The sequence below is a fragment of the Lagopus muta genome, chromosome 23 (genome assembly GCF_023343835.1).
Source record: "Lagopus muta isolate bLagMut1 chromosome 23, bLagMut1 primary, whole genome shotgun sequence".
Taxonomy (NCBI): domain Eukaryota; kingdom Metazoa; phylum Chordata; class Aves; order Galliformes; family Phasianidae; genus Lagopus; species Lagopus muta.
Genome location: NC_064455.1, coordinates 3,843,778 through 3,900,161, shown reverse-complemented (window position 1 = coordinate 3,900,161; position 56,384 = coordinate 3,843,778). Strand labels below are relative to the sequence as shown.

At 48.5% G+C, this 56,384-nt stretch overlaps 4 protein-coding genes across 7 annotated transcripts; 1 reads left to right on the top strand and 3 right to left on the bottom strand.

The window, feature by feature from the left end:
* The first annotated feature begins 11,580 nt into the window (after positions 1-11,580).
* On the top strand, positions 11,581-15,402 carry MANEAL (mannosidase endo-alpha like). The gene is made up of 4 exons (XM_048968894.1): positions 11,581-12,137; positions 12,417-12,526; positions 12,943-13,019; positions 13,456-15,402. Exons 1-4 carry the CDS (start codon positions 11,711-11,713, stop codon positions 14,090-14,092), a joined length of 1,251 nt encoding a protein of 416 aa, XP_048824851.1. The 5' UTR covers positions 11,581-11,710; the 3' UTR covers positions 14,093-15,402.
* Positions 15,403-15,521: 119 nt separating this feature from the next.
* Positions 15,522-18,025, bottom strand: YRDC (yrdC N6-threonylcarbamoyltransferase domain containing). 2 transcript variants are annotated; one of them, XM_048968915.1, is made up of 6 exons: positions 17,880-18,025; positions 17,517-17,712; positions 17,278-17,392; positions 16,909-17,028; positions 16,175-16,317; positions 15,522-15,858 (listed from the first exon to the last, which is right to left on the bottom strand). In XM_048968915.1, exons 1-6 carry the CDS (start codon positions 18,007-18,009, stop codon positions 15,795-15,797), a joined length of 768 nt encoding a protein of 255 aa, XP_048824872.1. In that variant the 5' UTR covers positions 18,010-18,025; the 3' UTR covers positions 15,522-15,794. The 2 variants fall into 2 exon arrangements, with proteins under 2 accessions (XP_048824872.1, XP_048824871.1); XM_048968914.1 differs by lacking the exon at positions 17,880-18,025 and having other exon boundaries at positions 17,517-17,851.
* A 307-nt stretch (positions 18,026-18,332) lies between these two features.
* Positions 18,333-37,085, bottom strand: MTF1 (metal regulatory transcription factor 1). Of its 2 annotated transcripts, none has more exons than XM_048968880.1 (11): positions 36,973-37,085; positions 36,139-36,600; positions 31,614-31,852; positions 31,190-31,321; positions 30,540-30,613; positions 29,392-29,525; positions 29,060-29,137; positions 27,160-27,262; positions 26,023-26,579; positions 25,581-25,647; positions 18,333-25,157 (listed from the first exon to the last, which is right to left on the bottom strand). In XM_048968880.1, exons 2-11 carry the CDS (start codon positions 36,547-36,549, stop codon positions 24,763-24,765), a joined length of 2,190 nt encoding a protein of 729 aa, XP_048824837.1. In that variant the 5' UTR covers positions 36,550-36,600; positions 36,973-37,085; the 3' UTR covers positions 18,333-24,762. The 2 variants fall into 2 exon arrangements, with proteins under 2 accessions (XP_048824837.1, XP_048824836.1); XM_048968879.1 differs by having other exon boundaries at positions 36,906-37,016.
* Positions 37,086-38,117: 1,032 nt separating this feature from the next.
* INPP5B (inositol polyphosphate-5-phosphatase B) lies at positions 38,118-56,141 on the bottom strand. Of its 2 annotated transcripts, XM_048968875.1 has the most exons (22): positions 53,348-56,141; positions 53,152-53,232; positions 52,939-53,036; positions 52,541-52,570; positions 51,847-51,957; positions 47,848-47,941; positions 46,524-46,694; positions 45,966-46,067; positions 45,463-45,577; positions 44,725-44,841; positions 43,742-43,929; positions 43,109-43,220; positions 42,841-42,950; positions 42,529-42,664; positions 41,878-41,988; positions 41,125-41,287; positions 40,734-40,969; positions 40,196-40,309; positions 39,729-39,813; positions 39,206-39,333; positions 38,866-38,977; positions 38,118-38,542 (listed from the first exon to the last, which is right to left on the bottom strand). In XM_048968875.1, exons 1-22 carry the CDS (start codon positions 53,401-53,403, stop codon positions 38,418-38,420), a joined length of 2,595 nt encoding a protein of 864 aa, XP_048824832.1. In that variant the 5' UTR covers positions 53,404-56,141; the 3' UTR covers positions 38,118-38,417. The 2 variants fall into 2 exon arrangements, with proteins under 2 accessions (XP_048824832.1, XP_048824833.1); XM_048968876.1 differs by lacking the exons at positions 51,847-51,957; positions 52,541-52,570; positions 52,939-53,036; positions 53,152-53,232; positions 53,348-56,141 and adding an exon at positions 51,147-51,249.
* Positions 56,142-56,384: the final 243 nt, after the last annotated feature.

The following is a 56,384-nucleotide window of genomic DNA, read 5'->3' as shown; positions in this document are numbered from 1 at the left end:
GCCTGTCCCTCCAAAGCAGCACAGGATACCTCTTGGAGCTCTGGGACCCCTGCAGGAAGGCTTGGCCTCACCACATGAGAGTGTGGAAATCGAGTCCGGGATGGCTGTCCATCCATCCATCCATCCATCCATCCATCCATCCATCCATCCATCCATCCATCCCTCTCCATAGAAAAACAGGAGGAGAACAGCCTTTGTACCATTACTACATGAACATTACCAATACAGGGCATCCCACATCCTGCATCTCTCATCCTGCATCCCATACCCCCCATCCCACATCCTGCACCCCACGTCCTGCTCCATCGCAGCACAGGAAGCACCATCCTTGCCCCAACGCTCGCCCGAGGACCACATTTCACATTTTGTTTTCTCTTACAGCTCTGTATTTCCAACCTTGAGGCTGTTAACTCTCAAATCCTGACCTTAAGACTCGCTAACGAAATTTCGCCTCGCTGTTACCGTAAGGGCTGCACAGTGCTGGGAATGATGCTCCATCAAGGCAAGCCGCAGCAGCAAGGGGCACTCAGGGCACCACTGCTGTGGTTTGCTTTGCCAGCACAGCCCAGCACCTGGCAGAACCTGAACCTGGGCGCATTGGGCCCCAAAACACAGCGAAAGGAAAAACAGAGCTGTGGTGACATAGGGATATGGGGATGCAGGGACATGGGGATGCAGTGTGAGCAGCTCACAGCCACGCAGGCTTCAGAGAGAAGTAATTAAATATTGACTGAGAACGTCCTAAGTGAGCCCCGGATGCACATTACGTCCTGCTTAACTCAATAATTACCGTATCTATTATCCCTTTCCGCTCTCTATCTTTATTAAGCTAAAAGGTCTGTAATTAGCTACTTGGTTTAAGTGTAAGATTTCAATTAATCCACATTATGAAATATAATTGCTCATTAGAGGTAATGTTGCACATTCTATCACGCCAGTATCTCTTTGTAGCTTTTTAACCAAAATACAATCGTTTATGTCACAGTGGGCGAGCAGCAGTTTCACTCATCAGGCAGAGGGATGCCAAACAGCCTCTCTGAAGCCAAAACAAAGCAAGAAATCAGCACACGGAGCCAGCCTTGCATCTGCCGACCCATCCCCAGCACCATCCACCCACCCCAAATCCTCCCTTGGCCAAGATCTGCAACACCACACGCACTCAGAGGCACCACCACAGCCCTGCAGAGTTGGGAGCTTCCCTGGTGATGCTGTTAGAAACGAGCAGGGCTGACAACGCCACGAAAAGACATGGGATGTTTTCAGAGCACAGCTCAGGAGCAGCACCGACTGCAGAGGTTCCACGTGGCAATCGAGGAGCACAAATAAAAAGGGAGCCGTGCTGTTGGCTGTGAGACCTGTTAGCACAGCCTTCAGCTGAGCTCATTCCTGAAGTTCTGTTCTCTTCCTGTGTTTGGAGGGATTCAGCCCATGGTGCAACAGTGACCATCGGGCATCCCGGGTTGGGAGGACCCCATAAGGATCTCACTGCAGGACCCCGTGCCATCATCCCACCACCTTGCCCAAACCAATTCAAGCTTTGATCCTATTCAATTTAGACATTAGAATAGCTTTCTTCTTGGTTTTTATATCATACTGGTGAAGGTGGGTACGTCCATGCAGCACAGCCAGCAAGCAGCTGTTGCTGCTTTGGGACGAGGCGCTGCATAGGACAGGACAATCTGTCTCACTGTACAAAGTCAATTCCTCAGCACTTACACAAATGTAAAATCACTACAACATTAGAAGAAGGAGGAAAAAAATAAAACAACAGCCACACTAGAGACTGAGAGAAATACCTTGTAAAGCACGCAATGAATTATTGAATTTACAGCGTTTGGTGCTGAATTAAAATGATAAACCGAAGTTTTTATCCGCCGAAAGCTGTTTCCATGGTGTCGAAGCAGCAGATGGCCCTTCCTGGAGATAAAGGATTTCAGAGCTTTGCCAGTGCTGAGAACTGGAGCTCTGACATACGTACTGGGAAACGGGAGAGGAGAGCACCTGATGGCACAGCCCCAGGGTGGGCAGAGGGCTGCACGCCCCATCCCTGCTCCTCAGGGCCCCTCCAGATATATTCAAGGGGGAATGGCCAACAGCTACAGCTGCCCCTTCACCCACACCAACCGCCTGCTCCAGCCCTGTGTTCCGAGTCATTAATTCCTAATAAGTAGAAAACTGCACGATGAGCTTTGGGTACGAATAGTTTACCGTATCAGAGACAATTCGCCATCCAAATTACCAGCTATAAATCAATTTTGCAATGTTGACATATCTTTAATAATGATAAATGGAGAATTTATGGGTGCCGCGAAAGTTCACGGCGAGATTTTGATTTATGAGAGAGCGGAGCTCAGGTGGATCCACCAACCCTTGGCCCAACACCTTGCCCCAATGTGGTCACCTCTGTGCCCTCACCTGCCCTATGGTGGCCATGAACCTCTGTCCCACTTTGCTGCTGTCCCTATGGCCTCATCCTGCAATAACACTGCATACAGCCAGGGTTGGAGCTCCTTTCTGAGCTGCAAAGCAAGCAAGACAAGCAAGCAGATACAGACGTGGGCACTGCACCCCTCTGCCTGCTGGCTCTGTTTGTCCCAGGACAGCACCCCTTCCCCCCCCCCCCCCAAGGGCTGCTGCTCTGCACTTGTGCCAGGAAAGCGGCTTTTCATTTGATTTCAATTTACTGGTGGAATTAAGCTGGTGTAAAACAGAGTGTGGAGGGAAAAAATTACCATGTCTGTTTAGAGAGCGTAAAATAAGCACTTGACTGTTTGACCACTCGGATGGCGGGGTCCAAGGTAATTCTCACCCAGCTCACGTCCTGCCACCTTTATTAAGCTGAAAATGATGCTTGTTAGGAACAAACAGTAAACAACAACTAGCTGCAGCGCTGTCCCTCCTTCAGGGCTGCCTTCCTCCCATCACATCAGCCATCCCAGCCACCCCAATCCCACCACCTCCCACCCCTAGGACTCCCCCATCCCCACCTGTGGCAGAGCCTGGGAGCCACGTCCCCCAGCCAGAGCCATGACATCTCCCCAGCCAGCCACAGAAACATTAATTGCTAAGCGAGTCATTAGTGCCTACAAAATGTGACCAATATAATCACCCCAAGGTGGTTTTTTTTCCCCTCTCTCTCTGTCCAGAGCTGTGGCACTGAATGGTCTTATAATGAGATGACAAAACTGACAGGCAGCTCTGGTGGAACAGCCCGTCCTCGCCTTTTGCAGAGACTCCCCAAGTGTTCTGCACCAATAATCACTAATCAAGTTATTCCTCGCAGTATTAAAAAGACGTTCAGCACAAACTGCTGTAACAGCAGGGCCTGGAGCTGGCAAGCAGCCACCGACCCACAGAACCCAGCAGCTCCGGGTTGGCTTCAGCCCGCTCCATCCTCTCCCTCACTGCACCAAAGAAACCCCGAGAGCAGCTCAGATTGGCTGTTCTTATCTCAGACCCAAAGCAGACTCCAGCACCCAGATGCTGGAGGTAATTTAAACGTCAGGTTGACCCTCGCTTGGGTAAATGGACCCCAAAGCCATCACCCACTGCTGCAGGGTCAGTGCTGCAGCAACACACAGGTGCTGCCCTTTCGCCGCAGCCTTCAGATGGTTTGGGTCGCTGCGATCTACAGCCACGTTAGCAAGCAAATTCCATCCCAGTTCCTCACTGCCGAACTTAGAGAGGCTGAAAGTCTTCTGACACACCCCAGTGCCTTAATCTCAATCCATCCTGCTCAGAGAACAAAAATCACGGGTTTGGTATGCAGAAAGGAAGCCCAGCAGTGATGGTTAACAACAGCTTTCAGACACAGTCCCACTGCCCCGGCTCTGCTCTCTCATGCCCTGGCTCAGCAGCACACGACGGTGTCGTCCATCCACGTTTTCTAAGACTACTTGGGGAAAAAAAAAACCAAATCTGTAATTTGCCATTATAACACAGACCTGGAGAACAGCTGAACAAACCGCTAATATCGAACAAACAAACAAACAGACGATGCAGCGCTCCAATCGAGCGTCGCCTCAGAGCTGATGGATGACCTGCAGCAGCACGGGAGAACTATTTGTGAGGGGCTATTGATTTCCAAAATCAAAATGTAAATGCGGCCTCAGCTCTGAAGTTTTTCTTTGAGAATCTCCTTTTTTTTCTCCCTGTGACTTTTTCTGGGGGGGAAGCACCACGACACAGCCAAGTCCATGCTATTCCCAATAGCACCGAGTGATGCAGTGGAATGCAGATGCCCACATCATAGAATCATAGAACGGCCTGGGTTGAAAAGGACCACAATGACCAACCAGTTTCAACGCCTTTCTATGTGCAGGGTCACCAACCCCCAGCCCAGGCTTCCCAAAGCCACATCCAGCCTGGCCTTGAATGCCTGCAGGGATGGGGCATCCACAACCTCCTTGGGCAACTTGTGCCAGTGCCTCACCACCCTCTGGGTGGAAAACTTCCTCCTAATATCCAACCTAAACCTCCCCTGTCTCAGTTTAAAACCATTCCCCCTTGTCTTATCACTATCCACCCTCACAAACAGCCATTACCCCTCCTGTTTATGCACTCCCTTCAAGTATTGGAAGGCCACAATGAGGTCTCCTCAAAGCCTTCTCTTCTCCAAGCTAAACAAGCTCAGTTCCCTCAACCTAACATCACCATGCTTGGGACAGACTCAGCGTGTTGCTGTGAAATAGAAGCCCACTGCATGCCACAAGCAGTGCTGTGTCATTAACAGAACATCTGGCACACAGCAAACAGCGGCTGCAGAGCTTCTGCCATCACTTCTCACTAACAGCACTCATCTCACTCCCATGAGCAGCGTGCAGCAGCAGCCCGAGCCGGATGGAAACCCCTCTCCTTCACAGTGCAGAAGAACCACAGTGAAATCCTGCCCAGCGCTGCAGCCCACAGCATTTCCCACATCAGCAGATGCTCCTGTTGCCCAGTCCCGGTGCATCCCTGCTCTGCTTCCAGCACTTGCCTCCATCCACAGCCTTTTATCATTATCTAACCCATGACAAACCTATTATCATGCTAAAGATTGGAATTGCTCTGATCCCAGGCAGATGCCCAGGATCCGTCCCTGAGACGCAGCAGCGCTTTGCACGAGGCAGTAATAAATTACTGAAGGTCACCTACGATTTATCACTGCTTTGGATTCCAGACAGTGACACCGGGAAGCAGCCTCATGGGTGCCAGAGCATCTGCTCAGCCTGAACCTCTAATAGCGATGCTTTTGCTTCCATTATTGGATTGGAAACATCCCCAACAGCACCGCATGCAGTTGAGCAGTTCCTTTACCCACAGAACCCTGCTTGCTGCTCCCTATACCTGCCCAGCACACACAGAGGTCACAATGGGACACAGCCATCCACGACGTCCCTTCTGGCCCTCCATCCCTTCCATCTCCTCAGGAGTTGCTGCACTCAATTCCCCACACTTTGGTACAAAGATCGGGTCCCTTCCAGAAAGCAATTTGTGTTTCCCAGAGCAGGCAGTCGTAACATTTCCCATTAAAATGTAAATGCGGCCAAGTTTTCTGGCATCTCTTTTCCTTCCTTAAGGTAAAAAAGAATATGAACTCCTATTATTTTTTCCATCAACGTTATCTTCCTGCTTTGTGCTAAGTAAAAAAGCTGCCCGATATACACCTTCTGCAAATTAAATTTGAATCGAGTCTGACAGCACAACAGGGATCCGGATTACAGAGCTGCGCCGGCCTAATTGGCATCATTTCGAGGAGGTTATTTGCAGAAGCACTGAGCAGAGATGCAGGAGCCACGGGCTCAGCACTGTGCTGGGCAATTGCCCTGGTTGAGCTGCTCAGGACCACGCAGGTGCCAGGGGTGAGCAGGAGGAGGGTTTGGGGCAGCTGAGTGCAACCTCTATGGATCACTCAGCGTTAAAGCAACCACCCTGCAGGCTTTAGATGAGCTTTGTTCATTAAGGTTAAGCATCTCCATGGCCTTGCTGCCTCTTCTCCCTTCTGGTACCTGGAGCAGGGAGCTGCTCTCTGCACCTCAGGGAACTTGTCAGGGTCTGAAGGGTGTTTAAAGAGTAGGACTGCAGAGCAAGGGAAAAAGGCACTGAGCATCACCTGCTGGTAGGAGCTATGCAGGAGGCACCGGGCCCTGTGGACACCTGCATTCAGCCCAGGGCTCAGCCTGGCACAGCTCAGCCATAGCATATCAGAGAGAGAGGCTGTGGAATTAATTAAGGGAGCACGGTGAATTAATTACCATCTCCAGCCGCATTTCTAGTGGGGATAATTTCAGGTGCAACCGTTTGAATGACATCTTTTCAAAGAAGAGCCTCCCATTCTCCTGCCTAATTTGAGGTTAACTAAATTTGCATCACAATGGGAGACAGCTCAGCCCCAGCAGAGATGCAGGCTGCTGCAGGTCCTTGGGCTTGGGGCTCTGAAGGCAGCAGGAGGTAGCAGTGCTCCCACAACCCCATGCCCAGGTGCTGCCTCACCCCCTGCATCCTCCCAGGCACCACCACCGTTTTCTTCTTACAGGTATACATTGAGCTCGAGCTGCACAGCTCCTCCTGCCCCAGACTTCTCCTCCTCCTCCTCGGGCTGGTGACAGTTTGCATCACTGTGTAACGAGGTAATCACACTTGACAGAGGTACAGCCAGCCCACTTCCCAGCACAGAGTCAGCAGAGAGCATCGTTATGCACCCAGGGGAGGGATGGCACGTGGATAAGAACTGATAACTGATTGCAAACACAGGGCTGAGCCCCTTCCCTGGAGCCCCCCCCCTTTTCTGGAGGCAGCAGGGGGGGAGTCAGGCACTGCCCTCAGCCCTCTGTGTCCACAGCAGCAAGGAGGGAATTAGCAGCATCAGCCAGCATTAATTATACAGAGAATCATTAGCTGGTGAAATTAAAAAAGAAAAAAAAAGAAGAGAAAAAGAAAAAAAAAAGAAAGAAAGAAAGAGAAAGGATCTAATTTAATCACAATATAATTAAATGAATAGTTAATTTAACAGTTCCACAGTGAAACCCCCCTGACCTCTGGAGCCATCCTGCCTGCAGGCACAGCTCTGCACGCAGCCCTGTCCTCATCCCCTGTGCTCTGAGAGTACCAGAGCACCTCACAGCATCTTACACTGAGGGGAACAAAAGCAGAACTGCAGCTCAGTATCCCTCCCTACGTGCAGAAATGGCCTAAATGGACAGGATTGACTATTGCAGCTGCAGCCACCAGTGACAAATCCTCATCCCCAGCTCCAAGCATCTGGCGAGGCGGGCCACGCTCCATCTGGAACCATTTCCCCACACATTGGGTTATCTCCTGTGTGAGGCATTATGAGAAAATAAATCAGAAGGAGATTAACATAAATATTGTTTGAAAGATTTAATCAGCTACAAATTGTAACGTTACATTTCTATCTTAATTAGCCCAAGCCTGGTTGTCTTTGCTCTGTATTGTGAAATGAGGGTGCTGAGAAGCAGCATTTCAGGGCTTGGTTGGTGGAGGAGGAGCAGAACTTCTCCATGGACAGTGCTGGCAGCTGTCTGGGACAGCAGGACCCAGTCAAGGCTGCTTCCTGCTGGAAGCCCAGTGCTGCTGAGCACTGGTGGCAATGACACCAGGCAATAAATTCAGGGCCTTCAGCAATTAATCCAAACTCGTCAGCAAACTGACACTGTGCCTTGGGAAGGCTGCTCCTCCTAGTGATCAGGATGTATGGAGCCTCAAAGCAATCTCAACAACCCACGAGCTGTGAGGAGGTGCACTGTGCCCTGCCAGGTTGATAACATAGGCACCATAGCAAACATTAAGTGCTAATTAGAAACTTATCAACAGCATTGTTATTCGTAAATGATTTCTCAACCAAATAAGCGACCTGGCCTGTGTGACAGCAGGTCCCTTTTGGGGCCCCATGACCACCAAAGACCCCTTGCAAGACCCCCCATCTATTAATGCAGCACAGCATGCTCTGTGGCTGCTCTGCCTTGAGTGTAATTGAGGCTTTGCAGAGCTGCAAAGTGAGGCCTTTCACCTCAGGACCCCCATGCTGCAGTGGTACCTCACACCCCCACTTCTGCCATCAGCAGGGCCAGAGCTCAGTACAGCTCCTGCGATCTCTGCTGGATAAGTCTGAAGTTGCTCTGCTAACGAGGTTCTGAAGATGCTTTTTTATTTGGAGGTCAAGTGCTCATTAGAATGCAAGCTGAGCACTTCCTGCTCCGAGTGCTCACACCAGTGTGATTTCAACAAGGGTTGCAAACACAAGAGTCACCCTGACTCCGCACAGCTCCCGTGAACAGGGAAATGTTTATAGTTCCACCTACAAGATCTAAATAAGCAGCTCCTCCAACTGCAGCAGCTGTGATCGGCGCGTCCTAACCGTGAGGAGTGCGTTTGCACAATGCATCTCATCACCTGCAGTGCTCTGATCACCACCATCCCACGTCCCCTCACCTCCCAGCACCACGGTTTGGCTGGAAGTCAGCCTGCCCAGCAGCAGCTCCCTGCTCACGGATGTACCAACACCACTAAATAAGCATCGAAACCAATGCCTTCATGCTGCCCAGGAGCAAAACAAGGGCTGCTCCCCGGAGCCTCAGCTCAGTGCAGAGCCATCCTGTGATGGGAATCCCCAAGTCTGGGGCTCAGTATGAAGGCAGCTCTGTCCTGTACTGTCCCAGCTGCATGCATGCTCTGTGCAGCACCCCCACCTCACACACAGCCCTGCAGAGGTGGCACCTCCCGTCCGTGGGCTCTGAGCTCTGCTACATCTCCTGCAATTACATCGCATCATCTGATTTCATGGGAAACCGCTGAGCCATTCCCAGCCAGCAGCAGCTCCTGCTCACATCCACCTCCCTCCATCCCCGCCCCAAATCTGCCTGGCTTCACTCCGTGCTGCTGACGGTGCCCAAATGCTGTCACAAGGGCCGGCTGCCTTAGCTGGTGCTGAGTACATCATCATGACAGCCACGATGGCCTGCGGACACCCAGAAGCCAGTAAATTGATAGTGCCTGCATCTCCTGCGAAGGAGAGGGGTCACCAACCATCCCACCCTCCTGACACACAGCTCATCCTCCTGCTGCCAGCAGCACAAATAAAGCTGTCACTTGCAGGGACGCCGAGCACCAGCAGCCTGGGATGAGCCACAAACAGACTGACATCAATATGTATCCCTTTGGCTCTCACAGGGGCCAGGAGAGAGGGACAAGGCTTTGGGCACCTCGGAGCAGACAGCAAAGCAAGGATTTCTCTAAAGTTTGCTCTGTCTCATGGCTTTTCCACAGCTCCTTAAGGACCTCCAGCTTTTTGGTCTTGAAGGAGCAAAGGCACCTGGCACCCAGCACACAGCCAACACACATCCTGCACCCAGGGGATGTGGCTCAGCTCTGTTGGTCCCCACAGCTCTGTTGGTCCATGCCAGCCCCAGTGCAGAGGTCAGAGCACAGCTGCACCCTGGTTATTGATGGCACAAGATCAGCTTGTGTGAGCAGGGAAATACATCACTGGAAAAATAGGAAACATTTGGAAAGTGGATGGCGGGTGTGAGAGTGATGAATGAGCGCTGGAGGAGGCTGGCAAGGATCAATGAATAGCTGAGGAGGTGAGGAATGAGACTGGGGGGGGGGGGGGGGGGCAAGCTCCCTATGCAAATACAGAGAGCAGCAGAATTAGTAGGGAAGAGGAGAGGGTCCTGAGCAAGCAGAGCAAAGGGAAGCAATCCCTCTCTCTTTTCTCTCTGCTGCAGGGATCTGATTTGGGAAGACAAGGCAGGGGAAAGGCTCAGAGGAGGGGACCCCTCACGCACACGCTCAGCAGATGGCAGCCCCTCACGTCCCTCTGCTCCCTGACTCCTCCAGCAGCAGCTCGGCAGACAGCAATTTCTCTGAAGCCATCGTTTTGGGGTCAGCTCTGTGAGTATTACAGTCCATTAGCAGCAACAGAGACAGCTGCTCGTGAGCAATGAAGATACATAACCACAGCATTCAGACACCGGGAAAAATCATCGCAGCGTGGGCTCAGCGTGCACCAAGCAGAGCTGCTGCCTCGTGCTCCACTCAGCGCCCACTGCTCAATGCTCTGAAGCACGGAGCACGCTGCTGGGCTGCTCCAGCACTCCCTCGGTGGCCGAGCACTATCTAGTGGTCAGACAGAGCTCCAGGGAGCAGAAGGCTGCAGGCGCGCTGCACAGATCCATCTGCAGATGGATGGCATCGGATGAAACCAGCAGGAGAGCTGGCCAGGACAAGTGTCATCACAGCACGGTAGTAACAGGTGCCCTGGTGAAATCATTTTGGGGAATTTGGGAACCAAAACCCACCGGGAGCACAGAGCTTCTGACTGTGCCATGCTAGAGCTGCACCACATGGGGAGTGGCGGTGGGAGCTGAGCACCCCGACTGGCACATCACACCTTCCTATCATTGCTTCCAAGTATTTGGTCTCTAGATGGTTCTGCCCCACCTGCAGATGCCATCACAAGCAGATGGCAGCACATGAGGGGCAAAGGGCAGACGGGGGCTCAGCGTGTGCCTGCAGAGCCCAGGCACCCATCAGCTGGCAAACAAGCACAGAGGATCAACCCCAAGCTGAACCAGGCCTCCCAAATCACAACACAAAGGGTCCTAGAGCGATCTGAGAACTAAATGGGGGAAAGCAGGCCAGGCTTTTATTCACCTTAGAGTCTCTAAGTCACTAAAGTACACTCAGCCCATGGCTTCCAATCTCTCCCTGCAACCAGGAGGTCCAGCAACTCCCTTAAGAAAACACAGCTGCATTTCTGCTCTGAGCCAAAGCAGAGGCCAGGGAGGTGGGAGCCAGGTGTGTGCCCTGCTGAGTGATGCTCAGCATCCTGCACACCAGCTCTGCAGTGAGTCCTCACCCCCACCTGACCCAGCCAAAACCCACATCCAGCTCTGAAAGACAAACTCCTTCTGCTCACCCGCAGAGCACAGCCCCACGCAGGGATGGATGGAGGTAGGAACTGCTGCCAGAAGCTTTCAGTGCCATGGGGCGGCACGAGCTTCAGCCGAGCGAAATAATGGAAGGCCCAACCCTGCTGGGGAGCCTCAGAAACCCATTTGTGGTTTACGGGCAATTTGTTCCCTCGACAGGTTTATCTCATTACTGGGTTTCCATTTAGCAGGAGTTTTATCGCCTGTAACGTTTGTGCATAACGGATTCACCCAATTAAAATGTTATTTCCTTTAGCAGCCCGGATAGTCACATCTCAGCGTTCGCTGGGGCTCGTTCACCTTTCCTTAAGTTTAATCCTTCACCAACCATTCGTTTCAAGTGTTTCACTTGGAGACTGATAGAAGCCGTTTCCTCCCGCAGTGCGCGACAGCTGCTTCCCCACCCGGGGCTGCGATCGGGGTGCTGCATCACCACCACTCCCAGCACCACGGCAGTTCCTGGGTCACCCACATCTCCGAACGGGGGATCCAGGAGCTCCCGGCTCCTCGCAGGGCAGCGCGGGGTCCCGACGGCACAGCGCTGCTGGGGGCGGCCGAACCGCGCCCGGGGTCGAGCGGGGCGGAGGCGCTGCAGTCCCGGCCGCCGCCAGCAGGGGGCAACAGAGAGCACGCAGCCACCGAACGGGGCCGGGAGCCGAGAATCAGAACGGCGCCCGGCCGGAGCGAGGCGTCCCCCGCCGTGCCGAGCATCCACCGCGGGGCCGGGCCCGAGCAACCTCCTCCGAGCCGGGGATCCGGTAGCGGGAGCTCAGGCGATGCGGAGACGGCGGCGGCGGGGTGGGCTGGCCCTGCTGCTGGCCGCTCTCTTCGTTTTCGGTACGGTGCTGGCGCTGCGCACGCTCCGCGCCGCCGATGCTCTCCCCGCCGGAGCGCCGGGGCTGGCAGAGCCGCCCGCTCCTCCCGGAGCCCGCGAGCCAGCAGCGGGGATCGGCCCGTCCTACGACCTGCACGCCTTCTATTACGCCTGGTACGGCAGCCCGCGCTTCGAGGGCCGCTACCTGCACTGGGATCACGCCCTGGTGCCGCATTGGGACCCCAAAGTGTCGGCCAGTTACCCCCGGGGCCGCCACCGCCCGCCCGATGACATCGGCTCCAGCTTCTACCCCGCGCTCGGCCCTTACAGCTCCCGGGACCCCGCCGTGGTGGACGAGCACATGGGTCAGCTCCGCGCTGCCGCCATCGGTAAGCACCGGGACGCACCGCAACCCGGATCCGTTCCCGCAGCGCCCCGGGATGCGGAGTTCGGCCCCCCCGGCTCAGCATCCCGTTCGGCCGCTGCCTTCTGCCACCCCATAGCCAACAACAGAGCAGCGCTTAGAGGCTCTTCCAACCAAACCTCGCACGGCACGGAGCGCCTCAAGCATTGCAGTGCCGTGAATCAGTGACCTCGCTGCCGTTGCACGGGAGGAGGCAAAGTTGAGAAACAAAACGTCTGAGCAATCCGTGATTGTGTTCCCACAGGAGTGCTGGTTCTGTCGTGGTACCCACCCGGCCTAGCAGATGACAACGGGGAACCATCAGACAGCCTCGTGCCATTCATACTGGATGCTGCACAACGGTATGCCATAAAGGTAACGCTTTTGTCTGCTGTCTGAGGCCACTGAACTCACTGTTCAGCTCCGACATGAAGCTGATGCTATGCCTGGGCAAAGGTCCCACTCCTCTGCTTCAGTTAGTAGTGAAGTAAATGGGCACTTCATGTAAGAGCTCTTATGTCATGGGAACAATTCAGCAGCTAAATACCAAGGGGTTGCTGGTTTTCTTTTTTCCCCTTAATAATTAGGATTCTCAGTTTACTTCCCACTCCGACATCTCTGAGCAGGCTGCCCACGTGTGTCACACAGGGGTCCCCCCCAGCCCATTCACCTGCAGGGCACAGAAGGTCCTTTGCAACAGCTCTGGGATGATCTGGGAGGTCAGGGGGAAAAGGGAGCGAATGGGACTGTGCTGAAAATAACCCCCCCTTCCACCACCTCCTCTTTTGAAGGTCGCCTTCCACATCCAGCCGTACAAAGGGCGCGATGACCACACAGTGCATGAGAATATCAAATACATCGTGGACAAGTAAGTCTCTCACGTAGGCAGAAATCCAGCTGTGGAGTGCTGCTTTAAGCAGAAACAGCGGGCTTTGAATTAAATGCATCAGAACAGCATCCAAAAAGCAGTGCACAGTGAGAACTGCCTACAGCTAGCCAACAAAGCAGTGCTGAGCAGCAGGAGCTGTAATCAAATCCCACTTCTTCCAGTATCTTGCCTCTAGAGCCCAAAGCTGCTTTCTGCTGTTCAGGTTTCTAAGCCTGTCACCTCCACTCTTTCCTTCAAAAGGGAAGCAAAGTAACAAACAGCACTGTTACAGAGCGCTCCCAGAAAGGAGAGAAAGGTTCTGAGCAAAGAGGCCCCCTTGGCAAACCAAGTCTCACATCACTCTTGCCTTTAACAGCAATACCTGCTGAGGGCTTATCACTCCAGCCTCTGAAAAAGCTTTCTGCTCTCTCTGTAGATACGGATCTCACGCTGCTTTTTATAAGTACAAGACCAGCACTGGCAGGAGCCTCCCGCTGTTTTATATCTACGATTCCTACTTGACACCAGCTGAATCCTGGGCCAACCTTCTCACACCATCAGGTTCCCATTCTCTCCGTAACACCGCCTACGACGCTGTGTTCATAGCTCTGCTGGTGGAGGAAGGGCACAAGAAGGATATCCTCTCTGCAGGATATGATGGCATGTACACGTACTTCGCCTCCAACGGTTTCTCTTTTGGCTCATCTCACCAGAACTGGAAAGCCATCAAAACTTTCTGCGACTCCAACAACCTGATGTTCATCCCCAGCGTTGGACCAGGCTACGTTGACACCAGCATTCGCCCCTGGAACAACCACAACACTCGGAACAGAGTCAATGGGAAGTACTATGAAACAGCACTGCAGGCTGCTCTCATGGTCAGGCCAGAGATCGTCTCCATCACGTCCTTCAACGAATGGCACGAAGGCACCCAGATTGAGAAAGCTGTTCCCAAGAAGACCCTGACACGTCTTTACCTGGACTACCTTCCTCATCAGCCCAACATGTACCTGGAGCTGACCCGCAGGTGGGCAGAACATTTCAGCAAGGAGAAAGAGCAGTGGTTGATGTGACTTCAGCATCTGCCTTCCTCAAAGCCATCCCACTGACAGAGCTGCAGCACAGACAGCTGCTTCAGAAAAAAAACCAAACCAACGAAACCAGCTGCAGAACCTTCAGCCCAGGCTGATCAGTGAGCCTGCAGCAGCCTGCAAGCACCCCAAGGACTGCAAGAGTCCCAGCTCTGAAGCCGCAGGAGGAAGAATGACAAGGAGCAGGAAATCTCTGAGCAGCAAAGTCTGACTTTGTGCACATGTAGCAGAGATGACCTTTTCAGAGCTCTTCTGCAATGCACGGGGGTGCTGGCTTCAGGGCCAAAGATCCATTTTTCCTTATGGTGTGTACGTTCTGTGATGTCTGACATAGTTAGCTGGGTTCCAGCATGCATTCTACCCTCTGTCTGCTGCCACCACAGATCCCTCTCTCCACTAGCAACTTCAAAAGCATTTCTTTACCAGCTGGCTGCAAAAAAAGAAATAAAAGTTCCTCTAAATTGTTTACTGTAGATGAAACTAATCCATGCCGTTTCCCTCTGGCTTATGCAGGCTCTTCTACACCAAGTTCTATGTTGTTACTATGGCTCACTGTTTCCAAATAACTCAGGGTAATGACAGCCCAAATGCTAGTGGCTATTTACCCCTACTACTCAACATGCTGGAAACCAAGGAAATGCAACCATTTCTCTCCTAAAAGTTCTTCGGTGGTTGTTTACTGCTCCAAGTTTTGAAAATTTAGACCTGAAGTTGCTTTATTCACTTTAGAATCAAGGGGGGGGAAAAAAAGAAAATAAAAATCAAACCACTTGCAATAAAAATGCTGCTGAAAACACCATTCATTTGTTTTTTGAAAGAAGTCCAGCTCACAGTAGCTTTCCTTCTTGTAACATGATGGAAAGCACAGCAATGATAGCACAGCAGCAAGGTCACAGGCTGCAGCAAGTGAGGATTCGCTCAAATACAAGAGATGTAGCAGAGAAATAAAACAAATAAGCTGCTTACCTTCAGAAGGCCTCAGGTAGGCAGGGATCTCCAGCCAGATGCCCCCTACTTCCCCTGCCAACCCTTAAAGAAGGACTAGGAAGGGGTTCAACCTGGCTCTACCCATTCTGGTCTCTCAGTGGATTGCTTGCAGCTGAGCTCCCCTGGGTTGGCCCTGCTTTCCCACCAGGTGCTCCATCAGCTGTGACTCAGCATTTCCACTACAGCTCTGTTTGTGGTTTGAAAGATGCTGGGACCCTTCTAAATGAGCCACAAATTAGCTTATACTTGTATCAATGAAATGAGAAGCAGCAGCTCGGGATGTGAAACAGGGCTCTGTTCACAATGACTCCACACACACTCTAATTAAGCACCTGGGCATTGGAACTGATGCAATAAACAGACACATGGAACAAGTTTTATGGGCAGGGAGGATCAGTGACATCATGCCATCCTGAAAACAGCCTAATACTCACATTATTTTATTTTAGATCACGTTACTAAAACAGGTATTTGGAAATTGTACAGCAGCACAGTTTAGCATAAATAGTTTCTCAAGATTCGGTAGATGTAACATTAATTAACAGACACCCATCAACTGTTATTCTCATTACCTTTGTTTACTGACCTGACACAACTCATCAACCTCATTAAACAAGGCCATTAACACCGTCTGCTGAATGCACAGGCACATAGTGTCCAGCTTTACCAGCTCTGTAGAGCCTCAGAGTCCGAGGTCTTACGATGATTCTGGGATCAAGCCATACTTCTGCCTCAGGATCTCAACCGTAGATGTCAGTGCACTGGGGGGGGTGAAACAACTGTCAGAAAAAATGTTTTCCCAAGGATTAAATTGCTTCTTTTTTTTTTTTTTTTGTGAAAGAGCAACCAGCTAAAAAACACAGTCATTTTGAATTAAGTGAAGTGCAGAAAGAAGGATGTTTCGTGTAGAAGCTTCTAGAAAGGAGTCTCAGCATTTGGAGTTGTCCTTCAGGATTTCTGAGGATGCTGATAATTTAGTAACCAGGAAACATGTAAAACAGGACCACCATAACTAGAAAGCTTCATTTCATTTAAATAAAAAGCACTGCTTATGGATACACAGCAAAGAGTGCTTACCAGCCAGGACGAATGATGGAGAATTTCCCCGACACAGATAAGTCAACCACAGTTGACCCCAAACGACATTCTGGGCTCTGGACATCCCCTATTGGGCCTCCATCAACAACCAAGGACAACTGAGGCCAAAGGTCTTGGAATTCCTGGAGAAATAAGAGATCTGGCTAACAGACCTGCTGAACAGTCTGTTGTCTTTACTGTCACTCTCTTTCCTCTGTCACAAACACATCCCAGTTTGACATCTGAGAACAGATTTACCTTACATCTATAGGAAAGCTACAATGCTTCTCAGCTTCAAAACGGCCTGGTGGCAGCACTGTTTATTTAAAAGCACGTACACAAAAACCAGCAAAGCTTTCGGTACAAAAAAGTGTCCTTTTGGTACCGTGCTCAACTGTATCCCCACCAGGGTCCACAGCTTAGCAAGAAGACATCTCCTTGAGCTGGTGCTCAAGCTGCAAGGAGCTGTACAGATAGCACATCCACATTCCACACCCAACCCTCCTACAGCAATTTCCTCTCTTTCAGATTTGGCACTCACTTCACAGACAGCTCCCCCACAACGCAGATCTGCAGGCTGTTTCAACTACAGACTGCCATTTAAATGAACAAGCAAAAGGAAACAGCAGCAGAGAAATCCTTGTTTTACTACTAACACTGGCTTCCAATTATGAATGCCTCGGGCTCTGACAACCTGCCACAAAAATCTCACTTAGTAGCAAAAGCAGCCTTACCGAAACCGTCAGCGTGCTCGCCTGACTGCTGACGTTAGCACTTGTTAAAGCCAATGGTCCAGGGCAAGCTCGTGCCAGCTCCCTAATAAAAGGGTGGTTTGGAATGCGAACGCCAACCAACTAAGAGGAAGAAGAGAGCATGTTTTACATGCAGTAACCACAGACCTTTTTCATCTTGCTTTGCCTAAAGCCCTTAACCGAAAGCTGACACTGTGGAGAATGAATACACCAACACCTGCCACACAAGCAATAACAAGAGAAATAATCGCTGTTAACTACAAATCAGAATTAAAGCTACTACAGCAGAAACGTCACAACAGCATATCAACAATGATAAACACTGAGATGCACGCCGTGGCAAAGACCTACCGACGTAAAAGGGTTCAAGTCCTTATTTAGTTCTTCTGATCGCTTTAAGACCAAAGTCACAGGTCCCGGGAGCAAGTCCTGCAGCATTTCATCCGGCACATTCACGTGGCAGTACCTACAGGGCAAGAGAGGGGCAGCCGGCTCCGTAAGCCCTACCCCAGGGGTCCCACATGCTGATGACAGCACACAGAAGCCTCCTGCCAGGCTGCATGCGGCCACAGCCCCCCGAGGAAGCTCACCTGTAGATGTTCTCCACGTCCCCGAGGCAGATGGCCAGCGGCTTCGTCCCGTTCCGCCCCTTCAGGCTGTAGATGCTCCGCACGGCGCGGGAGTCCTGGGCCAGGCAGGCCACGCCGTACACCGTGTCCGTGGGTACGGCCACCAGCCCGCCCTCCTGCAGGGCACCGACGGCGGCTGCCACCGCCTCCTTCCAGCCTACGGACACCGCCGGCTCAGTCCGGAGCCTCAACCGAACGCGCGCGGGGCTCTCATCGGCGGCCTCCGCGCTTCGAGCCTCCCACCCCGCGGGCCTCCCGCCTCCCATCTCCCCCAGGCCCAGCCTCCCGCCGCTCATCAGCCCCCACCGCGCCCCTTCCCCACACCTCGCGGCTCCGGCCGGGCCGCGGTGCCGGGCAGAGGTAGCAAGCAGGAGCTGCGGGCGCGGCCCGGGCCCGACAGCCCCTCCGCGGCCCGAACCAACCCCGCCAGCGCCGCTCGCTGCACTCTCAGCATGAGAGAGCCACTTCCGCTTCCGGAAAGAGGCGCCGCACTGCACTTCCGGCCGCCAGAGGGAGGCGCCGCGCTGCACTTCCGGCCGCCATTGTAATAATGGAGGGTAGGCTTTTCTATAGCGCTCATTCCATTCTAGGAGGAGGATGAGAGCTGCAGGGGGAATGGGGCGAATAAAAAGCCCTGCGATGTTAAATTAAAAAGCAAAACGTTGAAAAAGAAACCGATTTTGAACTTGGAAAGTGCTGACGTGTGTTAGAAGGCACGATGCCCGTGCTTATCTCCCAAATAATTTGTCAGGACCCTGAGTAAAGACTATTGTAACACAGTGTTTAAATAAGCATTTAATTAGGATTCCATTAGTATTAATATTGCTTTCAATTCCAAAAAAAGTTAATTTCCACTTCTTTGCAGATATTTCAAAGTACAATATTAACTTCATACAAAATGAGCAATTAAGCAAACACCATTATTTCACATTTTACATTCTTCAAAAAATACAAATTCATATTTACTCTTTTTTGGGGGGTTTTGGAGATGCTCTTCCTTTGGAAGTACTGTACCTGTAACTAACATCTTCACATTGCTCAATGTAAGCACATTTGTTCCCGTGTTTCATAGTTAAATAAATTCCTTTAATACCATAAACACATTCTTGAAAAACTGGGGTTTTCTTTTATTTTATCATCTCCAAGATCATTGCCCAGCTCCCCATACGTGTCAAACAAAACAAAAGCAGTCACTAGACAGCCTATGTTCTCCTGGACGTCCCGGTTTGGCTGCTATGCAGATATCAACGCTGAAGCCGACGTGGGTAACTGACCAGGCCTGAGGTTCACACATCCCTGCCTGCCTTATTGATGCTAGTTGGTGTGAAACACAACGACAGCCACTCTCACAACAAGGGTCAGACACAGCTCCGGTTCTAGAAGCAAGTGGAAAGACACAAAGCGACACAGCAAGAAATACCAGCTACTGTAACTACGGCACTGCAGAAACATACCCTTGGTTTTGCTGAAAAAGATCGTATGAAAAAAATCTCTAAGAAAAAGTAGAAATGGCATTTATTTGAGAAAGTGTACACTGCATAATGAACCAAATTTTGGCCAGCTTGCACACCACCAAAAGCATGGTGTGGGATTTTTAAACTAGTTCCAAGAACACACACACTTAGACTATGTACACTACTACATAAATATCCAGTTTAATTTGCATTTCTCAGTGCAGACACAGATTCCAACTCCTAGAACATGAGATATATATCAAGACGAGACGCAAAAAAGTTAAAAGTTCAGCCCTGTCCATGAGGATCAGCTACAGGTAACGTTTATAAAAACTTGACATTGTTTCCAAAATATGCTAAGGAGAAAATAGTATACCAATTAAAAACTACGCAACCAGAAATTTGCAGGGTTTATTAAAGACATGCTTTTTCTTTTTGTTCCCCTTCCTTTTTGCCTTACAGTCCAAATCGACTCTCACATTTCTGCCCACCTAGCTCAGATCACCGATGCAAAGGACTTCTCGCTCCGATGCTCTTTTCACAAAGACAGGTTTCAACATCCTCGTTTTTCAGGGAGGAAACTGAGGCCTGGAGAGGCTGAGCATCGTGCCTGAAGTCACAGCCTGCCAGCAGCACCAGGAGCATGGCACCGAGCTGCAGCACAGCCCTGCCTGCCCCTTGCTCCAGTTCCCAGCTGCGCTTCCAACCCCAACCCATCAGGAACAGCTTTTCATCTCTGATCAACTTCAAGGTCAATTACAGCCCAACTAATTTCCCCCCAGCAGTTCCACAACCAGCACGCCAATCATTAGTTCATTCTCAGTGTCTTAATTATAGTCGTCGTGGGAAGAGTACTGTAAACAGTTTCACAACGTTGCTGCAGTTGCAAACACAATATCTCAGATGACAGAGAAGTGCCACCCTCCGCAGTAAGGCAGATAACATGACATCAAAATGATCTGGCAAAGACAAATTCTAAAGGTGCAACATGCCTGTTTTGGAACAGCTTGTCACTTCTGTTCACACTCCTGGGACAGGAGGACGGAGGAGAAAGGAGAAGGGACAAAGATCGTGGCTGGAAGAAGGTACTGATTTCCAACAGAAGTGACAAGCAGCTCACCAGAAAGCGTGAGAGGAAAGGCTGCTAAAGCACAGTGCTCTCAGTGAAATATTTGCATAGATCGGACATTTGCTAACGATGCATAATTTCTCTTGGGTACAGACAGGGTAGGGCAACATGTCACTGAGCTAGTAGTTATTATATATATTCAATTAGACAGACACAGACAGACTGACCACATGGGACAATGATCTTTAGCTACAAGTATTGCACCGAGTTAAGTGCTCATCTTTGCACACCCCTGTTAACTTTTACTCAGAGCGAAAATAAACTTTGTGAAAGTATATACAAAAGAAATTGCAGCAATTGGGTTAAAGATAAAATAACCTAAAGTGCATTTTAGATACCAGTATGAGGTTCTGCAAACTAGTCTTTCTGGACACACTCAGCATTACAGAAGTGCCCAATTCGTACTTTTTTTTCTATGTAATTCAGTACCAGCATTTCAACAGTGCTGATTTTCCATTCCTCTATCAACTACAAGCGTGAAAAGCAACTTCCACAGCCTTCAACTGCATGCCAAGTCTGCTTGCTTGGCCACCAAAGCCACCAATGTTGGTAACCAGACCCTTTCTACATATTTCAGCTTCTGCACCCATACAGAAAATCTAAGTAACCAATCAATCCCCACAAGCCACAAAACAGCAAATCCTTTAACACAGGTGGACCAAGAGCAGTTGTGCTCTGACTGGTGATAATTCAAGGAATTCATGAAGTACAGATTTTGCAGAGGGAGGACACACTGCTCTCAGAGGCTCCAGCACAGTAGCAGGAAATCCTACATCTTACCAGATCTACAGTGACAAAAGCTCCACACTTTTTAATAAGATTTTATGAATATGCAAAATGCTGGGGCAACCAGTGCTGTCCCTCAGGGGTCACTACTGGGGTCGATGCTCTTGAACATCTTCATCAGTGCCACTGACAGTGGGGTTGTGTGCATTCTCAACAGTTTGCAGATGACACCAAACTGCTGAAAAAGGCTTGGGGGTAAAGGATATGAGCCAGCACTGTGCCCTCACAGCCCAGAGAACCAACTGTATCCTGGATTGCATTCAAAGCAACGTGGCCAGGAGGGCAAGGGAGGTAATCCTGCCCCTCTGCTCTGCATTGGTGAGACCTCACCTTGAGTGCTGTGTACTTGGAGCTCCCAGTACAGGAGAGACACAGACCTGTTGGAGCATATCCAGAGAAGGGCCACAAAAAGTGATCTGAAGGATGGGACACCACCCTGCAAGGCTGAGAGCTGTTGGCTGTGCCTGGAGGAGAGAAGGCTGCAGGGAGACCTGATATCAGCCTTCCAGTATTTAAAGGGGGGCTATAAAAAAAAAGTTTGTTGTTTGTTTGTTTTTTTTACCATAAGGGTGCTGAGGCACTGGCACAGATTGCCCAGAGAGGTGGGGGATGTCCCACCACTGGAGACATTCAAGGTCAGGCTGGACTGGGCTCTGAGCACCTGATGGAGCTGTAGATGTCCATTCATTGCAATGGGATTGAACTAGATGGCCTTTAAGAGGCCCTTCCAACTCAAATGATCCTATGATGAGCTTCCTGGCACTGAGGAATCACAGGGCTTTGCTGTGATATCCCTCTCATGCCAGCTGCTCACACAGCTCCTCCCTTCCAAGCATGTTCACAACCACCCAGCAGCACAACGTCTGATCACACAGCACTGGGGATGATGCAAAGCCATGTTCACTGTGAAACATATCTGATACATGGCGCATGGAAAACAGACCAACAGTGAAAGAACAAAAGCAAGTATTGTACAACACAACAGCTGGGATGCACAGCTCAGCCCATGCACTCAGAATCACACTCTTCTTCCCTTATTACAAGCTTTAATTAGTTTCACCTAAATCAACACCTGACACACATGAAAACTGCAAACCCAACACACCTAAAGTCAGTATAAACCTGGAATGCATTGCTTTTCCTAAAACACCAATATGAAACAGTAGCTGTGAGGAGAAAGCAGCAGAGGGGTTAACCTCTTATCTCCACTCAGAAAGGATGCATGCAGCATCTTGCTGCTGCCAATCACCACACCTCCAAATGAACTTCTAATTTCAAAGCCTTTGGCAGATGTTTTTTTCACTCATTTCTACCACAAGGGAGTTTCTGAAGATGCTACCTGGCCTAACAACAAGCATGTTTTACATGAACTAAGTCACAAGTAGCCAGGCTAGAAAGGAAAAAATGCTTCCCTGAAGGATGGAAAGGCTCAGAAAAGGTTGCTAAACCTCTCAACTGTCACATTTCAGGGCACATCTTGTCCCCATCAGAGAAAACCCCACATCTCAAGGGGAATCTATGTGCTCCTGCATTAGCAGACTCTCACATGCACACACACACAATTACATCCACACACCCTCAAGCACCACTGCCACACTGTGCCAAGGAAAGGGGCAAGGAGACTCACTCAAGGGGGGACAGTTCCACTCACGCAGACTCGAGGCTGTTTCTTCTGTGTTGAAAGCAGTTCTTGCTGCCACACAACCAGACTGCATCACAAAATGATACTGCAGGGAAAAGAAAAACAAAGGGGACCGCACCGCCACACTGCCCTCAAGGGATTGCCATGACAAGAACAAAACATCAGATGCTTTGTTAATCCATGTTTCATGGATGCAAACCTTATTGCTGCAGGACCCACATCCCCATTGTAATAAACTGCATAGCACTGCAATGTGAGCCAGTGCTCCCAGACAGGAAACATCAGCAGCATGTTTCCAGTTCAGGTGATGGCCTCCAAACTCATCACTGCAATTAGCAAGAGTGTTCTGTCCTAGCAGAGCGACACAGCACTTTCCACAGTCTCTCCTCCCTCACACTCACCTGAATGGACCACCCTTGTTTTACACTTCTGCATTTAACAACTGGAAGCAAGTTGACAGAGAGGTGAAAAGCCAGTTCCTTTCAGCCCATTTCCAGCTGCGCCTTGGCAGTGCATTTGCAAAACCATGAGATAGCTTAAGCCACTGCCTCAGCTAAGACTGGCAGTGGTGTGGTAAGGCTGCACTGAGAACGTCACAAGAGAGTTAAAAAGCCTTCAAATCACCAGGTTATCTCGGGGAGGTCTGGCTGCATTCATATCACTCCCCCCCCACAGGTGCAGACAGCAGCTACGATCAGATAGGAGCAAAGAAGAGTGAAAGATCTCTATCCACTAGGAGTTTGCATCCCTAAATTTAGTGCGCAGAGACAGTCCACATTAATTGGCTTATAGTCGTTATCTTTGTATCTCACTAATGACAACACTGTAAACTGAATAAAGACTATTTAATATTCTGTCCTTTAGCACAGAAGACTGACAGCCAAAGCCAGAAAGATGGATAAAATACTATAAAATTACATCTTTTAAAATAATGCAGCATAAATAAACCATTTAGAATGAGACTGCATTTATTGCAACATTACAGGCTTTTTGGTGGAAGGGGGGGTTTGTGTTTTATTTACCCTGAGTAGGTTAGAATATAGTTTGATATGAAAAACTACTACGTCGTGTAACATTTTTTAGTCAAGAAATAGCCCCGTGCACAAAAAGCTGGCATTGCATTAGGTTGGAGGCAGATTCAGGCAGAAACTATATAGCTTAACAGAAAAGAGGAAGCATTTCTGGGCAGCTGAAGGAGAAACTCACTGAACCCAAACAGAAGTTCCATCACATCATTCTGAAAGTTTTCCTAGAGTTCTTCTTGACAAAAGATGAGAGCAATCAGCAAAGGCACCACGCTCCTGATCAATCGATTGGAGGGCTTGTTTAAGAGGGTGACTCGTTTCTGAAGAGAGCCAAACGAATCAAAAGAGCAGCAGGCACCAATCTGACAACACCTGGAACTCACTGCATCCTTCAAAGACAGGCAAACAGACTCTCCAGTCTGAGCGAGCAGGGGCTCCCATAGTGCTTCCATACATCTGCCACCACACCTTAAGTCCTAGTTAATTAAATGAAGCAATCTATAAGGAGCACAAGTACCTCGTGCTCTCCTGCAATAAGCTCCCCAAACTCTTCTGTAGGCTTCAGTAACAGCCACAGTACAATGCAAACCCAGGCATCAACTCCCAGCTCAGTGATGTGACAATCGCATTCCAATGAAGTCGCAGATAAATCACCTTCTACTACAACAAAACCATTTTCTGCTACAGCAAATTCCTGTCCTGGGCTCCCCTTATAGTGCATGGTTAGTATCAGACACAAGAGACAAAAGAAAAATCATAGACCCAAGGAGTTGTAACAAAGACTCACTCGCTGCCAGTACCTTAAACCCAAATGTAAGTGATGTGCAATTGGAGACAAACCAACCCCCCTTTTTCTTTTTAAAATCTTTTTGCACACGAGTAACCTTAACTTCCGTGTTCACATATGACAAGCAAAAGTGACAGACAGTGCAGCCGAAACAGTTCATATATAACTTAGCTTTTTTTCTTTTTTTTTTTTTTGCCTTTTCTATTTTTAGATAGATTCTTAAAGATGGATGTACCTGGGACGTGACTAAGATGACATCTGGGAAGCAGAAATAAGCCACAAAACTTCCAAAGAGGAAGGAAAAAAAAAAGAATCGATCCTTCAGTTTCTGCTTCTAAGAGGAAGGTTTTACCCTCCAGGTGCAAAAGAAAATCCAGAACATCTTCATTTAGAGAAGTTGCTATTCAGACCAATTTCTTCCTCGCCCTGCAGTAGTGCTTCGATTGGAATTATATTAGATGGGGTTTCAGGACTTTGGAGGGACAGGAAGTCCGATACATCCATGGCACTTAATGTTTCAGTCTGTAAGTCTGAAGGGTTAACTATTTGACTGCTCTGCCCACGTGAGGGAGAAGGGGAAGAGGAAGAGGAAGGAAAGGTCTGAGGCTGCAGCTGGGGAGCTGGCTGCTCCGAAGCTTTCAATTCAGGTGAGGAATTCTCCTTCTTAACGGTGACTTTGTCCTTGGCAGAGTCTCGGCAGGCACACTGACACTGGCAGGCTTCCTCCTGCTTTATAATAATGACAGGAACGCTGAGACCGATCTGCTGAACGGGGTTTCCTGAAGGTGAAACAAAGTTAAAACACACATAACTAAACAGCGTGATCTCACCACAGGAGAGACAAATCATCGTTAGACACCTCAAAGCAGAGATTACTTATCATTTTTTCAAGCACAATGCATACCCTCAGCAGAAAGTAAACAAGAAAAAAACATAGACACTAGCAGGTATATATTGCTAGTATCTATATAGTATATATACTATAGCAGGTACTCTCTGCTGATGGCCAACCTGAACAGGCTGAGCCCAGAGGTCTGGTCTAAGTGTTGTTTTGTTTTTTTAAACACAGAACAGTATGTCACCTTTCTGACAGGCAGACTGCTTGCAGAATCATTAACATCACCACACATCCTGGTTGAGCTAACACTATTACAGGCAAACAGAGAAAGAGGAAAAAAAGGCTTGGTATCAAACGTGCTTACCTGTGTTGCCAGCTACTGGTAATGCAGTGGTAAAAAAGACCTTTTCTACTACTTTTGGAACTTGTGGCTTAAAGGAAAAAAAGAGAATAAGAAAGAGTGAGAATTGATTCCCAACAAATTTCTGTTGTTCAAACTCTAGATATCTGCATGCAAAAGAAGCAGATACTCCAAAGAGAACACATAGGAAAACATTCAATTAATTAACATCCTATTTGGTTCTGGCTATTCCAAAACTAAGCATATTATTTCAGTAGCACTGAAGACGACGAGTTGCCTCCCCCTGCACTACATGCCTGTCTACACAGCTTGTGGTTTTTGACAACTGAATTAATGAATCATTCAGAAGCTGCCAGGCTCGCTCATACTACTTGCAGCCATTCATTCACTCTAGGAGGAACAGGGACGGTGCAATCTGTTTCAAAGCTAGGCTGAGCATACTAACCATTTGTTCTTGGCTTTGTGGAGAACCAGTGGCACCATTTAATATCCATTGCAAGTTTTGCTCTCCCATGACGATGCTGGACTGCAGAATAGCGGCGCTCTGAGAAGGAGTAATTGTTATGGTTGGATTGCTGGTCAGAACAGAGTTCGCACCAACAGGCACAGTCTGAACTACAGCTGGCAGGGGCTCAGTGGCACTTGATGCTGTTGGGGCAGGTGCCCCAGCAACCACTGAAAGTCCTTGTACAATGGGCTGCGGTGGTGTCTGAGTGTGCTGCAGGAAGTCTTGGTGACTGGCTGCAAACTGTGTGCTGTGAGGTACAGGCACTTCTGGGGATTGTAAAACAGTTGCAGGATTTCCAAATGCAGCTTGCTGTGAGCTGGTTCCTATGGAGGAGGGAGCAGCAGGTGCTGCTGAGGCTTGTAGTGCTGAATGTGAAGGCTCAGAGATGCCAAGCTGCAGTACAAGTGGAAGTGACAACGATGCTGAATCTCCTGCAGAAGGCGGAACAGCAGTGACTGAGTCTGCATGACCATTAAAAGCTTCAATCAAGGCAGCTGTCAGAGGAAACAAAGAACAAGTGTACGTACGTCAGTTCTCATCATACCTGCATAAACAGCTCTCTCAATACAGTTACCAGCTAGCTAACAGGTTTTTTGCTAAGTAAAGCACTGGCATTTTCCATGTCTTCAGACTAGCGTTCAAGAACATACAGCACTAGACAGTGGAATCTAAAAGCAGGTCCAAATTCAGGAAGCTGGTAACACTGAACGCTACACACAAACTGATTGGCCCCTTTAGCTCTCTCTAAGAAGCCCCTCCATCAGCACGTTTGAGCAGCTACATCAAGAGAGAAAGTTCAAAGAAGATATTTCTATATGAGACATCCAAGAGCATCAGTGTTAGGACTGAACAAGGGCATGCTGTAAATACACGGCCCCTTCCCAAAGTGTTTAACCATCTGTGAATGTATTTCAACACCAAAGCACTGCAGCGTGGAAGCTGAAGTTGCCTGCTTGCTGCTTGAACTTATGTAGGGCAGCAGACTTCAGTTTGAGTTGCTGAACCAAGCATAGGCGTGCAGAGAGGGAAAGCTGTCAAAAAACTTCCTTAAAACACTGCAGATACAATTTGTACCTGTCTGCTTGGAGTCTTCCTGATTTGTGGTGTGATCTGTGCTCTGAAACATAGACTCAAAGATGCTTGCTGGTGAGATTGTGCTAAGATCTTGTCCGTGTGTCTGGCAAATGAAAAGAAAAGAGGAAGACATTATATCTTGGGTCTCCATAAATAGCACAAATCCCAGTCAGGCAACATATCGACATCAGAAACCTCTGCCCAATTAACCAGGCAACCTCAGGAAACAGAGCATATTTCACGCCATGCATTCATAAAACATAAAATGACATTTAGTTTTTATTACCCACAATCAAACTGACCAACACGATGAGCAAATCCTTACAAAAAACAAGCAAGTCCTTTTTAAAGGCAAATACAAATATATTCTTCTGCATCAATACTTCCTTTAAACATTGCTTCTTGTAACACTTGGCCGGAAACAGAAAAAGACACTAATTTTGGTGTGTTTGCAAAACCTTTTCTGGAGCAGAAACAAAATAGCTTGCTTAGATAATAACCTGGACTATGCACTACTGACACTCACATTACTGAAGCAATAAAATGTATTAAAGACCTACATGCTGCTTCCCTATTGAAGTACACAATAAGGACACAGTCTTATCAGTATATAATTTTCCTCCATGTAAAATGTAACCTCAGTCACCAGTTAGCTATAAGAAAGGAATATAATTACTGTAAAATCATGTGCTGAGCTTTTGAAAAATGGTATGATTTCATCACTGTGGGTTTTAGAAGAAAATCTTTCTTTCACTTGGTTATTCTGCTGCTAGACTTTGGAGTCATTTCTATCAGCTCTGAGTTAAAAGAGCCAATAAGGTGCAATTACTTCCTGAACAGGCTCTTCAAGCACTTACAGCTTTATTCACTGATGCACTTGCAAAAAGATGCAACCTATTTAAAGGACACCTGAAAGCTACTCTTTGATAACCTAATTAAGTGACTGCGTCATGCAACAAATTATTCTACAGAAGTGATCCAACTAATACCTAAAACCCAAATTTAAACAGAAAAGGCCACGGAAAATATCCTAAAAGTTTAAATGCTAGTTCTGCCCCAAATAAGGCTTCTCTCAGTAGCAGATTTAATGAAGACCTTACACAACTGTACAAAACCAAAAGCTTGCCTGAATATTTGCTTCTCTGTATTCCTGTCTGATCTCTTTGAGGGTGAACTCGTCATGCTTAGTCTGGACGTGTATAAAACACCCCACCCAGGCAGATGAAACATGCTGGCCAGTATATCAACTGCTTACCTCCTTGATTTATTGCTCAGTCTGCTCTAATCCCACAGCTGAAAGCTCATCATAGCTGCACCTCTGACATACTTTAGGTACTAATGCAATATGGCATCTGCATACACTCTTCAACCTTGTTCCTTCTAACCAATCCAATTTGGTTTTTGTATTGAAAAGTTAATGCTAGAATTTGTTGTTGGCTTTCTTTTTCTTGATAAAAAACTGTCCCCAACCATTAAAAAAAAAAAGAACAGCACTGATGACAGGAAGGGAAATTCATATATGCTAATATAACTCCACCCAGAGTCCAAATCCCAAATATTGTCCCAACATCCCCAAAAGGACACAATAATGTCAGATTGACAGCCTGAGCAGAGTGTCCAGAGACTGCCTCCTGCAAACTGCAACAAGGCACACCAAAAAGGCACTATTCAGTACACCTAAAGCAACTCCAATCAATTATTCTGTGGCAGAGTACATCTCTCCTAGCAGCAGGATGAAAGCTTAAAGGAGAGCATGCTGCAGGCTGGACTAAGTGAAACAGAACAACCAGTCATATGTATCTCATCTACTGTGTTCCAGTCAAGAGGTCAAGCCCATTGTTAGGGGAAAAAACCACCCAACTCAAATTACAAGTGAAGCAATTCAGAGACAATAACTCACTAGATTCGAGTTCTCCCGCAGCTCTGAATCTGTTGATATGAGGCTTAAGTCACTCAGACAAAGCGAGTGGCTTGTATCCTGGAAAGAAAAGAAATGGAGTTAAATATTAAAAAGAAAAAAAAGGGGGCAGGTTGCTTTCCAAAAAAATTAAGCAACAAAGAATTTTAAATGAGCACGAAGCAAAGCAGCCTGTAGAAAATAAGAATTCCAGTCATTCATAGCCAGCCTTTGTTTTACTTCAAACATGTATTTACACAGTGCTGACTGAAACATAAAGAGTTTACAGGGGACAGCATGACCACGTACAGAACTGCCTACAGACTGCTACTAACCTCAGACACGTTGTTATTGGGAAGTGCATTGTACGTATGTCCTTTCTCATGGCCTTTCATGTGACTCTTGAGACTATACTGTGTACTAAAAGTCTTCTCGCAGCCATTGCTGGGACAGAAGAAGGGCTTCTCCCCTACAGGCAGCATGAAAGACACATGACAAACTTATGTGAGACATATTTTTAAACTACATAGGATAATAACAGCATTACATACATAGAAGCACCTTTTTACTCCAAAACACAACTTCAGTTAGCATAAAAGGCAAAACCTTACCATAGGTCAGGTACTTCAAAGTCTTTCTGCACTAGTGCACACACTGATAAGAAAAAGAAGTACCTTTCTCTCTATACAAACTGCTACGTACAGCCAAGCCAGCAGCAGTAACAGCTAACAAACAGTTCCTTAACCTGCCATCACAGTGCCCTGTTCAAAAGGCTGGGTCCCATCCTACAAACAGTCTTAATGATACTCTGGAAAACAGTGAGCAATTACTACATGGCATATTGGAACTTGTATGAATAGATTCAAGAGTCATCATAATGCCACTTCATACACTCAACGTTCTTGGAAAGAGCCCTGCAAACAAAAGCTCCCATTTTATCAAGTGAATTGACACATGAACACAATATTTAACTTGAATGCATCTTTACTGACACGTTTGTGAAACATGCTGATGAAATTCAAGAGGCATAAATGTGAGGTGGCTTTTTCTTCGTGGTTCTGTTTCTTTGTTCTCATCTGAAATATGAGCTGAAGTTTTGACTGCCCACCTACATTTGCACGTCACCAGTTTGCTCAACACAGGTTGAAAGATATATTCCTAGAGATGTCTAGGAAATAAATGATTCACAATAGATTCACTGAGTTATATCTATTCAAATAGCTGTGTTTAGCAACCCTGAATGTATTGTGTAACTTAAAGAATAGAAGCAATTGTGCCAGGGCTGCTATGAAAGAATTTTTGTTTTTAGGAATTACATGGAAGGGTAAAAACCATATGATGACCTTGCCTGATAGGTGAAACATCTAATTAAATGTCCTTGCTAGATGATTTTATATGCAAGTATAAACACATATCAGGATCCTAAGAGTTAGTACAAACAAAATAGACTCAATTAAAGCAAAACCAAACCCCTCAGACTCACCAGTATGTGTCCTAACATGTGTTTTGAGGTGGTGGCTTGCAGCAAAAGCCTTTCCACAGCCGTCATGTTCACACCTGAACAGAAGATCAGGGAAGAGTTGGCATCAAGATTCTTTCACATGTGTGTTACCACCTCTTGTCATGCTCTGCAGTAGTCACAGGACTCCAAAGGGCTGGCCTGATACTAATCTCTGCTATCATTTACAACTCCCAGCTGCTGCTAAGCATGCTATGCAGGCAGGATTCTGACTGTGACTTTAAAATTCAAACACAAATTCATCATGTGGGGGGTTGGGTGAGCTGTTGTGGAATAAACACTGCATCCCAACAGAGCAGCAGCAATGTGATTCACAAGCATGTTCATCTTGGGGTATATTTCTGTCTAGAAAGGAATATTCTAACTTGATGATTCTGGTCATTTGAAGACAGTTATTTCATCCACTTTTACAGACATCTGAGAGAGTTCTGGAACAAACAGGCTCAAATGCTAGCCTCCTTCATTTTATCTAAACAAGTTCTCATTAGTGGCAGTAACAGCTGTCTTTTGGCACAAAAATAAGTTTTCACTAATGGCAGCAATGGTTGTCTTTTAGCACAGGCAATCCATTACAGAAGTTCCAGAGCAGTGAAGATTGCCATCCAGTAACTTACCGAAATGGCTTTTCTCCTGTGTGTGTTCGAATGTGCTTCCTCAGGTCACTGTGTGTTGTGAAGTATTTACTGCAGCCTTCTGATTCACAGTTAAATGTTTTCCCTGTGTGAAGTCTCTGATGTGCTTTCAATCTGAAATGAGTTAAAAACAAATCCCTCTCATAGTTTGTCACACAAACCAGCCTCTTTCCAAGGCAAGCAAGCCATCCACTTCAGTGTACAAGACAGGATCAAATGCTTAATGCATGTAATTGATATCACTCAAGTCCTCACAGAATCTGAGAATTCCTCATGCCTGTGCACCATCTTCAAAACCACCAGAAAATAATCAAGCTAAGCACAAGTTCTGTCATCCTGGACATCTATGCCTTCTTGGCACCCATTTCTCACATTTCTCCAAAAGAAACACGCAGAGAATTCCTACCTGTACAGTGTATTGAATGCCTTTTCACAGCCCTGCACATCACATTCAAACGGCTTCTCCTTTGTGTGCACTCGAACGTGGATTTTGAGGCTGTAAGAGGTAAGAAAGGCTTTGCCACAGCCTTCTTGATTGCAGACAAAAGTGTATTCCCCACGATGTGTCTTTTGGTGAGTGCGCAGGTTTCCAGCAGTGCTATAGGTTCGTGGACAGCCCTCAAAAGTGCACTGGTATCTCTTAACCTGTGGGATAGAAATGTTGCATGATTTGATTTTTTTGTAATCATTCCTGGAATCTGGAGACAACGTGATGGATTGTGATGTGAAAGGAAAGAAAAAATAAAACAGTTCAGTTATCAGGCTACTTAATAGATCTGCTGGGCCATGTAAAGAGTGGCATGCATTGGAAAGCAGGCTGACCTTACAGAATAGGAAACTAATTGAAAAGGAAAAGAAGGGGAAAAAAAAATTCCATATATATATAGCTAGAAATCAAAAGTTGGAAAGGATCCCCAAGATTACATCAAACCAACCCACTATTCCCATCCAGAGCACCTCCACTGCTTATAGCAGAGCTATTTACAGAGGAGGAAGACAAGGAAGGATGTACTTTCACAAGTCAACCCTCAAAAAACCAGCCTGTGTGCTGCATTGACACCCTGAAGGAATCTACAATATTTTAAACCTCCTACAGTGTTACTCCATTTTATCTCAAAAGCAGCCTTCGTCGTGCTGTGTTCTCCTGTGTTCACTCAGACAACACATGCCTGAGGCACACTGAGTTGCACAGGGTGCTTCACATCATAGGTGCCACTGGTTTCACAGCCATCTAGATCACTAGGAAGCAGTTCCATATGAATTAGATCTGACAGCCTTCCCATCTTCTGCAACAGGCAGGAAGAGACCAAGAGACCACGTCAGGAAACTTCCAGCGTGCAAGTCATAACACTTAATTAAACCTCATTCTCTCTTGTGAGGAAAAAGAAGTAGGCCTTGATATGCTTGATTAATCTCCCTCCAACGTTAATTATCAGACTGGTGGCTTTCATTTGACTGCTTCAGCTGAGAATCCTTAACATCTAGAAGTAATTATACAGCCCAAGAGAGAACGTGATGCTTGACAGGCAAGAAGCAGAAGCAGCATTGCAGAAGATGTTAACTTTGAAATCCTTGGAAAGGTGATGCAAAGTCACAACAGAGGAGCAGAAACCTTCAGATTTAGTATTCTAACAACTAGACAGAAAGATAATCTAGCAAGTCAAGGTCAGCAGTCCTCCTCTTTACCAAGGCACTCAACACCTACCTCACAACACAGCATTACTGCTTAGAAAACACCTCAGACTGCCTTCAACAAGAAAATTTAAAACTAACTAACAAAAAAACCCACTGAGTTGTAGTTTGGTACCACAGGAGAGGTAGATGAACCTATAGATAACCAGCACGTAACATCTATGGGTCTCAACATGTTCTTCTCTTGCTGCTTTATGCATACCTCCATCAGAAAACTTGAAACTCGTTGCTCTTTAATTACCACAGCTTGGGGGCTGAAAACACATGAAATAGCTGAAAATAACATGGCATCCCCTGACCTGTGCTCATGTAAGCTCCCACCGATGTAATACGGTGCCACAAGGGTAATTAATGGGATCTGGATATATATATTACACTAATAGTTACCAACAAATATACAGGCATTACAATACAGTTAAAAAATAATTAATAAATTTGGCTGTGTGTTGAGCCCACCAAGACAGAAGGAAAAGTACAGACTTGTAAAATACAGACACAAGGTCAGAAAGCACATTTTTCTTAGAAGAAAATGTGCACATTATGTCCACCAGAGATCTTCAGACTCAGTTTGGAATACAATTTATAATAGTTTGGAAGTCAATTCTTACCCTTTGGAAATTTAAGGCAGCTGGTAATTAGTTTTACACGCTGCATTATAGGGTGCTTTCCACTGTGCTTCCCATAATAAAAGGGATTTGACAGAGACATGAGCTACCTAGAATCTATTAGGAGAAGAGTCCTTTGTGGTTACAGTTAGGCCTAGAAAGTGAAAGGAAAAGGAGAATATTTATTAGGTAGTAATGATTTGGCCCCTAGCTGCCATGCACCCATTTAAAGGAAGATGGCAGTTCAGTTGGAAGGCCTTGTGGAGCTCCTCCTTTTCTTCAAAGACAAAATTGTTCTTCTGCAGATTTAGAAGGATGCTGGAGACAGAAGCAATACTGTCACAAATAAATAAAACTCCTCATACAGCAGCAAAGCACTTCATTCTCTTTTCACATTAGGAAATTCAGCACATCACATAAACATCACACACATGAAATGATGGAGATACTGACCATGAAAGACTGGCAGACAGAGCAGCCTGTGCTCAGGACCACATGCAAGCAACACAACAGAAACAAGGCAGCTACAGGAAAAGCAAGGGATGGCTGGGTACAACGTGTAGAGGAACAAGCTGCTTTGAAGACAAAGGCTGTGGCCATATCACATCAGCTTTCTGCAGAAGATAACATGCTCCTCACACACCGGAGGGAAGCTAGAAGCCTTCATTAAGTATTTATCCTAGAAGTAAGAACTAATTGCCCAATCACCAACACCACTCACAAAAGCTGAACCAAAGGCCACTTCAATTGCTCAGTTTGCCTTTAAATTGTCTTTATTTTAGGCTTTTCCCCTTAGGTTTGCATTTTGCCTACCACCACTGATTAAAGCCACATCAATGGAACTGAAATAGAAGACTCCAATTGCATTTACTCTCATGCAGACAATCACAGCGAGAGAAGTTTATGACAACACCAGGAAGTTAAAGGGACTTAAAGGAGTGTAAAACTTTCCTACACAAATGTCTAAGGTTGACCTGAAAGTATGAGACATTAAAACATTTATCTTCATTATTAGGACCTCCTCAGATGTCTTGGAGATACAGAAGGATTGGACTGGTAGCACCGAGAGCTGACCCAAGCATTCAGAGCTTTTAAAGTTTCTTTTTCCCCCTCCAAAAACTTACCAAGCATCTGAAATCATTGAACAAAAGGAAAAGAGCTGTTTGCTCAACACTCGATTCCACTGCACTCAAATTATAGTGCAATTCCTCCCCTCCCACCTTGAAAACTAAGCCAAGAGATGGGAAATAAATGCAGACAAAGAACTGAATCAGGCAGTTCCAGGTCTTACAAGCATTTTTCTAAAAGGCAGCATAGAAAAATAAATCAGTCTAACAGCATGTGTAAAGCCATCAACACCAATGTAACTACTGCTCTCACACACTGCAGACTGCAAGCTGATTGTTCTACTAAAAGAAACGAAAATACTGGCATGATTGACATACCAAAATGAAACATTTTAGCAGCTAAGGGAGGACGCAGCTGCTAGGAGTGTGAATAATATCTGAGCAAACAGAATCCTTTGGATGGGTCCATTGCACAAACCTTGCTCCAGAAGCTTCACAGCTAATTGCAAAGCTGACCTACAGCCCCGTATCCTCACTGCTGAGTGAGTGATAATCAAGGCTGCCTGCTAGTTTAAATTATTCACAGCATTCAAACCAAGCTTTCTCCCTAAGCAGGGGCTCATTTCTGCAGTTCTCACTCACACTGAATATCAGTTACACGAGCAGCTGATACAACTGCCACTGATACTCGCAAAGGCACCAGTAAGAGTTTAACTCAGCAGGGCCAAGAAAGTAGGGCAAAGTTGTTAGAAATATGTCATTTGAATCCACTTTGCCTTGCACCTAAGAAGTAACAAACCTGCAAGCCATCACCACTTGGCATGCAGGTAGAATTCATCAGGAAAACAGAATTAGAAGCAGCCTCCATACGTTATCCTCCAACACATAAGCTAACTTAAGCTTTTAAGACAGCAGATGGTACTCTGAAGATTCTCTTGCTTTCTTCTTAGTTTCCCTGTGAGTGACACAACAAAGCTAAAAAGGAATTTTAAGTTTGGCATCTTAAGCTCCATATTTTAGCTAGCTCTGAGAGGGTAGATTTTAAGCTGCAATTTAGATGTGCTTTTCTCAGGAACGTGGTTCACCACAGAATAACAGAGCCCATGCTCCTTTTAGCTGAACTCAGAAAATAATTCTCCAAACAATAAAATAGCAGGACTAGTACTACACTTACTAACAGAAACAGTACTACTGTCAATGTATTTCTGTTGCCATATTCTCCTCTAGCTTGCAGATGTCAAAAAACACTTCCTGCTGCTTCACAGGAAAACAGCAAGACACGAGATTAAAAACTGAAGACATTCACAGCCATGCTGCTGATGCACCAAAGGACCATAGAACACAACCATTCCTCCCTGCACAAGGCACTACTACTGCTAACAGTAACAGGGAGTTTGATGGAATCACTGATAAGAACCAGCCATACAGTGATCCTTAAGAACAGGAAAAGCTGCTGCCTGCCTCCTGGCACACACTTCTAGCCACCGTATTTTTCAAAGCATTTGAGGTCACCAGATGAAGACTGAGCACAGCAAGCACGAATTTAAAACTATATTTAACTACTTACTTCTTTAAGCTTGGTTTCTGGGCATTCAGACTGCAGAGTGAGTGTTGCGCCTTCAATGTTTCTTGGCATAGGAGTTGAACCAGGATTTATTGTTAGGTGAATCTGATCTGGAGAAATAATATGTTGCACGTAACCCTGGGACATTCCTTCATGATCTGCTATTAAATGAAATCCTTCTTCATGACCCTCCGGTAAAAAAGGCAAGTGATCACCACATTGTCCTTCATCCTCATCATCTTCCAGCACGCTGTCTTGCTCTATGAGAACAGTTGTCCTGTCATAGACCGTCCCGGACGATGAAGAAACCAGTCCGTTTTTATCAGCAAACCTCATCATATTGTCATCTTGGGTTAATTCGTCATCGTCCACTTCATAGTAGATAACGTTGCCTTCGGGACTGTTTTCCCCCATGGCTCACCGCCGCTCACTGCGGTATCCTGAAGCGGGACCGTAACAACCCATCTGCAACAGAGGAACGGGAAGGCGGAGGCTCAGGCAGGGCCGGCCCGTTCGAGCCTCGTTTCAGGTGCGGTCACACCCCCGTTCTCCGCACAACCCCTCCCGGAGCTCAAAGGCCCCGCAGCACTCCCAGGCGTCGGCACCGCGCCGCAGCCCGCACCCTACGGGCCGAAGCAGGCCTTTCCTCCCACCCTCTAGCTTAGCGATGCCTCAGTCCGTCCGGCTCCCCTACCACCCGCCGCCAGAGCCCACCACAACCTCGCACACAACCCCCAGGGGCCGCCCCGTCACGCTCCAACCGCGCTCACCGAGCTCCCGGCAGCGGCGGCACCTCCTTCCCCACCCCAGCGGCACCATGATTACCAGCGCACTCACTTCCGCTTCCGGTCGCGTGCGGCACGACGGGAGGGCCGCGCCCGCCGCGGGCGTTGATGGGAGCGGGGAAGGGGGTGCGCATGCGCAGTGAGGAACTGCGCTGGGCGCGACGGCAATGTGAGGGGAACGGGGTGTGGGGCGATGAGGAGCTGCAGGGAAGAGCGGGCACGGAGCCCAGCTCCTGCTTAAATAAACTCATAGCCTTAAATCAGTCGCACAGTAGGGAACAAATTGCAGCTGTGTACCCGTTTGTGCGGTTTCCTCCCTAGACAAAGTCGGAAGTAGAGCTAAAATGAGGTTTTCCTCAGAGCTTCGTTGTCCAAACTGACCCTCAGGATCCCCCAAGGCCACATCACAGAATCACAGAATGGCCCGGGTTGGAAGGGACCTCAGGGATCATGGATCTCAGGGCCACCAACCTCCCATTCAATACCAGCCCAGGCTGCCCAGGGCTCCATCATCCTGGCCTTGAACACCTCTAGGGATGGACGGGGCATCACAGCCTCTCTGGGCAGCTGTTCCAGCACCTCACCACTCTCTGTAAAGAACTTCCCCCTGATATCCAACTTCAATCTCCCCTCCCTGAACTTCAAACTATTTTCGTTGTCCTGCTGTTATCTCTCCTTTCCAAGAGTTCATTCCCTCCTGTTCGTAGGCTCCATTCAGGAACCAAAGGCTGCAATGAGGTCTCCTCATAGCCGCCTTTTCTCCAGGCTGAACGAACTCAGCTCCCTCTGCCTGTCTTCGCAGGGGAGGTGCTCCAGGCCCCTGATCATCAGACACCAGATAACAAACTGTTCCACCACTGCACGCTGAGTACTGCTGCATCTTTATGAAGAGATGAGGAATGTTGAGTAGCCCTGAACCCAGGCCCACCCCCATGAGGCAGAAGCCCGTGGTGCTGCTCAATGCTGGGCCGTCAGCCAGCAGCTGGATTTAAAACTACCCATCTTTCTGTAGCCCAGGGTCTTGTCCTTGATTGCAGTGCTACTTTGTGGTGCTGCACGCTCCCATGGGGTTACAGCGTGCTGGGGAAGGCATGGAAATGCTTATATCCTACAGTGGGTAGAGCTGCTCCGTGCCTGTAACAGGTGTGACTTAAAGCACACTTAAAACCAAGAGCCCAAAGCTGGAAAATGCACTGAGATGTTTTTATTTAAATAATAAGGACTTAAAAATTCTGTGCTTTAATACAAGTTAAATACAAGAGTAAATATCAGCTTTTATATTTTTGCTTGTCTACGTACAGCTTATTTAGATTCAATATACTTTACAGCTTATTAACAGTGACACCTGATTCTAAATGCCTGAGCTGCATTTAATAGCAAAAGATTGTATAAAATACTGTGATTTAAAAAAAAAAAAAAAAAAAAAACTGATATACTGTACATTTTTTTCTTTACAGTAGTTTCATATCTAAAAGTCAGATTAGCTGCATCTGAAAGTCACGATAAATTGTTCTCTTTCAGGAGGAACTGATGGATAAATTGCTGAGCTTTCCTCTTTTCTGTTATATCAGGCATAGGATGTCCAGGAGGAGGTCTAAGTAACAAGCCACCAAATATACTAGCTGCATTTTTAAAAGAGAGAGAGAGAAGAGAGCACCAGTCAACAGCAAGCTATTAAGGGTAATTCCACCAATCTCAATTAGTTGTAATGAGAGAGAGCCTGGTTTCAGGAGGGGTTAGATAAAGCTGATGACACACTGACCTCTCTGTGACACCATAACACTTTTTTTCTGGCTACTGCAAGGATGCAAAATCCATTTTTCTATGGATTTTAGTAACAACATACTTAAAAACAGTAGAGACCATGACTGCAATTGCTTTGGAGAAATATGTCCTACTAACTGAAAAACCCCTCTGAACAGAATGATTATTTTGCTTGCCTTACCTAGAATATTCACATCCAAATTGTTCTTCCCTGAATTTTTCAGTAGTTCTCGTAGAAATGCCATTAGATATTCAAACACATTTTTATGGCACTCTGGCAGGTTAGAGATAATCTGGGTGGAGAAAAAAAAACAACATATATTGAAGAAACAATAACTTGGGAGCTTTGTCTACCACCAACATCACACTGCCTATATATGGGAACAGCTCTTAATAACCCAAGTTCTGCATCATTTCTTTTATGATAAGATTACATTTCTCATAGCAAAATGCTGTAATTTGTCTAGAGTAAACCAGTCTACCCCCTTCCAGAAGTGGTCCCCCATTGAAGCTGGCATTACCTGGCTGCTCAGCAGGTAGTTGTTGGCACACTCCAAACAGCTGCTGTAGTACCTGTAGCAGATGACTGGCTCTGGCAGGCTTTCCAAGAAGAGCAGCAGCGCCTCTGCTACCGAGTGGTTGCTGCCAACTGGTCCAAAGGTGGTTAAGGAAGAGGTAAGCACAGCGTGGTCTATTTTGGCAGTTATGTCTGCTAAAACACTGATCTTTGCTAAGGTCTCCGAGAACTGCTGTTCACAGCTTTGAGTCAAATTGCTTGGCCCCACACAGCAAACTGTTTCCATTGGCAATTAGATACTGATGTAGTTAATCAACAACCGTGCATCAATACAACCAGGACTCAGCAGAGGCATTAGGACTGATTGCAAAGAGCAGCACATCTCAGTTACCACGAGATGATAGAGAGCAGTTTAAAAACCATGACGGAGCACAGAAGACTGATTAAACCTTTCTCAGCTTTCATCTTTTGCTTGGGCATAGTGAGCCCAAGTGAGCCCATAGTGAGACATCAGCCTGAAAGGATACGGAGGGTATCATGCATTCCTTTGTCCAAACAGTCTCGGATCTGCTCAAATTCAGACCTGAGGCCTGGTTGCTGAAATAGGTCCTCCTGCAAAGGCCATCACTGATCAGTCTCAAGGGGAAACAGAAGTTATTTGAGTAAATTAAGCTAAAATTATGAAATGGCAGGAAAAATATCCCTAGGTTGGTAGCTATCAGCACAAACCTCACCATGAGCAATTTTAGGAAGGCTATGAGACTGCAGTAAAGAGCAAAGCAAAGGGAGAGCTGCTGGTGTATGCCACACACAGACTGCATTGCCTTCACAAAACTGTGCAACTCAGGGTAATAGAATCTCTTATCTCAAAAATATTCATTTTCACTCTTTACCATCAGCCAAACATCCACACTTAGCAATGGTTGCCACCTTCCCCAAACCTTAACCGAATGCCAACAAATTATTCTGCAGCTCCAGCACAAGCACTGCCAACCTGCTGGGAAGCATTGCGGTATAAGTGATCCACCATCATCCACAGCTCTTTGGGAATTTCCAGAGGCTTTTCAGCTTGAGTAGCACTATCACTCATTTCCAGTGGCATCAGGGTCTGAGAGAGAGAGGTAAGGAGGAAAAAATGAAGAGGGAACAAAGTGAGCTAGCCAGCTTCTTGTTCAACTCTGCAAATCGCTTCACAGAGTTTACAGCTGAGAACTAGGACTTGTTAAACTGTGCAGCTGCACTCCCCAGCTTTCACAGACTGCTGTGTCAGGCACAATTGTATCATAAGCACAAACAAAAAAAGATGCTCTCAATCACACTTTGCACACACCTTTTTTCAACGTGCAAGCAGAGCAAATGGCATATTACTGTCGGTGCTGTACCCAAACAAAGCACTAAAACAAGGCGTGGAGATGTATCAGCATTTTCAGACTATGGACCAGGGGAGGGAAAGAAGGCTCTGTGGCAACAAATAAGACAATCACCTAGTTTTAATGGTGTCTGTTCAGAAGGGAAGCTTATCTTTAACTCACAAGATTCCGAATGGATTCTGCAGACATGTCTTGGATCGGTTCCCTCATGTAACACAGCGTATGAATGGGAGACCCAAAGCAACTGGGCAAGTAGTTTCCTGTTACAGACAGAAAATAATCCTTCCCCCTGTCGAGATGCAAGACCAAAATGTCTTCAAGTTTTTCTTCTCCAGAGTTCAAGTGTGTAGCTGTTGATTTATTAACAAACAGTTCCAACTCAATTGTGATCTCAGAACCTGACAGAAGATAAGAAAACAATACTGAGTTTTAAGAAAGGCATTAAACCAATCAACTTGTAAACAAGCACAGCACTCTCAAAATAGCACAAAGAACAAAGCCAACACGTTACAATAATTAGCTCATTACATGAAATGAACAGTGAGGAACTCACCTGGCAGCAGGAAGCCTTGACTAGGATTAGCCATCAGCCACTCCTTGCAGTAGGTAACCTCATCTGGTTTGCTGATAAATTCAAACTGGCAGGGCACTGGTCCATTGCGGATTGTAAACTTCTCTACCTGCAGCTGCATGTATTTGACGTCCTCAAAGTGGAACTAGAAACAAACGTCAGCCAACATCATCAGCCAACATCATCAGCCAATCCCCCCACGCCAAGCACCAGCAGCAATTCCTCCCATTGCTGCCCCATAGTTTAATCATTAAGCAGCAAGATACCCAGATTAACCCTCTTGCTCCCACATCCTGCCTCTTCCAGGATTAAAAAGGATTACACTTATTTACACACTGCAGCAGCGTGCCCTTTAAAACCAATGCTCCCCTCAAATAACCCCAGTGGAATTTGAGAACAAGGTATCTGTAAGCCTCTCGGTTACTTATCTTTTATAGTCCCCAACACACAAAGCAAATGCTGGTCTTGTGACCTTCTCCAAATCCCTCAGAATTTTACATTTTATGTTTCCAAGAACTTGCTGTTACTTGAAACTGCCCTTTTATTCTCCATCTCATAACGTGGCTGTATGTTTCAGCTCGGTAGCCTCTACTTGACTGGAACCAGACCACATGGTCCAACATCCATCTAACATAATGCTACCAGGAGAAAACACATCTAGGGTCTGGGAATGACATCTAGGGTCTGGGAATGCTTGATTTGTCCAGCAACTCACAGCAGATGAACAGACCCTACCTCTCTTTGGGAGAGGGTCACCGAGGGAATGTTGGCGTTCTCCACCTTATCCAGGGAGCGCACGATTTCCTCAAAGACCTTTCGGTAGAGCTCCTCGTTCACAACTTTCACCTGAAAAGGGCACACACAGCACTAATTTGTGTTTATGGTGCCTCTGCAGGTGAGCTATAATATGTGGGCCTGAAACACGAAGTGATTCCATTTTAGCAGTGCAATGTATTCGAAGAACAGAGCTCCTTGGAGCACTACTGCTCTGAGATCTCCTCAGGATCCAGCAGTAAAGGACCTTGCTATAACCAGCAAGAGAATCACACGGTCAGGGCTTTTGCTTATTTATTTGTTATTTATGAAGTTTGACAGCACACTCCTGGGCTGCCAGTCATGTAGTGTTCCTGCATTGCAAGCTTCTGAAGAAAATGATTAAAGAAAAAGAATATGTCTAAAAAAATACCTGCAGATACACTTTGACAGAATAACTTAAGAGAAGCATCACTTAACACAGGCTTATCTTATCATGCTCAGTATTACCCAGCCCTTGCTCCATGTGGATGCCATAAAAGTGGGGACAATCCAGCAGGAGAGCCTCCCTCCTCCACCCACACACACGACACGGTCAGGAGACTTAATTTCCCTCAGCACTGACACACTTACCCCAATATCAAACACGGAGCTAACTGGCTTATGGTCGCTGATCTTCAGAGCCATATGGCTGCGGTAGCTCAGCTGAGCAACATTCTGCCCTTTCCACAGTATCCGATCACACCAAGCTGGAACACGGCACTTCTCACTAGGACAGAGGTGAAAATTACAGCTTCCAGGCACAGTTCAGGTGGAATAACAATGCAAGGCAGAACACTGCTCTGCCAGAAACCAGAACAAGGCCCATTTCTGTATTTCTTTTCCACTTTATTTTTACTGCCTTTGAGGATAACAGGAGCGTCACATATGAAGCAATCACTGTACCTCGTGTCCCACTCATCACAGCCAGCGTCGTATTTGTATGTTGGCTGGAAAGAAATCTCTCCCTCTGTAAAGCCTTCAAAGACAGCTTTTGCATTCATTTGCCTCTTCAGCTACAGGAGAAAAAAAGAAGGAAAATGGAACGAGCTCAAGCCCAACTCCCATAGGAGCTAAAGGGGAGATGTTCAGCACTGAGAAGGCTGAGGAGTACGTGAGCAGTCCCTCATTAAGCACACTCAGCACCACCTGCAGGTGGTTGAGGCATCAGTACCTGGTCGTATTGGCAAAGCTCTGAAAATGCTTTCTCATCTACAAGCTGCTTCACTTTCGTCACATCCAGCTCCTCCAGCCGATAGTTGAGGTCACCCAACCACAAGATCACACTGCAAGAGAATGTAGACCAGAAGTCTGCACGTGGGCCCAAAGATGCTCGTGTGAGCTCCCTAATCTCCCCATGATCAGGTGGGTGTTGTGTCTGTCTTCCTGCACCACAGCACACAAGCAAGAGTTGGAACTTGAATGAGCAGCCACTTTTTCCACCTTTGCTGTTCTTAATTCCCACTCTGCATGTTTGTCACCATCTTTACACAGCTAGTGCTTTTTATATTCCTCACTAAACACCAAAACACAGTGAGGAGATTCATGTGTATTATTGCCCCTTTCCTGCTTCCTGCAGGAACTAAAACAAGGCTTGTTAGAGCATAAGTGGCCAAGTGACTTGCCAGAACCATATAGGTGACCACTATCAAAACCAGAGTTATAGAGAAGTGTTTCTGGCCTTTCCAGGCTAGCAATTAAAGCATTAGCCACCCTCCTCACATCCTGCCTAGACAACAGCCCACCACATTCACAACGCTCTGTCTTGCTTCCTGCAGTGATCCACACAACCAAACAAGAAGCATACTCGTGTTTGCTGATAGTGAGAGGTGGCAAACTGGGATTCGATTGGCAGAACTGCATCCGAGAGCAAATGTCTTTGAAGTCCTGGTTCCTCCTCTCATATTCCTCTGTGTGAGCAGCAAGGTGAGAATTCACAACGCACACACTTGTGTTGTGGAATTTAAACCTTATGGCAACACCTCCTTTGTTACCCTGAAAGAGAAATACAGCGCTCAGAAACTTTTCTGTACTCAACAGATGAATCCAGAAATGTGTTAATAGCAGCAGACAACCCAGAAGACACTGAGGCAGACCACAAATTCCAGAAGAAAAAAAGGCTGAAAAGCCAACTGATAACTGCAGGCGATAACTGCTTTGTGAATTTTAGCTCAGGTGAGGATCACACACAGCAACGGAAGGTGGCAGGCAAACACACAGAGCCCAGTTTGTAACTCAGGATTTAGCTAACACTAAAGGAAGTTCAAATCAGTAAGAGTGCTGGTCAGTTGCTTCATCAGTCCTGAAACCTGTCTAGCAACAAACTAAACCTTTCAACATAGAACGTAAAGATTTGAAAGTGGAGGAGGAAGTATGTGGCTCAGCTGGTCCAAAACACCTCTGCCAAGTTACAGCTGCAGAAATGACAGTGAAAGGACATAGACTTCATTCCAATGGAGCAGAATGGCAAGAGGCCACTAAGTCCCCCTCAGGAAAACTATAATCTGGAAGGACAGGTTTCTTGTGCTTGTGTTTCCTCACATTGATTGCCTTAGGCAAAACCACAGCCACCATCAAACCTCATGGCCTCACACAGCCCAACACATGCCATTGGGAAAAAGCTTTCAAGGTCTGTAAGGCTTTGAGAGCAGATGGTGGTTCCCTCCAGCAAACACCCTGAGCCACCACATGCATTTCTAAAGGCAGCTGCATCTTTTAGCTGGGAGAATAACCTCTACATCCGAGGAGATGGGCTGCCAGGGTTCTCCAAAGTCTGTTGTCAATTCTTACCATCCTCCCCATGATGCCAGTTCCCACAGTCTCAATTTCCACCTCAGAGATGTTCAAAGCAAGGTCTGCTTTCACATACAACAGAAGCATTATTCCCACGAGTCGCACAAGTTTCACCTGAAAAACAGATCTTGTTGCATTAAATACCAGAACAGGAGAAGGCACCTTGCCTCCCAGCCCAGAACACAGGTCAAAGTATACGCAAAGGAGAGCTGCAGGCTCATCCAACAGACCACCTGGACACACAGTTACAGGCACTCCAGCAGCACAGCACAGGAGGGAGCCAGGGAGCAATGCTGAAGTAAAGGAAGCAGAAGCCCAAAGCAAAGCCCGAGGCACAGGCAGCCCATAGAAGGAGCTTCCCTTAGACAACTGATGAGAGACAAAGCAGAAGTAAGGAGAAGGAGCCAAAACACAAGCAGTATTCCTTCCAAGATGCCTTGACAGCTCATTCAAGCATGCATACCAGGAGACAGACAGGGCAAACAATCAGATGCTTCCTATTCTCTACCCCCAAACCGGAGGAGCTCCACTAAGGCATGGCGCCCAGCTGTCCTGCCTGCCCTCTGCCTTGGCATTCTGCACAGTAACACTGCCTACGTCACCTTCTGACTGAGCAAAAGCCTGCAGACAATGCCCCTCTGAAAGACACAGCGATTGAAAACAGGAGAACAAGGTGAAAAGAGGCCCGACTGGAAAACGATTCCACACTCGAACCTCCCCAGAAGTCACATTTACCTTTGCATACTTGGCGTCTGGGTGAAGGCTATCAGTTACAGCTTTAAACCATTCTTCTTCCTTCGGTGTGTCATTGAAAAAGAAGGCTTCTTTACTCAGATCAAGCTCCTGGAAACTGCATTAGAGGAAGGAACCCGTGGATGCACACACTTGTTTATAACTCCAGCCCTTTCCTCCAGGAAAGAACTAAAACAGTTTATGCTCTAAATTATAACTGAATTTGAATGTTCAGATATGCTCATTTCAGAGGTATGTTAAATGTAAAGCTAAGTTATATTGAACCACATTAAAGATGATGTAAAACTGCAGTGCCAAAGAGCCCAACCACCAGAACAACAGCCCTTCCAGGCTATGCACACACACACACTCTGAAGCAGTGCAGCAGAGTAAGGCAATGCAAACATTCCTCAGCTGTCCTGGCTGAACACCTCCATGCTATGCCTTCACAAGCAAAGCAACCCAGGGCTGAGGTTTGGAGAGAAGAACAGGAGGGAGGCACTCACCCAACACAGTAAATGTCTGGAGGTGCAGAATCACATCTCAGCCAAGGCTGGAGGCTTTCTTTGGGGGACTGACCATTCACATTGTAAGTCCCAACAAAAAACCTGCAAAGAAATTCACTTTTGCTAAATCCCAGAGCTGCAAATATCACTATTATTAACCCAAGTAATTACTAATTATTTAGGAGTAACTTGTTTCCAGAGGGACGTTAAGACAACGTGGCAGAGCTTAAATTCCTACAGTAGCACCTTTATGTGCCTGTTTTCCAGAAACACACACATTTTTTGCATACAGTATAAAAACACATTGATTGAGCTGTGCAGGAGCAGTCTGAAATGACAAATTCATTGCATCACCAGCACAGGTGGATCTTGACCACAGAAAAGTTTTTGCTCATCATTAGATTATTCCTCCTAAGCTCTTAGGAGCTCATTAGAACAGCAGCAATGTTAAACAGTGACCTGAAGCAGTGAGAGAGATGGCAGGGCTGCATGGAACCAATGCACCTCCAGGCACAGAAATCCTCTCATCCCACTTCCAAAATCAAGACTGATCATTACCTGAAGTTCTGGATGTACGTGTAGGAATCCTCCCTTTGCACAAGCTCAGATTTGACAATAGTATCTCGTAGCCCAAACTTTGATTCTGCTAAGACTGAAGCCATGTTTGAGACCATCATGCTGGAGGACTGCACCATTTCTGTTGTCACCTCTGGTTTGAGTTTGCTTTGCCTGCAAGCAAATGCAGAACTGTGAGATGAAGCACAGGATAAGCACACACCCTGACCAACTTCGTTCTGCTGCTGAGGACGCGATCCAAATCTTCCTCTCTGTTTCACCAGCCAGTGCTCAGAATGAGCAGACAAGAGTGAAACGAGTGCTTCTGATGACAGCTCAGAGCTTCTCTAGATAAAACCAGTTTAACCAACTGAAAGAACAAATCCTTCTGGCTCACCCAGTGCAGCCTGTCGGGTCAGGGCTGATTTTGCCCGCCTGGATGTTGATATAGAACCATACACATTTCCTGCTCCTTGGAACAGGCAGATGCCAATCGCCCTCTGCTCAACCCTTCAGATGACAGTAGAAGAATGCAAAACTGTTTTTGTAGCAGAAAAGTCCCATTTCTGTCTAGTAAGGAGGCAGCAAGGGGTGGGTGGGGGGTTTTGTTTAGTGTCTTGTGGCTCTGTGAGTTACTGCAAGCTCCTTTTGACACAGCTCAGGAGTTCCCACAAGCAAGCATATGATATAAATGTAAGGTCAACAACCTGCACGTGAATGCCAAGGATGGCACAGAGATGGACTTTGAAGGATATGCAGCAAGGTCCACAAAGTCCTGGGAACTGAAAAATGAAACTCTTAACATTCTAGGAGTGCATCTATGAGATGGGGTGGCCCTAAGCCAAAGCTCTCTGCATTCAAAACAAACAACAGCAGCCAGTCCTGTCCCACTACACAGCAAAATATGCCCAAATAGGGGGACTGGCAGGACTGGCTCCAAGAGGCAGCGCAGAAATTCCCACTCCAGTTTTGATAGCATGCTGATGCTGGACTTCATTTTTCCTCTCTTAAATAGGATCTTAGGGTTCTCTTCTCAAGAAGCCGCTCTAGATCCTGGTACCTGTGGTGAGTGCTAGCAGATAGAAGCAGATTGGTGCCCTGCTCAGACACATTGGGACCACAGAGACCAAGTTCCTCCTCTTGCTTTCCAGATGAAAACCAGGAAACCAGATAGCAAGCACTCTGCAATTTCTCCTTCTTCCTCTCAACACCAGAAAACCATCAGCTTGCCCACTGCAGCTCGTTCCTGCTACCCACCATTCCACCGAAGCACCCAGAAAAGAATCGCTTTGAATGTGATTCAAGTGAAGTCAGACAGAATCCATACCTGGGAGCACCCCTGTCAGTGCTGTCCTGGCTCCAGCCTGGATTGACTGCAAGCTTCTTTCCATTCTGCTTGATGCCTTCAGAGCCAACCGCTTCTGGAAAGAAAAGAAAGTTTCACGTGAAACACAAAGGGGCGTTTAACTTAGCAACCACAGGCAAACAGAAGGGAAACCAACGTAGCTTAGGTCTGTACAGAGAACCAAAGCACCTCGGTTATCTTGGGATCTGTCACTTATCTGATGGGCTGGTGGGGCACAGCAATAGGCAGGAGGGACACACAGCATGGCACAGGGCTGAAGAGCTGCCCACCCCCCTGGGCTTTATCCCAGGCATGCAGAAAGCTGCACGGATAATAAGCTTTCCTTTTCTGAAGCAAGACAGGAAGTACAAGGAAAGGAAGAAGAAAATAAAAAGCACACTGCTATTTAAAGGCTTTCTGCTTGTCTGCAGCAGCACAGCAAAGCACGGGAGCCCCTCCTGCAAAGCAGTGCAGTACAGCCCCTGTGCAAACCCACCACACTGCAGCAGAAACAGTGCCTCAATGCAAATCACGCTCCCTAAAAAAGAAAACAACAGGGCAGACCCTATGCAAATGCAATTAGATTCAGGTACAACAGTAATTATGTGGCACTTTGTTAGCAAAATTTAGAGAGCCTGCAGCGCTTGTTTCAGCCACGACATTCTGCTCCTACAAGGGGCAAAACAGAGAATTTTGCATTGCTTTTCCATATGTCCACGCACAGAAGGCAATCTCAGGGCTACGACACGTGGCACACAAATCTGAAGATGACACAGAAGATGCTCTTCAGCTCATAAGGTTCCATTCATTCAGCTGAGCACAGCTGAGATAACTGATTAAGTATTATTGCTGCTGTAGTGCATCCTCCGGGGCACGAGCAGATCCTACAGACAGAACTCTGAGTACTCTGAGTATAAACACATCGACAAGAAGGGGTCGCATTCACAGCCTGGAAAACCTCTTCTGCCCAAAGAGCCCTCTGAGAAGAAAGGCTGTCTAAGAGGATTAATCAGTGGCTGCTTCCACGAGCACATGATTCAAACCTCATTACGGATCACACACAGCCCACAGTGCTGAGCAGGAGCAGACTTGGATAAGACAAAACCTCCACCAGCAGCACAGCGCTCCCTCAGAGCCCATCCAACCCAAAGTGCCCCCGTTGTGTGCGCTGGGATGGAGCCGTGTGTGTTCTCTGCAGGCATTAAGCACTGATTCAGAGCTGCCTGAGCCCCTGCAGTGCTCCTGATAAGCACCACACTGTGCATCTCGCCAGTGATGTGAACCAACTCGAACTTTGGCAGTAAAGGGAGCAGGAATTGAACTGCTGCTGCTTTTGGAGCGGGGAGCAGAAGTTTGGGCTCTATTTAGACAACGCTGGGCAGCATGGGAGATGTCTGGCTGCTGTGTGCTGTGCAGCACTGTGTGACACAAAGATCATGGCCACGCGTCACACCTTCATGTTTGAACCTCATTAACAGCAATAACTTTTGTGTCGCATTCTTCTAAGGAAGAGATTAGCCCTGGAAATGGGCTGTTTCCTTCAGATAAGTTTGTATCTAACTAGAAGGGGTCCATCATTTGGCAACCCAACGTTGAATATTTTAGCAATGCACAACCTCATGTAATCCCTGAGGGGGGCACAGAACCAACGAGAACCAGGGATAAGAGAGCAGCAGAACACAGACAGCCTGACCCAGGATTTGCAGTTAGAAGGGACTTCAGAGGCAACAAAGACTTGCTGTGAAAAGCATGCAGCAACATTCCAACACCATTCTACAGCAGCAAGGTGTATCCTACCTTCAGATAAAGCCAGACCCAGCTCAGCACCCAGAAGGGAGAACTACCTGTGCCATGCATTGCCTGCAGCAGCGCATCCAGCCCACCCCTCCCTGCACAGGAGCACACAGGCTGAGTCTGCACACACACACAGGGCTCTAGACAAGGGGCCTAACTCAAATTGGGAACAACGACCACAGAAGTTAAAGCCCATTAAAATCCCTTCCCAGATCCCCTGATGCATTCACCAGCCTTAATCCACACAAGACAGAAGGCACCAGTAGTGCTCTATCAGCAAATGGCAGCATTTGCACACTATTTAAATGTGCTTTTGCATATGGGAGTCTCTTGCTCAGTGCTCATGATCCCGTAACGACAGGAGATATTATGGGAAACAGCAGAGAAACCCTCACTCTGTATTACTTGCTGTCCCCAGAGACCTTGTGTGAAGGTGCTTTCTTCTTCTAAGAGGGAATAAAAGTAAAGAGAGATCCCTGAACAACTCAGCCTGAAGAAACACACAACAAAACCTTGAGAAGGCGATTTTGTCACAGCTCAGAGGCAGAGTTTCATAGGAGAGCTGCTTCCCAACAAGCTCACAATGCAAAGGGCATTGCTGCGCTCCAGGTGCAACAAAAACATCCCAGCACAGCACCCGGCTCCAGTGCAGCTCAGTGCTTTTCCTCCTAAGCACACGTCCAGGTCCTTCCCAGTTGCTCTGAAGCCCTGTGTTAAACAGCACAGCTGGACAGATGTTCCCCCATCCAAAGCTCAGTGCATTTTGTGCCGCTGTCTCACGTCTGAATTGCAGAATTCACCTCTTCCCGGCAGAGAACAGAGAGGAGGAATGGCAGCAACAGCCCAGCCAAAGGCAGGTAAAACAGAAATGGATTGACCTCTATTTTGAACGCCACGCCGAGTCGCCGGCGTCGCTCTGCTCTTTGCGCTTTCTCACTCGCTCCCTTCGCACAGCAGCAGCTCCTGGGAGCAGGAGGGGAAAAGGCGAACAGCAAAGCACGGCACGGCACAACACGGGGCGGCCCCACAGCCGGGCCGAGAACAGCTGAAAGGTCGCAGCCACAGCACATGAAAACCGACACCGGATTCACCATCGAGGAAAGCGCAGCCCGGAATCCAGGCCAGCAACGCGGCCCTCGGGGTCCCACCGCTGCCGATCTCCCCCCGCCGTGCCCAGGAGCGCGGGCTGAGCCGCTGCTGCTCGGAGCGAACCCTCCGCCCCTCACCGCAGCCCTCGGGGCAGCACGGAGAGCTTCCACGGCATGGAGCGGACACCGTGTCCTCCCCAAAGCACGACCACGCACTAAGCAAGCGCCCGGACCCCTCCTGACCCTCCGTCCCTCAAACCATCAGGCTCCCATCGCTCGGACCCAACGTCAGTGCGGATTGAGCACCGCCACCGGCCCGAGCGCGGCGGCTCCGACGGGACGGGACGGACCTCGAATCCCGGCCCCAGCACTTCCCTGCGGTCCCCTCTAAGCGCTCACCTTGGCGGGGCCGCCCGCCCGCCGACATCGCGGCACCCGGCCGCCCCGGTCCCGCTCCGCCCCGGCCCCGCTCCGCCTCGCTCCGCCCGCCGGAGGACGGCTGTCCGTCCCTCCCGCCCCACGCAGGAGCCGGGGCCGGCCCTGAGGCCCTGACCGCAGCACGAAGTCTTTGGGACAGCAGCAGCGTGCAGCGGGCTTTCATCCCCCCAAAAAAGAAACCCAGAGGGAGCCGTGATGGGAAGAGCACCGGGTTGCTGCCGGTACCGAGGAAATGAGAGCACAGGGCGAGCACAGAGTGTGGGAGGAGACAGCTTTCTGCTTGTGGTCTCCCGGAATACACAGAGCAAATCTCTGTTTGACCTTCTGACTGCACAGCACGCAGGTGTGTATCACAGCACTGCCTCCACGTGCTGCTCCCTTCTGCTGAGCCCCCTGGTGCTGCAGAACGGTGACACAAAGCATCGCTGCTGTGCGTGAGGTTCAGCAGTGAGCACAAATGCAGCCTGGGCTCCTGCATCCCTACCACTGAGCACACAGAATCACACAATGGCCAGGGTTGGAAGGGACCTCAAGGATCACGAATCTCCAACCCCCCTGCCACATGCAGGGCCACCAACCTCCCCATTTAATGCTAGACCAGGCAGCCCAGGGCCCCATCCAACCTGGCCTTGAACACCTCCAGGAAGGTGTTCACACGTACCTGTGCTGCACTTGCTGACCTCCTGCAGGAACGTGCGGGTGTGTGAACCAAAAGGCAGCTGCACTGTGAGCCCATCGCCTTGGGAGCGGATCCGAACGGTCACATCTGAACCTGTGACACCAGGAGGAGGAGAAGAACATGCATCAGTGCTGCCCGTTGCTCAGGAACAGCCCCATCTCTGCTCCCTGCAGCTAAGCATGCCTCTGCAGGCTTTCATCAGCAGGTTTGCCCAGGTCTTACCATTTCACTTTCACATTTTGCGTGAGGATGTAATTAAAGAAATGCAAAAATCACTCTCTGAAATATGTTTTGTTCTGGGAACGCAATGGAAACAGGGATGGGTACCCTGGGAGGAGCACAGGATGCTGCCAGGCTGCACGAGGGGGGGGGTGGTCAGAAAGACCCAGACTCAGCTGGAACTGGATTTGGCAAGGGGCACAAAGAAGGATAAGATGGGTTTCAATAGGTACAGCAACTGGGAAAGGAAAGTCCAGGAGGGTGCACCACCCCTTAATGAGCAACAAAGCCAGGCTGGTGACAACAGACCAGGAGAAGGCTGGCTGGGCTGTGGGTGTCCTGGGCTGCAGAGTTGGACCAGATGTCCTTCAAGGGTCCCTTTCAACTCAAACCATTCTGTGATTCTATGATTCAGTGGCTGCAGCAGCACAGGCATAACAGCAACAGCAAAACTCACCAATGACGTGAAGGTCACCATCAGGTATCACTGCAAACAAAACAAAAGTGCCATTACAAAGATGAGTGACAGGATTGTAGCATTTGATTTAACGCTTTGAGGTTGGATTACTGAGCACAGCCTTCAGATTTTGTCTATCTGCTCCCTGAAGGCACAGGGGTGGGCAGTGCAGCCCTGCAGGAGCCCAGAATGCTGCTCTGGATTGCAGGATTGATAAAGCAGAGCCCTTCAGCTGGGCCATAAGATGCATCAGTTTCACCAAGGATTACAAACTGATGAGAAAACGTGATGGGCTGAGTAGATCCCAAAGCACAGCAAGTAAACAACAAAATACAGACTCCACATCCCTCCATCACCTCCTCTGGAGGTGGCCACTGAGCCCCAAAGCGTGTGAATACCTTCTTCCACTGCAAACCCCTCTGAGATGGGGATAACCCTCTCCAGCCACACGTCCTCCGCAGCGATGGCCATCCGCCGGTGGGTGTAAACGTAGATCCTGCGAACACGGAGCAAAGGCGGAGGGAATGGCCTCGATCCGGGCAGATCCCACCCCACACAAATCCCTCCCCCTCCCCAAGCACAAGCCCGCTTTGCCCCATCTCGGCACCCACGCGTGCTGCCCGCCGCGCTCCACCAGGCCCAGCAGCCGGCTCTCCACGCTCTGCCCCGCAGCCACGGCTCCTTGCACGGCGTGCGGCGTGGGTCAAGGAACGGCAAACCGAGATGGGAGTCGAGGGGTCAGAAAGGGAAGAGAAAAAGAGCGAACTCGCCAGCCCTTCACAGGACGCGCACGGGGCAAAGGATATGATTCGACACGTCGCCCCATCGAGAAGCGTCTCCTGGATGGCCACCGACTGGTCCATCCTCCGGGCCGGCGGTCAGCGTGGAGCTCGGGGGGACCGGGATGGGGGTCGGGACGGGGATGGGGGTCGGGTCCGCGATGCGGCCGCGCTCGGTGTCGCCGTTGCCGGGAGCCGCCGCCGCCCCGTCGCCCCTCTCCCCGCCCCGCGCTCCCGGCCTGCCCCAGGGCTCCTTTAACCCTTCGGCTCCGGCCACAGGGACGGAGCTGCGCCGGTGCGGCCCCGCGAGGATCTCCGGGCTTCGGCAGCCGCTGCTGGCGCTCCTCACCGCGGCCGGAACCGCCGCCCTCCGCCCGGACAGAGGCTCGCAAAGCGCCAGGAAGCGACCGAGCATCATTTCCCTCTCCGCTGGATGGGACCGGGAAGGATTTTTAAACGGGATGCTGCTTGGTTAATGGGGCGGAGAGCCGGGAGAGCGGCGAGAAAGGCTGAGCAGAAGCGGAGTACGGGCGAGGGGGGGGCACGGAGCGTCCTCAGGCTGAGGGTACTGCGTGTACAGAGCCGGGCCTGCGGCAATGCAGAGCCGCTAACTTCCTACTGCCATCAGGAAGGGCTCTTGTTTGCGGTAGCACCTGGAATGTTTTGTTAAATGTCGTGACCCAGCTGACTTCCGAGCTTTAATTATGCAAAGAACTGGTGCAAAGGGTGAAAGCAGGTGCTGGGAAATGTCAGCAGGCGCTGACGTGCCCAACAGGGGAGCTCTGTGAGTCAGCTCTTTCCGCTGTAAGTAACAGCAAAAGTCGGGCAGATACGGAAAAAGCAGCAGCCCGTGCTTTCTGCTCCCTTATCGGCAATGGTGCTGAGCAGATAAAAGACTGCAAAGAGGAAATGAAAGGAGAACAGTGAGAAATATCAGCTACAAACTCCAGAGCGCTCCTGCAAGAAACGTGGTTCTGCGAGTCGGTTCTGAAACAGGAATATCCAAGAGCTCCGTCCTGTTGTCACTTTCTGCTGATACATTGATGTGACAACACAGCCCAGGCTGTGGCATGGCTTTGGTGCAGCATCACTGCAGCGTGGAGGGGCTGGTGATGGCTGCACACTGCCTGCCCTCAGCCCCACATCCACTGCGTGGAGCTCCCAGCAAAGCCATCCTTCCTGCTGCTGTCCCAGCACAGCCCTATGGCTGGGATTCCCTTCCCATCGCATCCATCGAGCTGAGCTGTGCCCAAAGCAGCCTGACATCGAGCCAAGGGACTGATGCTTCTTTATTATTGTTATTATTTTATTATTTTCTTTAAAGAGAACAGGAAGAGGACAGAATGTGTTTATGCAGTGGCACCACAGAGCCGTTACCAGCTGCCTGTGATGCAGGAACAGGCTGGGAGCACAGGGACCAGCTCCTGTTACAGACTCACATTCATGTCTCTGCCCTACTTTTACCCATAGAGAATCACAGATATGAAACAGGAGGTCTAACACAACGCTTCTCAGCCCCATTTCCCTTCCCAAGATCTGGAGACAAAACAGCACAGCCTACTGGGACAGGAGGTATTATTTAGAAACTAAGTGGGTGTTCAGACAGCTGCGAACAGGTTGTAACTACATTGTGTAAGCTGTGCCTTGGGTCAAGGCAGAGGTTCCTGGGTTCCAAGCTGGCTCAGCACCCTCTCACTCCTATACCTGAGGTCTCTCCTTCCAGCATCCACCATCCCTGCAGTACAGAGGTGCAATGCTGCAGCTCACAGCTCCTGGAGATGACGTGTAATGGGGATCACCTGCATGGGGGGAGAAGTCACCATCTACAAACTCCAGGGATCTACAAGCATGGGGATGCAACAGAGGGTGTTTGATAGTGACCTCAGCTGAAATCAAGGAGGGGAAAGGCTGCAGGTCTGCTGTTTACCCATGTAGGGGAGTGGAGGCCTTGCAGCTCAGGAGGAGGGCTGCCCCCCACACCAGGAGCTGCAGCAGTGGGGACACAGCCACCTGCCCAGCACCGTTCACATGAACTTTGCCATCCAGCTTCAGGCAGCTGCCATTCATGGTGGCGGGGCAGCACTCCTGGAAGCAGGCAGCCTTCACCCCCTGGGCACAGACAGGCTTGGCAGCCTTGCAGGCTTTGCTGCATCCTGCCACGTAATTGAAGCCCGTCTTCTTCATCTGGAAGGAGGAGAGAGATTCATCTGCTGGTCCTGCTCAGCCTCTGGCATTTGCATTGAGGGGATGCACACAGACTGCAGCACATCCCCCCTGTCCTGTCCCAGCCATACCTCGCAGAAATCATGCCCAACAAAGCATCTAGTCGTGCTCTTCTTGCCTTTGAAGCATCCATCCCCATGGCAGGAGAACGCTGCGCAGATTTTCCCCTGCAAGACAAGACCAGAGGAGACCTGTGCAAGTGTGGTGCAGGCAGCAGGTTGCCCAGGGCCAGATCTGGACCTTGGGCAGCCCTTCCTTCCACAGTGCCCTCCCAAACCTCCACTGCATCTCAGCATTTGCCATCATCTGTCTCCGGCATTTCACACTCAGAGATAAGAGACAGCTCCCATCTGCCACTGCAGGAAACCTCACTGCAATGCCACCACAAGTTTCAAACCTCCTTTTCCTTCCTCTCAGTGAGGCTGGGCAGAGATAAAGCTCTTTCCAGCCCATCACTTGGGTGCCCCAGCATCACCCCACCCCTTCTGTGGCTCAAAGAGACTCTGTGCCACAGCCAGCTCGGGCTGCTTGGAGCAATGCAGATGCTGTGCTTAGCACCCTTACATCTCCATCCTTGCAAAGCTCATTAAGGATTTGCTCCCCTTTCGAGGTGGCTTTTGCACAGAGATCACATCGGGTACCTACGTTTCGTGGGGGGGGCCGCGGGGTCGTGGTGGTGGTGATGGTGGTCGTGGGTGGCACGGTGGTGGGGGGCAGATCACCTGTGGGCACAGAGGAGCCCTGAGGACACAGCCCACGTGTGGCCTCCTTGGGGCAGAGGAACTGCAGCCATGCAGCCAGCCCAACACGATGGGTCTGCACACCCATTTCTCTCGCATGCA

What these genes read in the sequence shown, in the direction of transcription:
- MANEAL (XM_048968894.1), top strand. Translation starts at nt 11,711, where the DNA reads ATGCGGAGACGGCGGCGGCGGGGTGGGCTGGCCCTGCTGCTGGCCGCT. An exon ending in CACAACGGTATGCCATAAAG is followed by an intron (nt 12,527 to 12,942) that starts GTAACGCTTTTG and finishes CCTCTTTTGAAG; the next exon opens with GTCGCCTTCCACATCCAGCC. An exon ending in ATCAAATACATCGTGGACAA is followed by an intron (nt 13,020 to 13,455) that starts GTAAGTCTCTCA and finishes CTCTCTCTGTAG; the next exon opens with ATACGGATCTCACGCTGCTT.
- YRDC (XM_048968914.1), bottom strand. Translation starts at nt 17,851, where the DNA reads ATGAGCGGCGGGAGGCTGGGCCTGGGGGAGATGGGAGGCGGGAGGCCC. An exon ending in ACTTGAACCCTTTTACGTCG is followed by an intron (nt 17,029 to 17,277) that starts GTAGGTCTTTGC and finishes TCTTCCTCTTAG; the next exon opens with TTGGTTGGCGTTCGCATTCC. An exon ending in TCCATCATTCGTCCTGGCTG is followed by an intron (nt 15,859 to 16,174) that starts GTAAGCACTCTT and finishes CACCCCCCCCAG; the next exon opens with TGCACTGACATCTACGGTTG.
- MTF1 (XM_048968880.1), bottom strand. Translation starts at nt 36,549, where the DNA reads ATGGGGGAAAACAGTCCCGAAGGCAACGTTATCTACTATGAAGTGGAC. An exon ending in CAGAAACCAAGCTTAAAGAA is followed by an intron (nt 31,853 to 36,138) that starts GTAAGTAGTTAA and finishes TCTATCCCACAG; the next exon opens with GTTAAGAGATACCAGTGCAC. An exon ending in ACCAGTAGCTGGCAACACAG is followed by an intron (nt 25,158 to 25,580) that starts GTAAGCACGTTT and finishes TTTCACCTTCAG; the next exon opens with GAAACCCCGTTCAGCAGATC.
- INPP5B (XM_048968875.1), bottom strand. Translation starts at nt 53,403, where the DNA reads ATGGACCAGTCGGTGGCCATCCAGGAGACGCTTCTCGATGGGGCGACG. An exon ending in GGGGTTTGCAGTGGAAGAAG is followed by an intron (nt 52,571 to 52,938) that starts GTATTCACACGC and finishes TTTTGTTTGCAG; the next exon opens with TGATACCTGATGGTGACCTT. An exon ending in AGCTTTGCCAATACGACCAG is followed by an intron (nt 42,951 to 43,108) that starts GTACTGATGCCT and finishes TTTCTCCTGTAG; the next exon opens with CTGAAGAGGCAAATGAATGC.